At 41.4% G+C, this 72,089-nt stretch overlaps 1 protein-coding gene across 3 annotated transcripts; it reads left to right on the forward strand.

Moving 5' to 3' along the window:
- Window positions 1–20,515: 20,515 nt before the first annotated feature.
- On the forward strand, window positions 20,516–52,168 carry Mapk6 (mitogen-activated protein kinase 6). 3 transcript variants are annotated; one of them, XM_020162045.2, is made up of 6 exons: window positions 20,516–20,677; window positions 37,142–38,328; window positions 39,629–39,773; window positions 45,552–45,716; window positions 48,301–48,502; window positions 49,948–52,168. In XM_020162045.2, the coding sequence occupies exons 2-6, from the start codon at window positions 37,774–37,776 to the stop codon at window positions 51,044–51,046; spliced, it is 2,166 nt and encodes a 721-aa protein (XP_020017634.2). In that variant the 5' UTR covers window positions 20,516–20,677; window positions 37,142–37,773; the 3' UTR covers window positions 51,047–52,168. The 3 variants fall into 3 exon arrangements, with proteins under 3 accessions (XP_020017634.2, XP_073922059.1, XP_020017635.2); XM_074065958.1 differs by lacking the exon at window positions 20,516–20,677 and adding an exon at window positions 21,187–21,346; XM_020162046.2 differs by lacking the exon at window positions 20,516–20,677 and adding an exon at window positions 21,353–21,532.
- The last annotated feature ends 19,921 nt before the right edge of the window (window positions 52,169–72,089 follow it).

A 72,089-nucleotide genomic window follows, 5' to 3' on the forward strand; every position in this document is an offset into this window, starting at 1 on the left:
TATGCTGATCAGACTGGGTGAGGAGAGGGGGCATGCAGAGGTGATACAGCTCAGGGCATCCAGCAGAGCCCAAGCAGGATGAGGAAGGTGTCTGGACAGAGTACAGCCCAGTGCAGGGGAGGAGCCACTAGGGACTAGGGATGGGAGAGAGAATGAGAGAGGATAAAAGACGAAGCAAAACAAAAAACAGTGTTTTTCCTAGTCTCTATGCTCAATCACTCTCCTTGACACCTGTTGACTAGATTCTCCACCTGAGAGCCATACAATTCACTGTGACCCTGTCTACCTGGAGAGAATGTCAGATCCCACAGCTCAGTCCCACAGCACTGCCCTCGCTTCAGGCGCCAGTCACAAGTTCCAGTTGAGACCTGTGCTTCTGACTCACAAGCTATAAATCTGGGTTCCCATGACCCTTCTGTAGGTTTGATTAGTTTGCTAGAGCAGCTTGCCTCCTCAGGGGAACCCTTTAATTCTGTCCACTCACTTATTACAAAGACTGTTACAGAAGATACAGGTGATCAGCCAGACGAGAGAGATGGGGGAGAGGGCACAGGGCTTAAGTGCCCTCTCTGGGAGGGCCACCCTCGTGTTCAGCTTTCTGGAAACTCTCCAAACCTTGTCTTTGGGAGTTTTTATGGAGGTCTCATTACGTAGGCATGACTGATTACATCACTGGACACTGGTGATCAACTCAACCTTCAGCTCCTTCCCTCTCCAATCACATGGCTGGTTCCCCTGGCAACCAGCCTCATCATGAGGCTATCCCCAGCACTTCTAGGGTTGCCTCAGAACAAAAGATGCTCCTGTCCCAGGAAATTCCAAGGTATTTAGGAGCTCTGGGTCAGACGCTCCTGTAACTCGGCAAATTACAAAGGCCTTAGGAACTCTGATTGAGGAACCATGTGTTCAGGATGTTCCTCAGAGTGCCTTTGAAATTGACCCTGTGGTGGGGAAGAGGAAGAAGTGAACTTGGACAGAAGGAAAAGCAAGCTGCTTGTAAGGAAGGCTGAGCAGACTTAACTGACCCCACAAGGTGCTCAACTATTGGCTGTGGCCTGAGCTTAGGTGAGGCAGCCCTGTGCAGCTGGAGGAGCTATGCTGACCAGTACTCCAAATGGCTGAAAGGTACATTCCCTGTGCTGCTTTGCCTGTTCTCTATCTCATTTTGGGATCCCTCTCATCTTCACCTACCACTTCTTTCAGCCTTGGGATTTATTTAGGGGTGTGATCTGCATTCTTACCCCAGAGGTGCCTGAGTGCCTGGTCACCGTGCCCTTCTAGGACCAGGGCACATTACCCATTCACCACTGCAACCAAGCAAAGGAATAACCAGAAGCATCCACATCCATCATCTGGGTACCAAAACATTCTTCCCTAACTCCTGAAGATCATGCAACATCCCTGCCAAGGCTGTCCCTCTACTTCTAGCCCACTTGTCTCTGGATACAGGAACCTGAAGTGCGCAGATGCCAGCATTTGCTAATAATTCAAAGGGACTTTTGTTGTATCACTTGGTGGAAATATTCCCATTATAGGAAGCGGTCTTCTTGCCCTGCAGAGTCAGAAAAGTAGGAACGGGAAGCCCGAATTCCCTAGGGGTGTGTCATAGGGAGTGAAGACTAGTGGGACTGCGCTTACTTCAATATCTCCTGCTGGAGACACAGCACCATATAAAAACCTTTGCCTCTATGTATTTACCATGCCCTGGAGGATAGCATTCCATCCTCACAGCATGGAACCTGAGTGGGCATGTCAGGTGTGCCTTTTGCAAGGCTCCCCACCCCTCCAGCTTTACCAGGCCAGCAGATGGAACTTTTGGAGGGAACAGTAATACAACCAGCAGACAGCACAGTCATGGATCCTCTCATGGCTCCTTTGCTGCAAGCCGATCCCCTGGTTTGATTCGATGTTAGGTGAGACTTTCTGCTGGCGAATCAAAAACTCCACAGCCCAGCGTGAAGTCCCAGGGCAAGACTTGAAAAACCTTCCCTAGAATATGTGTCTGTTCCTGTTACAATGAATCACTCCCCCTTTCTGGGAACAAGAGTTCCAAAGCAGTCAAATTGCCACCAACTGGTGGTTTCTCAGACGAATGGGGCCACAGCTGGAGTTCCACATTGGTCTCTTTAGCTGTCAAGTTGGGCAATGACTTGTAAAGATGGCAGTGGCAATAACTAGGTCAGTCCTAGGAATCAAGAGCCCATGCTATTGGACTCAGAATAGCTTCAACCTGCCACCATAACCACTTCACTCATGGAACTGTCGGGTCAGCAATTGTGTGGTTGATGACAGAGGCTGAGTCATCTGGCTGAGTCATTTTATATCTGAGGGATTTATATCTGCCATTTTGTTATTTCTTGAGTATCTGTCATGTCTCCATTACTGCCTTCTTTTATGTTAAAAAGATATCTTTCAGGGCCAGGCATGGTGGCACATGCCTGTGACCCCAGTTACTCTGAAGGCTGTCATCGGAGGAGGATCACGGTCTGAGGCCAGCCCTGGGCAAAAACATGAGATTCTATCAAAAAAGAAACTAAAAATCCAAGAAAAATTTTTTCCAAAGTACCATTTTAATTCTCTTTTAAAATATATAATTTTTGAGTTATTTTCTTAGTGTTGTAGTGGGCATGTTACAATTAACATCTTAATTTATGTTAATCTAGCTAAGATTAATATCAGTTAAATTTCAATTGTATACAAAAAAATTACTCCTAATTATTCTATTCCCTCCACCTTTCTTGTTTTCTTTTGGCTGTAGAGATGAAACAGTGCCCATGTTGGCTGCCTGTTATTTTCCAGCAAGGCACAACATGTTTTATTAAGCACAGCTCTCTGCAGGTCATGTGCCCCTGGGTGCCACTTTGACCTTGTCACTCATAATGATATATCGAATCCTCAAGGTTTCTGAGAGCTGAGTGATGCCACTCAGCTCAATTAGTTTTGCAGCCTACTCTCTGTTGCTAAGACAGCTCAGTTTCCTAACAGGAGCTCCTGCCAGCAGTCTGACCTACAAAAGAGGGCCACAACTCGGCTTAGTGATCCTACTGCCCTCTCACCACAGGTTCTGGCTTTTTGTTTTATTTATTTATTTTGTGGAGGGCAGTACTGGGATTTGAATTCAAGGCCTTGGCTTTGCAAAAGAGACCTTCTACTGCTTGAGGCACACCCCCAGCAGTTGTTTTTGTTCTCTGCAACACAGTCTGGTTTTGTATCCTAGAATGGGCTGAAACTCACTATGTAGCTCCAACTGGCCTCGAACTCACAATCCTCCTGGCTCAGCTTCCCAAGTGCTGGGATTACAGGTCTGTGCCACCACACCTGGCCATCACCACACATTTTTTATCGCTTGGTAGATAACAGATCCACCCATAGTACACAGTCATCTGGTGGATTTCCAGCCTTGCATTTTATGTCTACCAGCGTGCCCATTTCCCTGAGCTCTTTTTGTAAACATCCAGATAGCTTGCACATAATAAAAATTCATCATCTTACTTTATTTTTGGCAGTACTGGCGTTTGAACTCAGGGCCTACACCAGCACTTTTTTGTGATGGGTTTTTTGAGATAGGGTCTCATGAACTATTTGCCTGGGACTGACTGCAAACTTCGATCCTACTGATCTCTGCCTCCAGAGTAGTTAAGATTACAGCAACCAGCGCCCAGCTAAAAATCACTGTTTTAAAAAAGTGAATAACTTTCAGTGTATTCACAAGGTTGTACAACCAGCACCACAATCAATTGTAGAATATTTTCATTACCCCAAAACATAATCCTGTGTCCATTAGCAGTCACTTCCATTCTCTCTCCCACAATCTCCTGGAAACCACTAGTTTACTCCTGTCTCTATGGATTTGCCTATAGTAAATATGTCTTACAAATAGAATGATATGACATGTAAATGTTTGTGTCTGCCTTTTTTTTTTTTTTTTTTGGTGGTACTGAGGGTTGAACTCAGGGCCTTGTACTTGCCAGGCAGGTGCTCTACCACTTGAGCCATGTCCCAACCCTTTTTGCTTTAGTTATTTTTAGGAGAGGGTCTTGCATTTGTACTCTAGCCATCCTCCTATATAAAATTCCCATGTAGCTGGGATGACAGGCCTGCATCCAGCTTTCTTGGTTGAGATGGCCTCAACTTTTTGCCCTGGCTGGCCTCAAACTGAAATCATCATGGTCTAACCAATCTCTTCCTTATGAGTAGCTGGCATGAGCCACTGTGCCCAGTGCCTGCTCCTTTTCATACTTTTGGTATAATATCTGGGAACCCTAATTAAAGTTTTCTAAGAGTTTTGTAGAGAAGGGCATGATGGTACAGGCCTGTAATCTCAGCACTTAGGAGGTGGAGGCAGGAGAATCGTGAGATCAAGCTAGACTGGGCTATATAGCGAAATCTTGTCTCCAGAAAAAAAATTATAGTGTTAGCTGTTACATTTTTACTTCTGATCCATTTTGTGTTTTGTGTAGTATGTGAGATAAAAGTTCAATTTCATTCTTTTCATGTGGTTACCCAGTACTAGGACCATTTGTTAAAACAAAAAAAAATCAAACAAACAAACAAAACCATGCTTTCCTCATGTGATTGGCTTGGCACTTTCATTGAAAATCATTGCTTGTTACTATGGCTTGAGTGTGTCCACTTCTAAATTCAAAATTAATTCCAATGTGGTGGTATTAAGAGGTGGGCCCTTTAAAAAGCAATTAGGCCATGACTGCTCCTTCCTTGTGAATGGTATTAAGGCCCTTATAGAAGAGGCTTCCCAGTGTCCAGCTCCTTGACCTTCCATCTTCCACCACTCAGTGCTCCTTCCATTCAGAGGGTATAGAAATAAGGTACCATCTCAGAAGCAGAGAGCAGCTTTTGCCAATTAAGCCTCGAAAACTATGACAGAATAAGTTTCTGTTGTTTGCAAATTACCCAGTCTCAGGCATTTTGTTATAGCAGCACAGACTAAGACACCCATCAATATGCTTATTTCTGGACTCTCCCATTTATCCCATTGATGTATATGTCTGTCCTTACACTCGTCCCACATTGTTTTGGTTACTGTCACTTTAAGATGGGGAATTAATTAGGTGCTTCTTCTCTTTGCTCTGTTTAAAAATTGGCTCATTTATCCAGGGTCCTTCCTTTTCCATATGAATTTTAGGAACAGCTTGTTATTTTTCCACCAAGGAGGATTTTGATAGATTTGCTTAATCTGTAGATTGATGTGAAGATTCTAGCCATTCTAACAATATTATGCCTTCCAGTTTGTGAGCACACAATATCATTCCAGTCACTTATCTTTCATTTCTATCGATGGTGTTTTAGAGCCCATGGTGTGCAAGTCTTACACACCTTCTTTAGAATTGATTGCTGGGGATTTTTGTCTTATTTCTCTGAGCCCTTTAATCCTTTCCTCTGTTATCTGTTAAGAGATTTCTGCTACTCTGACTTCAGTTGACATGGATCATCACTCTTTCCATGCTGCCTAGGAGCCATCTAACAAATTTGAACAATTTTGGAGGTCCTTATCAGAGGGCAAATCTTGTAATTTAGGAAAGGACTCTCAAGTTTTACCCAATCTTAGGTTCTATGCCCCTGTATCATGCATCCTCAGAATCTAGCCTCATGTTTATTCCCTCTAGATTTTTTTGCTCCTTTGGGGATGGGTTCTTTCTTCCCTTATCAGCCAGCCTGTCCCCACCTGGGTTGTGCAGTAACTAAACCTTAGTTGTAGACTTAGTGGATGGGTGGAGGAAGTAAGGATGGATCCCCAGGCATCACAGGCTGCTTTGTGGGTGAGAGGCCTTTGCTCTGTCCTCAGGCAAGGGTGGCACATTGCTCTTAGTTGGGAAGGGTGTTTCACTTCTGCAGACTTCCAGGCTCAAGAGGAATCTGGGAATTCAAGATGGGGGGGGTGGGCATTAACCTAAATCCCCACCCCACATGTCAGGGTCTCATGCTCCCCCAGCCAGAGCTCTGTTCTGGGCATAGGAGACCTAATTTGTTTGGTAGTTGAGATTCTTTGAAGCTTGGCTACTGTGGTGACTCGGTCTAGGCCTTGTCCCCAGCTTTCTCTGCCCTCCCACTGAGGCTCAGAAGGTCTCTTTACAGTTGTCAGAAACTGTCGGAGGGCCTCTTGGCTCTCAGTAGTGACAGTTTGCTAGTAACTGCCTTTTGTTTCTTTTCCTAGAGCTTCAGGAGGGCTAAGAAATAATCCTCTAATCCCACTATCCTGACAGTTAGGATTTCTGCCATGTCTTGTCCCAGCTAATGCATTGTATTTCACTGCTGAGTCTAATACTTTGTTGCCATAGGCTAACTGTGGTAGTCTACCAGGTGGATGAGATGGCCCAACTCCATCTCATCTCTGATTTCTCAGGCCTCCCCTGGTTCCAACTGTGGCCGTTTGGCTTTTCCAGGAAGCAGACTGAGACAGACTTTAGTGTTCAGGGTATTTACTAGGAGAGCTGCTGGAATCAACATCTGGGGATGGGAGAGGAGGAAACAGGATCCCGCAGAGGAAGGATCTGATATGAGGTGCCAGCTGATAGCCGCAGTTAGCCCTGCACAGGGAGCTCTTGAACAGAAATGGCCCGCAAAGTCATCATGCACAGGGCTGAAATAGCCAGCCCCTTCTGCCTTTCCCTTCACTGTCATTGGATTCGGGCCAATCAGGAAAGGTGTATCTACTTGGGCAAGGAAGGAAATGAGGGCTGACAGCTGTGTGCTGGCCACAGTCCCCACAGCTGGACAAGTCCTTCTGTGAAGGAGGACCTTGCCAATGCACGCGAATGTCCACCACAGAGAGCACGTAAGCAACTTACTCTCAGGTAAAAATTTATCATGTTGGACTTGTGAGGCTCAGCGGTAGAGCAATTCCCTAGCATAACTAAGGCCCTGGAATCCATCCCTGCCACCTGCATGCGCGCACACACACACACACACACACACACACACACACACCATCATCATCATGCTATTCTTATTATTTTATGGTGCTGGAAATGACTCCAGGACCTCACATATGCTAGGCAATCTCTCTGCCACTGAGCTACATCCGCAGCCCACGTGTGCACATTTTCTGTAAGTTTGAAAATACATTTATGATATGAAGAAATATCTGAAAGAGGTTTCCATTGCTGAGGTGGAAAAGATAAAAATTTGGCTAATGTGGTGTTACAGGCCTGTATACCCAGCACTGGGGAGGCTGAGGCAGGAGGATCTGGAGTTTGACACCAGCCTAGGCTACATAGCAAGATCCTGTCTCAAAAAACAAAATGAAACAAAACAAAAAGCCATGAACATTCATTTGAATGAATAAAATATGGATTCCTTCAAGAGTTAGTGGGAGATAAGCCTGAAAAGATGACCTTTATCCTTGCTGATGCAATGGAAAATATCAGAATGGGAGTGTGGCTCAAGTGGTAGAGTGCTTCTCTAGCAGGCATGAGGCCCTAAATTCAATCTGTAGTAACACCAAAGGACAATTTTTAAAAAAGAAAAAACTAGAAAACAAAAAGGAACAGGAAATATCTATTTTGTTACAGCTGGACCAGCCTTCAGTTATGCCTCACTTCTGAGTAGCAAAGTCTCTTTTGGTTACCTTTAAGAGTTACTGTGTCATATAGTCTTCTTCTTTTTCTTTTTTTGAGGTACTAGGGCTTGAACACCTTGAGCCACTCCACCAGCCATTTTTTGTAATGGGTTTTTTCAAGATAGGGTCTCTTTGACTATTTGTCCACACTGGCTTTGAACCCGATCCTCCTGATCTCTGCTTCCTGAGTGGTTAGGATTACAGGTGTAGGCCACCAGCACCCTGCTTCTTCTTCTTCCTTTGGTTCCTTTCTTTTTCAAGGCTCTTCCTCCTCCTCCTCCTCCTCCTCCTCCTCCTCCTCCTCCTCCTCCTCCTTTTTGTTCCTTCCTTCTTCAAGGCCATTTTGGAACTTGGAATGCAGCAATGTGAGACTTCCCAGCTTCCCTTTCTGGTTTGAAGATTATTTTAGAAGTAATCTCTGAGTCACATAAGAAGGAGGAAAGAACCATTTTAATTTCTTCCTTTTCATTCCTTCCTACCCTGCTGCACAGCTAAATCGTTTTACAAATTTGCCTATTCCCTTGCCCCTACTAAAATACCTTGCCTTATATTTTTCTTTTGGAAGAAATACATGCAAACCTTCTAAAAGTAGAAGACACTTTTCTTTTCTAGAATGGACCTCAGGCTACATTAAGAGAATATGCCAACCTGCTTTTGGGGAGTGGGGAGCTTTCTAGTGGCTCCTGACTCACTCCTCACGGTCCTCTCTGCTGAACCCCCTCTAGACTTTCCTTCCACCTCTCCTAGGATGAAAGCAGAAGACACATCTGCCTTCCTGGAGAGATGCAGCAGAGAATGTGTGTTAGCTTTTGTCTCTGCAAGCCCCAGGCCTGAGCACCACTCAGTTTCACTATTTCATTGCATTTCTTTGAGAATTAAATAAGCACAGAAATAATGAACTCTCCACTTTCAAAAGGTTTCTGCCAATTTACACATTAAACATTGAAGACGGCCTCAACAGTAGCAACTTCCCAACTAAATTACCAAGAAAGTGTGTGTGTGGGTTCTATCTTGGATAAAGTAGGCACTCAAAGAATAATGGTGGAATGAATATCTGGAAGGCAGAGAGACCTGGCTTAATTGTAGGAAGCTGGGTTAAATAGGCAAGTCCCCACATGGAGGCTGTGAAAACATCACTTGTGTATGCAGTTGTTGAAAAATGTCCTGTATGCATTTTCACAGTACTTCTCACACATTAGCTCACAAAATCTTGCCAAGGAGGCAAGGCAGGTGGTAAGCAGATGCTCTTCCACTTGATCCACATCTCAAGCATAGACTTTTACATTTTTTTTTTTAATTTTGGTGGTACTAGGATTTGAATGCAGGGCCTCCAATTGGAGCCACACCTCCAGCCCTTTTTTGCTTTAGGTTATTTTTCAGATAGGGTCCCACTTTTTGCCTGGGGCCAGTCCTCTGACTCAGATCCTCCTACCTGTGGCCTCCTGCCTAGCTTGGTGACAGGTGCATGCCACCATGCCTAGTTTGTTTTGTTGAGCTGGGATCTCATTAACTTTTTGCTTAGGGCTGGCCTCGAACTCTGAGTGGTTGAGCTTACAAGCATGAGCAACTTGTCCTGAAGGCAAGTGTTATTTTTATACCATTTTGAAGATGAGATTTGGGCTGGAGGTGTAGCTCAGTGATAGAGCACTTGCCTAGTATGTTCAAAGCTCTGAGTTCGATGCCTAGCACTTCAAAAAGAAGAAGGAGAAGAAATTCAAACTAATAGGGCAGAACTGGGGCCAGTACCCAGGTTTGCTGACAACTGCTGGTGACAGGATATCAGGTGGATTCTTCTGGTCTCAGAACAGAGCCCTCACGTCACTGCTAGAGGACATATCTTATTTAAGACCTTGAGGGACCATCTACAAGTCACTGGACTGAGATGGGCTCTTCAGTGTAGCAGATGGATGGAAATTGAAGAAAAGTTAAATTGCAAAAGCTATGTGAGTGAGCAGAAGCACAACCAATGAGTTTTATTTTGCTCTGATTTGTGATAATGCATTTAGGACTATTAGCATGAAGTACACTTCAAAGATGAGGTTCAAGACATATTTTATTCCAAGAAAGAGAACCACGAGTGATTGTTGACTGTTTCCTAAAGCCACATAACCATAATACATTAGGCCTCTTTGCTAAGAATATAGCCTCATTTTGTTCTACATTCAATAAAGCTATACTTGGAATCATACATTTAATTCTTCCTGGAAATCTTTTTTAAAGAAGGGTTTAACAGATGGACCAGGTCATAAAATAATGAAATAGATTTCTATGATAGTTTGGATTGGAATGTCCCCAAAGGCTCATGTGGAAGTCTTGGTCCCCAATGCATCAGTGATGCCACCTAGCAACTGTGGTGGGCCAGTTTTCCCCTCTGTTGATTAAAGAATTAAAAGACAGGAGACCAGAAAGTAGCAGGACAGAGAAAGCCTTTATTGCGAAGCAAAAGTAAAGGTTTCTCGAGAGTGAGAAGTGGGACCCAGAAACCAGTGGCCCCCTAAACCACTCAGTGACTTCCCCTTTTATGGGTCCCCTTGACTTTTTCTTTCTCCCCATCTCCTGTGTCTAAGTGGTCTTTCTGGCATTCATGCCAGGATTCTCCACCTGGATTAGATTTATGCTGAAGGACTTGTGGGGAATTGGTTGAGAGAGAGTATAGAGGTGGGTCTTCATGCACAGTCCTCTGGGAAGAGGACAGCTGTTCCTTTGGGAACTTTCTCCCGTGGCCATCTTTAGAGTGGCCCCCAGCAGTTCTCCTTGCAAGAGGTAGGGTTTCGGGAAGTGATTGGAGCATAGGGCTCTGACCCCATCAATGGATTAACCTTTTGCTGGATTCATAACTTGATGACCTTATTGGGAAGTGCTTGAAATGTTAGGAGGTAGAGATTCCTTAGAGGAAATAGGTCACTGGCAGAGTATATCTTGTCTCACTCTTGACTCACTCTTTGCTTTCCTGGCTGCCATGAGGTAAGCAGCTGCTGACACCACCATGCTCAACCTTTCCATGGAATCATAGTAATGGAGCCAGATAACCATGGACTGAAACCTCCAGATCCATGAGCCAAAATCAGTCTTCCCTCCCTTTAAATGATTTATGTCAGGTATTTTGTCACAGCCACATGAAAATGACTAACATAATTCCCTAAGAAGAAAGTTGCTTTAAAAACAGAATTTAAAAAGTAGAAATTTGGAGGAAATCTTTGCTTATTACCTTTCTGAAGTAGCAAGTAGGATAGCCATGAACACTCATTTTCCACATGCATTTGTGGAGAGATCACAACATCCAGGCACTGTGCTCGACACCAGAGTTACAACGAATAAAACACAGAATTTCACAGTCATGGTCGGAGAATACAGACTGGCTGAATTATTAGCCCAACCCAGCACAGCTTTTCTTGTGTTCCTAATGGATCAGCATCTGGTTTACGGGGCACAGTCTCTGTGAACTTGGTTGCCAGAGACCAATCAACCCTCGTGAAACTGCAACCAAGTTTTTAAATGTGAAATGTTGGACTCTTCCCAGAGGATGTGAAGTTATTACTATTAATAACCTTTTCATTAACATTTGTTTACCTGAGTCTCAAAGATACTTTCTAGTGGTGTTGACATTTCTGATTTTATTTATGTATTTTTTTGGTGTACTGGAGTTTGAACTCAGGGCTTCACATTTGCTAGGCAAGTGCTGTATCACTTGAGCCACTCCATCAGCCTTATTTTTATTCATTTATATTTTGGAGAAAAGGTCTCACTCTGTAGCCCAGGTTGGCTTCAAACTCATGATCCTCCTGCCTCAGCCTTCCCAGTGCTGGGATTACAGTTGTGTACTACCATGTCTGGTCTGATGTTGACTTTCTGAGCTAGAAAAGTATGGACGGTCTCTGTTTGTCAGAGTTATGTTATCCAAAGTTGATATCTAACTTAGTTGTTTGAAAGTGAAAATGCATTTTCTCTTGAGATATAATGTTATGAACACCAAGATCTCAGGCAGAGTCTTTTTTTGCAGTGCTGGGGATCAAACCCAGTTTCTTGCACATGGACATGGCAAGCAAGTGCTCTACCACCAAGCAACAAATCCAGCCCCTTAAACCAATTTTTGGAAGCCCATTTAGCCCATATTCAGCTCAATGAGACTATGGAACTGTGACCCACAGCCTTCTTTCTATGGGAAAATGTGCCCCAGCAGTGGAACAAAGTCTTCCTTCCTCCCCCACTTCCTACCTCCTTGGGTAATGCAGCCTTGCGCTCACTACAGGAAGTGACATGGAGCTTGGCTTGTGTGGGTGGCTGGGACTGCAGGCAGCCTTGGACCCTATGTACAGAGCAGAGTTTCTCTCCACCTCCTCCTTCTGCTATCAGCAGCTGGGCAGTCTCCCTGACCCCCTTCCTCAGGGCTAAGGAGACTCCTTTTGGGGGGAGGCATTCTAGCAAGACTGGTTACATAATTTCTGGGTCCCTTGTTCAAAAAAGGAAAAAAAAGGGTGCTGCTGAAGATACTAAAATACAAAACTCTCCCCCTTTCTTCTTTAATGCCATTCTAAGAAAAGAAAAATTATTAACCAGAATTTTATAATTTTGTTATTGTGCAAAGCCAGTTTCAAATACCAATGTCTGAACTCTTTTGTGAACTCATCAAAATGACAATTTGTGATCTCACGGCTCAGCTTCATACATATTTTGTTCTTACCAGGGCAGCAGCATCATTATTTCACCTTTTCTTTTTTGTTGTTGTTGTTGTGGCTTTTCTATGGCTTGAACTCAGGGCCGCACCCCTTGCTAGGTAAGCACTCTATCACTTGAGCTATACTCCCCGCTCTTTGTCTTTTGGCTTATTTTTCAGATAAGGGTGCATGCTTTTGCCCAGACCAGCCTCAGACTTTGATCCTCCTTCTGAGTAGCTGGGATATCAAGCATATACCACCACACCTGGCTACTTATTTCATCTCTTGATGCACACAAATTCTCCCAATACTCTCTACCTTTAACTCACCGCAGAGTAATAGGACCCACAAGGAAAGGTCCTCAGCATAGCTTGTTGGCTAAAACGGGAAAGTAACCATGCAAGACAAGCTCTGATAGGGTATCTTAGTCTGTGTGTGTCTCAAAATGCCGTCCTCTCTTTTCTGTGTTTGAAGCTCTGGTTCCAATGGAAGCATGCCTCTCAGAGCTGTCAGCACTCCGCATACTTAGCCAGCCCTGGACATGACACGACTCGCTTGCCTTGAGCTTACATGCTTTGAACGCTGATGCATTGTGGGTCCATCATGTCATTCATCATGAGACATGGAGAATGCTATAGTGAACGGAGTGGCAAAGAACAATGGACACACATTGTCACATTGTATCCATCTCCTCTGCTACCTGCATGTTCCCTGTCTCATTCAAACCACCAGTTCAAAGATCAAGTTGTTGCAAATGTCAAGATGGCAACAGTAGGTCATTAACCAAGCCCAGGGTCTTTCTGAGTGTGGAGCCCTGAATAATGCTCTGGGTATGGGGAAAGGGACAGATCTGTTCCAGCCTGGGATGGGCATTCACAGAGACAGAGCAATAGCCAGGACTGAAAGAGGGATCTTACTCCAGCTGAGCCCCTGGTCATTGTTTTTTAGGGTGCCATATTTGGGGGATTGCCACATGCAGTGATGGCTGTAGTCATACTTCAGCTGGCACCTGCCTCTAAAGTCTGAGTCCAGATGTGCCAGTGGTGGGTGCTACCAGGTGGCAAAGTATCTGTTACATAGAAAGGGAGAAAGAGATTGTTGAAGGGAAGATCTACTAAGCCTAAGTTAGGGTAGACTGGGAATGACCAGTGTAAGCAGATCTGCAGCACAAGTGTGGAGTTAGTCATTTTCCTCAGTGACAGGACAGCCTGCCATCCTGGAGTACAAAGGGGTGTCGGGGGTGCTGACCTTGTGTATTGAAAGCTGCTTTGTCTCCACAATTGAAAATATTTTTATCACTCCCTGTGCATGGGTGAGGGACATAAGTGTCTTTTCTTTCCTTGTATTTACAGTGGTCCTGAGGCAGAGGCCAAGTTGTTCTAAAAAACTGAGGAATTACAGAAGTCTTTGTGGTTTCAAGAAGTTAAAATTTCAAGTGTGACTACACCTAAGCTAGTGGGGCTCTCAAGATTGGAGAAAGGACAGAGTCCAAATATGGAAACCTTTGGACTGTCGCAGCGTGGATATGTGGGAATGGGGGTGGTGGTGGTTATGCAGGCTCTACTTTATGTATTACCGGTTCAATTTTACCATTCTACAAATCCGTCCCATTTCCAGGAGATACTGACTTCCAAGGCAGATTAATCAGAGGGGAGAGAATGCTTTTATTAATGAATTATTATTGGTTTATAAAGTTACTGCAATTGGTATTTCCCAGTACATTGAAGTATTTAGTTAGATAACCATTATTCAAAAAGTATATAGGCTTCTGGTTCGGAATTGGTTTTATCACAAGAAAAGCCATGTTTTGTCTAAAAGAACTTAGCAATTGTTGCAGTTTTTCTTACGAAATCTCATTTATCACAGCCTGAGAAAATGATATAATGTTTGCAAAGTGTCTTCCCGAAATAGGCCACTTGGTAGGCAGTTGGTAAGTGCTAGGTACAGCCATTCCCCCAGGCACAGACCCTGCTGTCCCAGCAAGTGTAACGTGGGGCCCTTGCCCTTGATTTTTGCTTGCAGACATACAAGTGATCTAGCTCTCATCAAACTTTACATACAGTAGTGGTGGACTTTGGCTGAAATCATTGTCTCCAGTCTTCTTTTTCCTTTTTTTCTGGTCTGGTGCTGGGAATTGAACCTAGGGCCTGGAGCTTGTTACACATGCCCACCACTGAGCTGTGCTCTACTCTAGAGCATCTAACTACACTTTATCCCCATTATTCACACAGTCTGAGTTTGCAAATTGCTGAAGTTTATTTGTAACCCCAAAATCAATACTCAGCACCTTTAATGACATACACAGAGTGGCAAAATATTGGAGTCACCATCCATGCAACTGCACAGAGGTTAAATAAGGTGATACTCTCCCTTCTTGTGTCAAGTCTTATACTATACACAAGTAGCCTTTCCTTGGTCTGTTTAATGCCATGGTTTTCCATTTTGCTCCTTGTTGGGTGATTTTGCTATTTAAATGGCCCCACACATAGCTCCGTGTACTGTTCCTAAGTGCTAGTAGGCTGTGATGTGCCCTATGACGAAGACATGTGTTAGATATGCTTCATACAGGCATGAGTTACAGTGCTGTGAGTTCAATGTCAATGAGCCAACAATAAATATTAAATAAGGTGTGTTTAAAGAGAAATACACACAATGAAAATAAAGAGAAAGAACAACAAAAAGAAGTGTCCATAAAACAAATGTGTGTGTGTGAGGTACTGGAGTTTGAACTCAGGCCCTGCACTTGGTAGGCAGGTGCTCTACCACTTGAACTACACCCCTAGCCCCCAAAAAAGCTATATATTGATTGGTTTACAAAATTGTGATTAGAAACTGGCAGAAACTTAAGCCTGTATTTTCCCTAGGAGGTTTGGTTTCAGTATTCACTAATTCAGTATTCACAATGACTTTATAGACCATAACTCTAATGAATAATGAGAATCAACTGTACTTTGCAATGAATTTCTTCAGTGGAAAGCTGTTTGGATTGCTCAGCAAATCAAATTAGAATGTGTTCTTCAAGAAAGCATGTCTAGGTAAGTATGTCTAAGAGCATGAACACAGACACATAGAAGCTTCAAGATGGAGACCTTGCAAGTTACTCCTCCCTACTGGCCCCTTCTCCCAGTAATTCCTTTTATAGCATCCTGACAGGTGGCCATTGTTTTCTGATTGACTGCTTCCACCAGGAAGTCCTGTCCACTGTGGCTCAGTGCCAACATCCAACAATCTGTTCATATACTGACCCAGAATCCTCCTCTCCACAGTAGCCTTTCTATGGTCTTAGATCTGAACTCCAGAGCTACATAGAATAAACCTACTCTCTCCTCTGCCAAACAGCCCTCAGCAAATCTTTCCTTTGCAGGTTAAGAAGACCCAGTTCCCACATCTTTTCCTCAGAGAACCTGTTCCATACTCTTCCTGGATGACTCCTCCTTTTGAACTCTAGTTTGTTTTGTGTGATAGCTCTTTTTATGTGGTATCTATGCTTGAACACATAAATTCAGAAATTCTGGACTAAATAGCACAGATCTGGTACCCCTGCTCCAGAAATACTGTTATCTATTAACACATTTTGTTAAGTTTTTTGGTGGCTGTATGAATGTCTGCACTTTTTGTCACATTATCAGATCAACCCAAGACTCTAAAATATGATCTTTTCAAGTGATTTTTCTGAACAAAGATACTGGACTTTTTATTTACTGCAGTCAAATGCCATCTTTTAAAAAAGACTCATTACAACCCATGGAGACGATTTTCAGTAATTAATCCACCATCTGTTATACTCTGTTTTGTATCTTCCTTACATTTAGTACCTTAAAACATTGGTAAAAATATTGAGACTGGACAAAGGGAGAAAAATGTATTGTTTTTCTTTTCTTTTTTTTTTTGGTGGGAGGGGGCACTAAGGTTTGAACTCAGGGCCTTATTTTTGCTAGGCAGGTGTCTTACCACTTGATCCACTCCTCCGTCCCTGTATTGCTTTTCTTGAGAACTTTCTCAAGGTTAATATCATGCCATTATTCAGCACTCTTTGTGTCAACCTTCTCTGCAATAATCTAATCCACATCTCTTCATTTTATCCACAAAGGTGCCTTGCCTTCCTGCAATGCCAACATGCTGATTTAGTAATGTGGTAATCCTCTTAAAAAAGGAAGTGACAGTTTTTGTAATATCTTCCTTGAAAAGAATCCATGATGTTACAGTTTCCCTAGCACACTATGTACAGTGATTTATATTAGAACATTTCCAGGGATAGAAACTTAGTAGTCAATGTTCCTAAAATCTGTTTCCCTCCATTTTGAAAATCTCAGTATTTGACTGTGAATCCTCATTGTGTAATCTAATTGGAAAAAGATGAAACAAGCAGCCTAAAGAGGGAATTTAAACTCCAAGAGGTGAAGGGAGAGCAACTGGATGACTCAAGATGCTCCCCATTCATCCAAGGCCATCTGGGCCAGGGATTTGACTCAATGGTATAAGGCTTGCCTAGCATTCATGAGGACCCCAGCATCACACACATATACACACACACACTTTCTCTCACACACACACATAGTCACAAACACACAATTGACCTCTACTTTTCTCTACCATTGGAGATGCAGCAACCATCTACCATTTAAGTAAATTCTCTCTTCCTCTCTCCCTTCCTCCCTATCTAACTCTCATGCTTAAACCAGAATTTGGTGTCACTGTAAAGGACACTGAGTATTGTTAGCAGAATAAGGACAACAAGATAAAGTGAATGCACAGCACGGAAAACAATGGGTTCTCCCACCATCTTGGGGCCGCCAATCTTCTGCTTATACAATCTACCCTCCCCAAGAATGTCAGAAGTATCATTCCAAAACACTAGCTGCAGGCTGGATAGGTAGTTGAGTGGTAGAGCTTGCTTAGTATGCATGAGGCCCTGTGTTCCTTTCCCAGCAAACATACACACACACACACACACACACACACACGTGACCTCATCTAAATTGCTCTCCTACAATCCAATAGGAAGGGTAGTTTTCCTCTCTGCACAGGAAGCACTCAGCTCATGCTGCCTCTGGTATACTTACCTTTCCTCTCCTACCTTCCTTCTTACAACAGCTGCTTTCATACTTTTATCAATAACTCACTCCTAGCAATAATATACAATCATAGAAATACATTTTACATTCTGACCCAAATAGACAGCTATATATACCTTATATTTTAAGCTTATATTTCAATGAGAAGTTCTTCCTTCATTTTAATATCTCTGAAATCAGAATGCAACAATGAGGCAACACATTTTTTGTTTTGTTTTTACTACTTGAGTATTTATGTCATAAAATCAAATCACTGTTGTCACAAAATAATAAAAGTTACTACAAGAAAAATTTGTTTTATGCAACCTCAGAATCTCTAGGGACACGATTTAGTCAGAAAGAATTACCTTGCTCTCCCCCTCATCCCACTCTCAAGGCAATACATTTTGATAAGAGTTTTCCCTTTAACAGTACATAAAATAATGGCATGTTTCATAATTGATAGCACTTTTTTTTTTTTTTGGGTATTAGGGGTTTGAATTCAGGGCCTTGCACTTGGTTGCTAAGCAGGTGCTCTACTACTTGAGTCATGCCCCCAGACCTTTTTGCTTTAGGTATTTTTCCAATAGGGTCTTGAATATATGCCCAGCCTGCACAATTTTATTTATGCTTCCTGTGTATTGGGATGACATGTACACGCCACATGCCCAGCTTTCATTGGTTGAGATGGGGTCTAGTGAATTCTTTTGCCCAGGCTGGTCTGGAACATCTATCCTTCAGTCATCTACTGCCTAAGTAGCTTGGATTACAGGTGTGAGCCAAGCATTAGGATTACAAGTGTGGCATTTTTGATTTGTTGAAATGTGGTGCATAATGAAAAGTTTCATGAAACAATGTTTACCTTTTTTATTATGGGTGATGCTTTTTTATTCAGTTTTTTGCTCTTATTTCATTAAGACAAATTGCTAAAATGATTTCACTTCTCACTAACAGATCTTAAACTGTTGAGAACAGCTAGGTGTAGTGGTGCACATCATCACCTAAATTATCTAAATTCCTCTCCTACAGTTCTCAGCACTGAGACCTTGACTTTGAGGCCAGCCTGGGCTAGATAGTGAGACCCTGTCTTAAAAAAAAATTGCTCAGCGCTAGTGGCTCATGCCTGTAATCCTAGCTACTCAGGGGGCAGAGATCAGAAGGATCATGGTTTTTTTTGAAGCCAGCCAGGGCAAATGGTTCGAGAGACCCTATCTTGAAAATACGTATCACAAAAAGGGCTGGCAGAGTGGCTCAAGGTAAAGGTCCTGAGTACTGCAAAAAACAAAAACTGAAAAACCAAAACCAAACCTATTGAGAAATGAACTATTTACACTCACACAAAAGGATTAAGAACTAAGACCAACTATATTAACATGACTTTGTAATTCAACTGTCTACATAAATTTGCTTTTCTTTTGGCGGTACTGAAGTTTAAAGTCGGGGCCTCACACTTGCTAGGCAGGCCTCTGCCAGCCCAAACGTGACTTTAATTCCAAGAAATTCTTGCCCAAGAAGATGAAGTTGCAAATATTTTATTGCAGTTTCAGAAACTTCCTCAATCCACTTATAGGAAGAGTACATTACTGAACTCATCTGGGCACACAACCCTCCTTTTCCCCCCAAGGTTACTGGGCTTTACCAGTAACTCTTCCAGGTTTGCTTCAAAATTCTCCTCTCCTGTCTACCCACTAATGTATCACTTAGTAGCCCCATCTCAATCAGGTCCCCTCATTGAAAGCTCTTTAATGTTTTTTGTTTTTAGAGACAGGGTGTCACTATGTAGGCCAGGCTGACCCTGAACTTTTGCTCTTCCAGCCTCTGCCTCCTGAATGCTGGGATTATAGACCTGCATTACCATGTCCAGCTGAAAAAGCTGTCTTAAACCAGATCCTCCAAATCTTTTAATTACCCTACTCTGATCTCTTTTGTAATGCTACAATGACTGTTAATTCTTGGTCTCTCTAACTGCTATAAGCTTGGCTTTGCATTACCAATAGGTTATTTTGATGGTCTTTACTGAAGGCAGTGGTGATACTATATTATAAACTTCTGAGGGAAGTCATAGTGCTTGGTATTTATTGCTCTGCCCTTAGATCAAATATTGACAGAAGGGGGAGGTGAAAGAGTTCCTGCACAGCAGGAAGAAAGATGTCTTGGGGAGCTGGAGGAGCCCAGAGAAAGGGCAGTAGAGCTGGACACTGGTCTTAGGTAGGAAGTTGGCTGCAGAGTGTGGCATCCACAAATCAGAGTTCTTGCTGTTTAACAAGTCTTTCTCTTGGAGTTATTAACTCATCCCCTCCTCTTCACACCTGGTACTCAGACGGTGTTATTTTAAATATAAAAAATATACGGGTGTGATGGTATATGCCTGTCATCCCAGCACTCTGGAGTCTGAGGCCAGCTTGGGCTACAGAGTGAAACTGTTACACACACACACACACACACACACACACGTAACTTCATCCCAATCACTTAACTTCAAGTCATTATGGCGACCTTTGTCGAGGTGTTTGCTTCACTCTTGAAGATGCACATAATGGATACCAGACTACTCTATGTATGTCTGGTCCTCTTCAAGACAGTACTATCACTGAAAATATATGCCGACCTTAGCTCTAGTTTCATAAATACTCACTTACTTTTCACAGGCCTCAGTAAGCCACGAGGAGTAAAATATGCCTTTACTCAAGACGTGGGCCCAAGGAACCACCAATCCCTTTCCCGCCGCATCCCACGGTACATCCCTTCCAAACTCAAACCGGCCTGGGCCTGATCCTTCAACAATCCAGCTACTCCCTAGCCTGCCAGTCTTTGCGTCCTCTCCTCTCCCTCGCCTCCTCTGCTTAGGTTGGCTCCTTCGGGAACCAGAGGAAAGGCCACCCGCGCGGACCTCCCCTAGCGGTAGTATTTTCTTTTTGAGCTTGGGTCTCGCCAACTTTGCCTGGGCTGGCCTGCAAGTCGCCTCCGGGGTAGCTGGAATCCGGAGCATGGAGGGGCAGGTAACTGAGCAGAGGGCCTCCTCCGTCCTCCTCCCCGCCGGCCTGCAGGCACAGCCCACGCGAGGCAGCCCATGAGCCCGCGTGCAGCTCCCACCGCCCCTGCAGCGCGCCCAGCCCAGTCACGGGCGTTGGAAATTCCGGCGCGTGCAAGCGCGCTGGGCCGGGCGGGGGCGGGGGAACCCGTGGAGTGAGCCTGTGACGTAAGGGGGCGTGCCACCCCCGAGACCCCGCCCCCTCTCCTCGCCCTCTCTCGCGGGTCGGGGTTACATGGCGGCGACTGCGGCAAAGCGAGAGCCTCGGAGACGCCGCTGCCGCCAGCACAGCCGGAGACCAGAGCCGACCCTGGGGGCTATCCGCGGGCCCCGCACTCCCTCGATGAGTCGGAGAAGTCCCGTGAGTGTGTGTGTGTGTGTGTGTAACGTGTGCGGGGCGCGCCGCGGGGCGGCTCGGGAGGGCGCCGCGGCGGGCCCGGCGGCGGTGGAGGAGCCGGCTCCCTCCTCCATTGTGTGTGACCCTCCGGCGGCCGCCGCTCAACAAAGGCGCTTTTGTTCCGTCTCCCGCCCGCCCCCGGTCCGCCCGTCCGCCCGCTCGCTCGCTCGCTGGGGCCTGGCCGGCTCGGGCCGGCGGCCGTGGCGGGCCGGGGTCCCCCGCGTGGGGCTGGCGGCACGGCCGGCGCGCCCCTCCCACCCGGCACGCCCCTCGCCGGGCCGCGCCGCGCCGCGTGCCTGGGGGCCTGCTCGCCGGCTGCCCCGCCGTCCGTCAGCTCGCGCCGGGCTCCGCGGGTTCGAAGCCCCTCCGGATAGGCGGGCGGGCAGGCTTGCGGGACGAGCGAGGGCGGCGGCCCTGGAGCGCGAGGGGGCGCGGAGTTTCGCCGGCTGGCTCGCTGCCTGCAGAACGCTCCCGCGTCTCCTCCCATCCCGCCCCGGTGACTCGGCCTCAGCTGACTCGGTCTGGCCGGGCAAAGTCTCCGCCGGACTCGCGAATTGCGGAGCGCGCAGCGCGCACCCGGCGCGTCCCGGAGCCCCGAAGTCCGCCCAAGTTTTGAGTGTGACCACACGTGAGGTACTGGACCCGTGTCCGAGACGGAGTTCCCGACGCCCCCCGCCTCCCCCGCGCCCCCTGCAGCCTGGCCTTGGCTGCTTCCCGGACGCTAAGGGGGTGGCTTACAAAAAAGCACCCAGTGTGGGCGATCGTTGTCACTTTGCTCAGAATGGCCTCCTGACTTTGCTGTGCCTCGGAATCCGACTTGTGAGTTGTGTTGAAAAGTAGAAGTGTCGTGGCCGCCTTTTGTTCCCCAGCTCGTGCTGGGACCGCTGGTTCAGGTGCATGAGGACCTTTGTGCATGTAGCAAGAGCTGCTTCATTCCTTCCCTGTTGTGTTTTTTCCCTGGCTTGCTCATTAGAAAAGATCCAGTGAAAGGAACTGGTAAGGTGGAATTAGAAGACTGCTGTTGTTAACGGCAGACTTTTGTTCATTGCTAAAAATGCCCGTAAGTCAGATTCAGTGTTAACTTTTTTATGGATCTAGATGATTCGTCAGAGGGAAAGCATGATCAAATGAAGAGCAGAAAGCTGCAGAGTACTTTTATTCTAGCCTGTTTATTTTCTTTAAAATTCGGATCCTGTCTTTTTTAAACGCTGGACAGAATGATCTGACTGGAAGAATGTAGGGTCTAAATAGAACCTGGCCCTGAAAGAGAACTGACTTTAGAGTTACTTCTTAGAAATGTCACATTTTAGTATTTGAAAAGTACTGTCGTTAGCCAGTAGTTAGACACGTTTATGAGGGGTTTCCCATGTGCTAGGGAGTATGAAGTCCTTTCACGTGTATGTTACATCAGTTAATATAATGATGACCTTGTCAAACTTGTAAAATTGCTTATTGGTACCTTGATAGATCCAATAGTTGCAGCCGTATAGGAAGTAAACCAGATTTGATTGAACAGGATGTATTTTATCCCCTATATGTTACTGTTCAGAAAAAAGAAAAGAAAAATAAAAAACCCTGGAAAAAGAGTTCTTTTTTCCCCCCGGTGCTGGGGTTGAACTCAGGGCTTACACCTTGAGCCACTCCACCATCCCTTTTTTGTGAAGGATTTTTTCAAGATAGGGTCTCGCGGAACTATTTGCTCGGGTTGGCTTTGAACCGCGATCGCCCTGATCTCTGCCTCCAGAGTAGCTAGGATTACAGACGCGCAAGCCACCGGCACCGGACTGAGAATTGTTAAAACAACAACAACAAAACTGTAGATGGTGAAGATCTTTTGGATTTGAGTTCTTTGCAGAGCACGATTTAAAGTAACCTGCCCACTTTCTGTGATTGAAAAAGAATGTAGAGAAGCCGGATTTGAAGAGCAGTTAATTTTACAATGGAAAAAGCTCATATTCTAATGACCAGTGTTAGCAGGAAAGCTTTGTAGCTTTTACATAAGTTCCTGTAGGTAGCTTCGTGAGAACCACCCCTGACAAACCCTAAAGTTTGCTGACTCAGGGTAGGTTTTGAAGGGGATGGGGTCGGGTAGGAGGAAGCTTGGGAGTGCTGCTGCAAGTTGAGTTGAGGATGACTCATCCTGCCCACGACTGCTACGTGGCTCGCTTTTTTTTTATACAGCTTTTTTTTTTTAATGATAGGCTAAAATGTTTTTGTCCATATTATAATTCTCTCCTCTGAAAAGGAACAACAGTTTCTCTAACAAAGTAATGGCTTCTTAAGTTGCATTTGAAAAGGATACTACATACCTTGCAGGTGAAATTGTGCAACATTTGTTAAGAGAAAAGGGTAAAGTCAGTTGCTGGTCAGTTGCTGAAATTGTTTGGCACTAACAGTTCTTTGGCTACTAATAACAAAGATTTGTTACAGGTTATTTGTAAAAGACAGACAGTACTATATCATGTTGATAGAAATTGGCCTTATGTTATTCATTGATTGCATAGAAGTTATCTGTAATATCTAGAAATTATTGGCTTAAAGTTGTAAAATCTTTGCCAACAGAGTTAAATATTTAACCAGATATAGCTCTGAACCTGAGCATTTCACTATGGTGGAAAACATGATTGTACATAGTACTTTCTTATGAGCTATGTGAATTTTCTTTTTAATAAAGACTAGTTGAAGTGTAGGTATTGTATGGGTACTGCTTTTAATCAGTGTTTTTAAATGTAAGCTGAATGTACAATTCTAAATTTAGAACTAAACTTGGTAATAAGACAGATACTTTGATCTTAAAACAGCCAACATTTAAACAATTGACTTAAAACAAGATTGAGGGGAAAAAAAAAGAAAAGATTGAGAATGAAAATGAGAAGGAAAAAAAACCACCTCTCTACCCTCTTAATTTTTCTGTGTATACTGTTTGTTCTCTCAAAGTGATTTATTTGAGAAGTTTTGTGGGCAGTAGTGTGTATTCTTAATGTGCGCTATATCTTTGGAGGCATTTTGAAATTCTGTTGCATACTTTTTTACATTAAAAGAATTTTAATAAGGTTTAACTTAAGACTAAAAAAAATTTCCTAAAGGAAATATAAAAGGACTGAAGATTTTCAAGCATCACATTTTAGAAGTTAAACATATATGTATGCATTTATTTATTTTGAAGCAGCGGAGATTGAACTCAGGGCCTACATCTTGAGGCACTCCACCAGCCCTTTTTTTGATGGGTTTTTTTGAGATAGGTCTCCTAAACTGTTTACCTGCACTGGCACCTGCAGTGCGCAGCTGAACATGTATTTCTAATGGAGGTTTTTTTTGTTTTTCTTTTGGTGGTACTGGGGTTTGAACTCAGGGCCCCACACTAGTTAAGCAGGCATTCTACCACTGAGTCTCTCTGCCAGTTCTTTTTTGTGTTGGGTATTTTCAAGATAGAATCTCATGAGCTATTTGCCTAGGTTCACTTCGAACCTCAATCTTCCTGATCTCTGCCTCCCCAGGAGCTAGGATTACAAGTGTGAGCCACTGGTGCCAGACTTTTTTTTTTAAATATAGGTAATTAACTGTCGTGCATAATTCAGAACTTAAAAGCCAATCGGATAGCTTAACCTGTCTTCTTTCTCAAAGATCCTGCTTTATAAGAGGGTGAGCTATCTCACAATTGCTATCCAGTTCCTTGTTGACATTGCCAGCAAGCAGCCTTTGCTAAAATAGAAACATGCCTCTACAGTCAGTTCTGTGCAGCATTGTGCTGCCCTCCCATTAGTTTCTTCAGCCTTCCTGGTGGGCTGTTAGGTTACACTACAGCCAACCTGTAGTGGTGATTTTGGTCAATTTTATTGCTGAGTGCCCTGACACATTAAAAATACAAAACAGCAGAAACAGTACTGCAGTTAACAGCTGCTTCCATGGAGCTGCTTTTGTATGGAGCAGATGCTTTTGAAGTCACAGTGATATGGGCTGAGTCTAGCATTGTTTCTTTTTCCCCTTCCATGAATTGCATATTTGGAAAATATATAGTGTGTCCTTCTGATAGAGGGTTTGTTGTTGTTGTTTTTTAAAGGTTCAGTTTGTAAAGGAGGCATCCCTTTTAAGTCCATTTTTAAGAAGTTTTACAGAGAAGGGCTGGGGCTGGCTCAAGTGGTAGAGCACCTGCCTAGCAAGCACATGACCCTGAGTTCAAACCCCAGTACCACCAAAAACATAATAAAGTTTTAAGGAGATATAGCAAATCACATTTTCCCATTGATTTTCACTTAAACTCAGTATTTTTATTTTTACTTTTGAATGGAAAAAATGGTATCACAAAAATGTGAAAAAAATTTGTTTGTTAGGATCCTAACATTTACTTCAGGTACATCTTTGCAAAGTGTGGAAATCTATATGTCTTTAATTCTGTACCACCATAAAGTGTAAAATGTTAGTGCCCTCTGTCAGCTCCTTCAGCCTGTTTTGTGGGCTGTTACATTAGCTCACATGTAGTGTGCTGATTATGGTCAGTTATCTTGGTTAGTGCTCTGAGACTTCACAAGGCAAAATAATGTCCATGACTGAGAGGAGTCACTGACATTATTTTGCTTCACATACATCATTTGACAGTTTAGGAAACTAAGGCCCAAAGTGATCTAAGATACTGAAATTGAAAGTGTGGTTCCTAGATCAATGGTATTAACATTACTTGAGTACTTGTTAGAGGTATAGAGTCTAGATTTTATCTCAGACATACTGAGTTAGAATATCCATTTTAACAAGATTCTCAGGTGATATAAATATCCATTCAGTTGGAAAAGCACTGCTAAGTGATGCATGTGGTTGCTCAGCTAGCTAGTGACTGATTTGGAAAGCTTAGGTCTGTGATTTGCTCTTTCTACTGGTCCTTTTGAAAAAAGTTAATGGAAAGTTGAGGATCTAATCTTTATCCAATAGAACTTTCTGTAATGATGGAATGTTCTGTGCTGTCCAGGGAGGCAGCAGCTAGCCATGTGTGTTAAGTACTTTACATGTGACTAGTGTGTCTGAGAGACTGAATTTTTTACTTACTTTATGTTTAAATAGCTGCATGTAGCTAGTGGCTGCCATTTTGAAAAGCACAGATCTAGATGATCTTTACCCACTAAATTTGACATCATCTAAAATAATTTAATAACTAGATTGAGTTTAATAATTTCCCCTCTTTATGTAAAAATTGGAGAGATGATAGGTTTTTGATTTATTTTTTCTAATATTCCTAGATATTTTAGTAGTTATTAAAAAGTGGTGCCAGTTTCCTAATTCATATTCGTGCTGTATCTATCTTATGATAGATAACCTAAGTTGTAAGAATGTGTATTTCTTCCTGTAGTCTCAGTAAAAGTATTTTTATTTGGCTTTAAAAAATGAAAAGTGAGAAATAAAAGTCACAAAGTAGATCTAGAGTCAGTTTATCAAAAGACAGAATGCTAAGAAAAAGAAAAGTGGTTAGGTTTTTCTTAATTATTTTGTGGATAGCATTGGTAGTTTTTGCCTTTGGCTTAGTATCCCTGTGCTTGTTAGTACTTGTATATAACTGCCAGACTGATTTGCCATTTATGTTATTTCCGGTGCAGGAACTGAGTGGTTCTTAACCTCCACTTTATTCTAACAGATTGGCTTGAGTCTACATCCTGGTATTTGTAGATGATTTCATGAGGTTGCTTTATCTTTTGGAGCATCATTGCTCTTGTTTGTAAAATGAGATAAAGTTTTGGTTAGGAGTAACAAATAATTTGTCATTTAGAAAATGTCTGGCACACAATAGATATTCAGTAAAATATGAGTTAACCTACTCTCTTTTTCCTGCTTGGCTTTTATAGTCTTGTGTAATTTAATTTTGAGCTTGAGATTTCAGCTAGGCTTCATACTTGTTCTGACTTTAAGTCCTGTTGCTCTGTACCAGTTACTGTAATTTCATGCCTTCCTTCATTCTTATTGTGTCCCTTGTAGATAGCTCCACTTGTGCTCTGGATTCCTTCTCTTGTGTTCATTCTTTAAGGACTTCTTTTTGCCTGCATCTTGAATTTTCCCCTTTATGTTGGATCATCTTTATTAGTATGCAAATGTGCTCTAGAGTTGTATTGTCCAGTAGCGACATGTAAATATTTTAATGATATTTATTTATTTGACTCTGGGCCTTGTGCGTGGTAAGCAGTACCATTGAGCTATTCCCCCAGCCAAAAGTTAATTTTTTAAGAATTCACTTCCTAAATGAACCAAGCCTTGTATGCACATATGAATAATAAAAGAAAAATAAAAAAAAAAAGAATGGTACCAGAAAAAAAAAAAAAAAGAATTCACCACTTCCTCAGTCCTGTCAGTCATATTTTAGTTATTCGGTAGACATATGTGGAAATGGCTACCCTATTGGGCAGTACAGATACAGAATAACTTTATCATTACAGAAAGTACCACTGGACAGTGCTAGTGAAGTTCCTACTTTATTTTTAAATTTTTCTAGGTATTTCCTTTGAATGAATTGACCATTACCTTTCCAAAGTTTTGAAATGGCCAACAAAGCATAGAAAGACATTTCTTTTCTTTCTTTCTTTCTTTTTTTTTTTTAAATTGTTGTGCTTGGTGGGGGTACACTGTGGGATTTGCAAAAGTTCTTAGAATATATCATACTTGAATCCACCCTCTCTACCCTCTCCTTTATCCCTCCTTTTCCCCCTCAACCCCATTCCTGGAACAGTTTCAACAGGTCTCATTTTTCCATTTACATACATGTATACACAGTGTTTGCACCACATTCAAGCAGATTTTCAATATTTGTCCTTGTGCGCTCTCTCCACTTCCCTTTGTTCTGTAACGTAGTCCAGACTGGTTTCTGGTTTTCATTATTTATAGTGATTCAGCCATCATTCTTACTATTCTTCCCCAGGAACTGTTTTGTCTCTTTCCCCTGGTTGATTTTAAGACTTGTTCTTTGTTTTCCAGCAGTGTGGCTATGAACTGCATAGGGATGGGTCTCTTTTTATTTACCCTACTTGGGGTTCATTGAGTTTTTGCATCTGTGAATTGAGGTCTTTTGTCAGTTTTGGAAAGTTTCTGTTACTTTTTTTTTTTTTTTTTTTGTGGTACTGGGGTTTGAACTCAGGCCTTTGTGCTTGTTAGGCAGACACTCTACAACTTGAACTATGCCTCCAGCCCATCTTACTCTGACCCTATTTTGGAAAAAATAGGGTCTCACCTTTTGCCTACGCCAGCCTGGACCCTGATCCTCATGTTTTAAGCTTCCTGACATAGCCAGGATGACAGGTATGCACCACCACACCCCACTGTTTTCTGTTGAGATGGGGCCTGGAGACCTTTTTGGCCCTGGCTGGCCTAGAACCATGATTCTCCAGATCTTAGCCTTCTGGGTAGCTTGGGATGACAGGCACTGCCTTCACACGCAGCTTCTGTTATTTCTTTACAATCATCTGAAGTCCCATCAGTTTTTGAACCTTGGTGCTCTGTTTTCTAGCCAACCTGCCAGCTCTTTGTACTGGGAAATTTTCTTTGCTTTCCAGTCCTAATCCCACCTTTTCCTTACCTTGTGTTTTTGTCCTATTTCTTTGACCCAGTCTTAGGAGGAATATCTAATATTCTGAAGATTGAGAATGCTGCACGTTGTTTATTTCATGTTTCCTGTCCTGCCCTCACCTTCACAGAACAGCTACCTTGGGCATGGTAGAAGGCCCACAGTTTGTTTCATAGGATTCTCTCTCAGCTTTCTTGCCTTGTCCTCTGTCTTTTGCACTCACTAAAGACCCATGGAAAAGAGTTGGCTTATAGGATGACCTTTTTTGAATTCTCATCTGTTGTCTGAGTCCACATGTATCCATTAAATGTTCATTTTAAGTCTGGTTGATTTCTTCTTAATCCCGTCAGTGGAAAATTCCACTGCTTTGCAGGAGTGACAGTAACCATGGTCTCTTCTCTCTCTCTCTTTTTTTTTTCTTTGCGGGGTGGCAGGGGAAGAGGGGGAGTGTTGAGACAGGGTCTGGCTCTATAGCCCAGGCTGGCTTCAAACTCACTTTATAGTCGGGGCTGACCCTGAACTTATGCTCTTCCTGACTCAGATTCCCAAGTGCTGGGGTTACAGGCCTACGCCACCATTCCTGATGTGGTCTCTTCCCTTCTGAAAGGCTTGACATTTTCTGGAATTTAGCTTATTTAGGTTTCTTTGCATCTTTAGCGCTCTGTTTTTTTTTTTTTTTAACTATGATTTTGTAGTTTATCCATCTTGTGGTTTGTAGAGCAAGAGTATTGATGTTTTGTTACTTTTTGCTTTTTAATCAGAAGTGAAAATGCTGAGCCTTTCATCAAAATTATATTTTCAGAGCTGACAGATCTAGAAATGTGAAATTCTTTGTTCAACTAATTTAGCCACAGATCCTGGAGTATACTCCAGATCTCATGGTCTGTTCCAGGATCATGCTTTATTTCAGTAGAGCTAACTTTTAGTGTGGATCTGATAGAAAGCATACTACTTTTTTTTTTTTTTTTTAAGTCTTGCAAGATTTCAGGTCTAGAGAAAATGAGAAACAAAGTAGGCAGGATATTCCAGAAAAATTGCATGGCACTTTGAACAATTTTTTAAAAAGGGAATCTCCGGGCCTAGTGTTGTTCTCAAGTGGTAGAGCACCTGCCTAGCAAGCATGAGGCCCCCAAGTGTAACCTTCCCCCGCCCTGTAATGCCAAAAACAAAGAAAAAAAATGGAATCTCCAACTAGCCATATGGTTTCCTCCATTTGAAGTGTTTTGTTGGGCCTTGCATACCTCATCTTCAGAACCTCACTAGGGTTCCCTCAGAATAGCAGTTAGATTTGATTTTCAGTCTGGACAGTTAGCGTGCTACATGTCATAGATCCTGCTAGGATGAACTGAAGATTAGTAAAATGAGAGTAGTGTCAAGGTCTTGCACAGCTTGGGTATTTCATGGGCTGATATAAGTCTTTTTTACAGAGTCCTTCTTGTCTGGTCACATAGGATACTAATTCAGTGACTCAGTCCCTCCTTACCACCTAAGCACAATAAAAGAGAGCTTAAGTGTTTTTGAGGGGGTGAAACCAACTGCTTTTTTTGTAGTGTTCCAGACCTGTGTGTTCACCATAGAGGGAGGCTCCTGATGGAATGCCTGCAAAGGAAACTGCTTTTTCTATATCTAGGAATTGTCACTGATATTCCCTGTGGTGGTTTAGATTCTGAAAAAATTGAGGATAGGGCTTATTTTCTCCAAAATTTTCTACCACCAAGTAGAATACCAGTTACTAGATACTATGCTTTGAAAAAATGCATAGTCTCAAACCTTGTAATTTATAATAAACAGCTACAAAAGAGGGGAGGGCAGTGGTGCCTTGGAAAACGAAGAGTAGAAGATCTGAAGAATTAGATTAGATTGAGGAAGGCTGACAAAGACAAGGGAATGAGAAAGCTAAAAGAAAAAAAAAAGGAGAAGGAAAAGTAACGTTGAGTTGGGCAGGGAGAAATCTGTAGTGTGCTATTGTGTTCCTGTGAAGTCAGGATTGCAAAAAAAAAAATTTTATCTCTGTTACATCTTAACACCCAAGTAAGCATTCAATAAAATTTTGCCCAATGAAAATGGATAGAAAAATTGAATCTATTTTAGTCAGAGCTGTTAAAACGTTTATCTTGGTTCTCTTTGCTTCTAAGTTCATGTTGGGATTACATTTGCCAGGTCACAGGTGTGACCACGTGACTGCTTTGGTCAATAGAATGTGAGTAACAGGTGTGTCATTTTTGGTTGGAAGCTTTTAATGCTAGTTAACTATTCCCACTTCCTCATTTCTCTGGTACACTGAGTGTCAGTAGTAGAGATGGTAGCTTCTTCAACAGCTCAGCTAACAACTAGGCTGAACTTGTGGCATGATTGCAGTCTTCAAATGTCCAAGGTTTTTGAAGAGACTGCCCACATCTCTCCTGCTCTTGTAGTTGCTCCAATGTCCCCTTAACATCAGTTAGGTGAGGAATCTTAGCAATGATGTCTCCATAGAAGGAAGATAGAGACAGAATAAAGGGATATTATAATTATTTTTAAATCTCCAGCCATAAGTTTATAAAAGGGCCTATTTGTTTAATGTAAGTGCTAGGGGAAAAAATTTGGCCTGTGCTTTTGTGGATCATAGACTTAAAAAAAAATTTTTTTTGAGACAAGGTCTTGCTATGTAGTCCAGGCTATTCTCCATCAAACTCCCTATGTAGCCATGGTTGGTCTCAAAGACAATATGGGAGATTGAACTCAGGCTAAGTGGCTTACCACTTGAGCCATGCCCCCAGTACCTTTTGGTTTTAGTTTGTTTTTCAGATACCAGGTCCTGCCTTTATCCTCAGCCTGTTAATCTCCTACCTCTACCACTTGAGTAATTGGGATTACAGGAATGAGCCATTACACTTGGCAGGTCATATGATGTTTACAATTGAGAGCATCTTTATAGATTCTTTAATTATTTTATCTGTTCTGTGAGGTTTTAATATTCCAGTATGGATCACTTATAGTAAGCAGCAACTAGAAAATGAGCAATAATTTTTTTAAAAAAAAGAGCTGGACCCAGTCTCCTGTGCCTATAGTCTCTGCTACTTGGGCAGCTGAGGCAGGGGCATCACTTGAGTCCAGGGGCTCAGGGCCATCTTGAACAACACAGCAAGACTCCATCTCTTAAGGGAAGAAAGAAAAGAAAATATATAATGGTATGTGTTTTGAAGTGGCTTTTTGAGTAAAGACAAAGGAAAAACCCGAATGCAAAATACATTAGGCAGGCATTCAGGCAGTTAGAGGGTAGTTGGTGGTGGTAGGATGCCTTGTTTTTCTTTTTTCTGTGTTTCGTGGTGCTGGAGATGGAGCCCAGGGCCTCATGCTACACAAGCACTCTACAAATGGGCTGTGTCCTCATCCCCTTGTGTTTTGTTTTTAAGTTGTTGGAAGCTTTGTAGTCACCCATCTTTCTTTGACTTTGAAAGTTTTATCTCTGTAGCTAAGAGTAGTTGCCGAAACTGCACTAAGCAAAGTTGTTTGTTTTTTTTTTTTTCCCCGCTACTCTGGGGTTGAACTCAGGGGTTCCCCCTGGCTAGGTAGGCATGCCACCTCTTGAGCCACTCTGCCAGTACTTTTTGCATTGGTTGTTTTTGAGCTAGAGTTTTGGTCTCTTTATGCCTGGGCTGGCTTGGACTGTCATCCTCCTATTTGTGTTTCTCAGAGAAGGTGAGATCACAAGTGCACATGCCACCTCACACAGCTTTTGGTTGAAATGGGGTCTTGTGAACTTTTTGTCTGGGCTGGCCTCTAACCATGATCTTCAGCACCTAGCTTTGGTGTTTTAATTCTAAGGCCTTCCTTTCCCTAGGTTCCCTAGATTAGTCACCAGTACTAGTTTGCATGACTGTCCTTCTTGAGGTGCAAATCCTAAAAGGGGTCTGTGATAACTCTTAGAGCCATTTTACCTTCGGAGTGGGGCTTTTTCAGGAATGCATGTGAATAAGCTAAGCTAGAGCTCTTTACCTTCTGTGCCCTAGGACTTGGTAGCTATAATGAGACTTTGAGACATGATCTTAGGGAAGAGTGACTGTGGTATATCAGTCTCCATGCCAGGGTTGGGAGACAGTTCTAGGTGAATATGAGTAGAGCTTCATCCTTCTCTTCTCTCCAAAAGCAACTGGGTTTTGGCTGAGGAGATGTTAGGCTGGCTGGATTCCAGTTAACTCAAATTACTCATTTGACTCTGGAGAAGAGCAAAATAGTCAGGAGGCTCTGAACAGGCCAGATAACCCACGTCAGCATTTAACCTGAGAAGCAGCAGAGTGAAGGTGGAAGAGAAAACTAGAAAGGAAGCTTTACCTAAGGCCCTTACCTCAGGCTGTCTTTGCACATCCAGACTTCCTTTTTGATATGGACCGTATTGTTTCTAGTTAGAATAAAAGGAAATCCAGTTTCTATAGAATTGGGAGATGCGCCAAAGTTGTTAGCCTTTTATTTCTTTTACATTCTTATAACTTTATGCCCTTAGGCTTGATTCATGGCACCTTGTATTTCTCTTAATGGGGGGATACACCAGATGCCAGAGAGCAGGAGATAATTTAGAGAAGAGAGGAGTGTTTGAGGAAACAGCTGTGGCTAATGTAGGTTCACAAAATGGCCTGTGTAGAACTCTTCTGCTTTGTGGTGAGTCATTGAAAGAAGACCAAAGGTAAAGCAAAAAGTCAGCTTTATTCATACTAGTCATTCTTTGAACTTCATCTTATTCATCAAATTGTTGAAACGACATTGAACCTTCTAATTCAGACTCGATCCTTGTCCGGACATGACAGAATAGGCATTTTTTGGTAGGAATGGATAACATTTATTTGGAGGCAGAAAAAATGGAAAGATTCTGGAAAGGATAATTGTAAGTTATTGTCCTGTCTTTTCTTTTCCTCCATTGAAGGAATGTGCAAAAAGAATATGAAGTTGGCCAGGTGCACAGTGGCTCATACCTTGTAATCCTAGCCACTCTAGAGGCAGTGATTGGGAGGATCAGGCTCAAAGCCAGCCCAGGCAAAAAATTAATGAGCCCCTCCAGTGTCAGTCAATAAACTGGGCCTGGTGGCACCTGCCTTTCTTCTCAGCTATTCAGGAAGTGAAAGAAGGAGTTTCTAGTTCAAGCCACACCCAGGCAAAAACATGAGTTCCTGTCTGAAAAATAACTATAGCAAAAAAGGACTGAGGGCATGGCTTATGGGGTAGAACAGCTGTCTAGTTAAAGTGTGAGGCCCTGAGTTCAAACCCCAGCACCACCAAAACCAAACAAACCCAATTACAGTTTTGTTGATAAACATTACCTCTTTCTTCAGAATGGTTTCAAAGATGATTCAAAGCTCTCAATTTAGTTGTCTTCATCTGAGTCCATAGTGAAGACTGCACATCTCAGCCTAGACAGATAAAAAGCTCCTACCTTCAGCTTTTACCCCCATTCTATCCCTGTAAGTCACCTGAGATTTCTGAAAAGGCATTTATCTTTGCAGTTATTTCTGGTGTGTGATACAGTTTGGTCTCACTAAAATTTAAAGGGGCAAGTGGGCGCTGGTGCTCACTCACATCTGTCCTGAGAGATTTTTTTTTAATCAAGAGCTTATTTACAAATGTTGTTTTTCTATTGTTATTGTTACCATTTTTGTGTGGTGCTGGAGATTGAACCCCCGACCTTGTGCATGCTCAGCTACACCCCCACCCTTTTTTTTTTGAGACCTGGTCTTGCAGTGTAGCTCATGCTGGCCTTGAACTTGAGCTCCTCCTGCCCGTCTCTCCAGTGGTAGAATTACAGGGGTCCCTCATCATGCCTGGTTCACACATTTTAATTTTTTAAATGTTTTACTGCAGAGACTGGTGAGCAACAGAATTTTTAGGAGTTTGCTTTTTCTTTAGCTATTTTCTGAGAAGCAGACAAAAACTTGCCAATGAAAAAATCATCTCTGTTAGAGTAAAACAAAGAAAGTGATTATGTTAGCAGTGTCCTTCACAGTATTAAGCAGATAGAAGAAGCAGTCCCAGGTATTAAAGGAACTGAGGGATAGTATGTATCAGTTTTTATTAAATAAAGCTACATTCTCTCAAATTTATTGGACAATAAGTTGAGTTTACTGAGGGCCAGAATTGTACCTATATTGCTGTCTTTTTTGTTCCTGCTTAGTATATATCTATATATTAAAGAATAAATAAATTGGTGGTCTGATATTATTCTTTCTGCCTACAATGTTTTTATCAGTCAAGAATTCCAACTACCTTATTTTCTGTAATGTCTCATATATGTTAGTGTGCATACAGATCTGCAGATTTGAGGATTGGGCCATTAAGAAGCTGAAAGAACCAAGTCGCCTTTATTTTTTCAGGCTGGCTAGGGAATCATTTACTGGAATTGAATCTGGATTTTTCTCCTGTCCTGTATAGGTTCTTTGTAAAATCATGAAATATTTAAAATGTACAGAGATCAATTTAGGGAACCTTCATATACACAGTATCCAGCTCTATAAACTTATAACAATCTGTCATACTTCCAGTTTTTGGGTTTTGTCGGGGGGGGGGTGGGGGCTGATACTGGGATTTGAATTTGGGTCCTACACCTTTTTTTTATTTTTATTTTTTTTTCATTTTTCTTTTATTATTCATATGTGCATACAAGGCTTGGTTCATTTCTCCCCCCTGCCCCCACCCCCTCCCTTACCACCCACTCTGCCCCCTCCCTCTGCCCTCCCCCCCCTCAATACCCAGCAGAAACTATTTTGCCCTTATTTCTAATTTTGTTGTAGAGAGAGTATAAGCAATAATAGGAAGGAACAAGGGTTTTTGCTGGTTGAGATAAGGATAGCTATACAGGGCATTGACTCACATTGATTTCCTGTGCGTGGGTGTTACCTTCTAGGTTAATTCTTTTTGATCTAACCTTTTCTCTAGTACCTGTTCCCCTTTTCCTATTGGCCTAAGTTGCTTTAAGGTATCTGCTTTAGTTTCTCTGCGTTAAGCCACTCTGCCAGCTCTTTTTTGTAAAGAGTTTTTCGAGATGGGGGTCTCAAGAACTATTTGCCCTGACCAGCTTCGAATGATGATCCTCCTGATCTCTGTCTCCTGTGTAGCTAAGATTCCAGTGTGAACCACTGGCACTCGGCTCTGTTTTAAAAAAGAATAACACTTAAAGACAGATGCCTTACCACCCACACTGATCCTAGTCCTTTCTTCATTTCTCAGGGTAATCATGATGAATTTGGCTTTTTTTTTCTTTTTTTCTTCTGGTGCTGGGATCGAACCCAGGGCCTCACGAATGCTAGGCAAGTGCTGTACCACCGAGCTACATCCCAGCCCTCATGATGAATTTGGTATTTGCAAATCTCATTTTCTTTATACTTTTGCTACCAAAAAATACAGCCATAAAATAGCATTACTTTGCATGTTTTTGAACTGGTTTTAGCACACATATTTCTAATGTGTTTTTGCAGATTTAGGTGTTTTTATTTATTTATTTTTTGGTGGGACTCATGGCTTTGCACTTGCAAAACAGGTGTTCTGCTGCTTGATCCACACCTGCAGTCCAGTTTGCTGTGGTTATTTTGGAGATGGGGGTCTCTTGAACTGTTTCAGTTGGCCTTGAATCTTGATCCTCCTGGTCTCTGCCTCTTAAGTAGCTAGGATTACAGGCATGAGCTACCCATGTTTTGCATGTTTTTGGAGATTTTAACCATATTTATTCATTGTTTAGTAACTATTATATAGTATCCTATCTGAATATAACTCACTTATCTCCTAACTTTGTTTTTTTCTTAATAACACTGGGGTTTGAACCCAAGGCCTCACTTACCAGACAGGCCCTCTTACCACTTGAGCCACTCTGCCAGCCCTTTTTTGTGATAGGTGTTTTTGAGATAGGGTCTCATGAACTGTTTGCCTGGGCTGGCTTTGAACCACCATCCTTCTGATCTCTGCCTCCGGAGTAGCTAGGATTATAGACATGAGCCACTGTTCAGAGACATGGCTGTTCTCTGAACTTTGAAAGTTTAGGTTATTTTAGTTTTTTGGCATTATAAAAATTAGAAATAAGAAAGTACTTGTTTCCAAGCATTTATTTCTAGGGAGTTTACCTGGAAGAAAAATGGCCATGTTATATGGTTTGCTGCTCATCCATTGATATGTTTATGCCAGATTTCTCTGAAGTTCTTTTGCTAAACTAAACTCTCATCAATATTGTATGAAAGTTCTGTTTTTCTGCATTCCTTCTCAGATTTGATGATAACAGACTGTAAAAATGGTTTTCCAATCTGAAATACTAATTTGATTCTTCTGACAGTCACATCAAACACATTTTGCTAGGTTTATTGTTCAAGCTTGGTCTTTGATCATTGAAGTGTATGCTTTGCAAATTTGTATTATTTGTAATGGTAGACTTTTATTCATTGGATACTGATAGAGTTAATAAGTAAACATCTTTAATGAACTAACACATTGCAGTCTTACTGTTCTTTCATCTATTTATTTTTATTCATTTATTCACATGTGCATATATTGTTTGGGTCATTTCTTCACCTTTACTGTTTGTTCTTGTGGAGAAATGTTTCTGCTGTTTTACTCCTCAAGAGGTTTACCTCTAAAGAGTTTGTAAAAATATTGTAAGCCTTCCCATACTTGTTGGCATTTAAGTAAGCAAAACCTAGTGAGTCTGAGCATTACAAAAAATCTAGTGTCCTGAGGTCTGAGCAAGGCAGCATGTGTGAATTGCTTACAGCATTTTTGTGAACTATTTTGGATTAAGGGTAGTTTATCACTTGACTAGAAATAAGCTTAGTGCACTGGTGGTGGCTTATTACTAAATGCCCAGTTTGAATAATTTTTCAGATTTGAAGAAAAGAATGTTTCCTGCAGTGGTAACTTTTTTCCTTCTTTTTCTCATCCCCTAGGTTGTATCAGAGTAAGATGGACGGTAGCTTTGATTGTGATTGTGGTGAGCTGGAGCCACCTGATCACTAACAAAAGACATCTTCTGTCAACCAACAGCCACCAGGGTTTCCTGTTGAAATATATAGCAACAAAGGAAGTAAAGAAGCAAAACGGAAATAGTGCTCACCAGCACCTTAGGATGATGCTGCTCAGGACCAGTCCAACACTGAATGTATCTGCACTGTGAGGAGGATGTCCATAGAAGCCTGTCGTGTGCATATTTATTCACATTTTTGTTAAATGTTAAATCGTTTAGCACAGTAAATCTGAGTGCATACTATGTCATTTCATTCCGTTTGAGTTTCTTGAGTGTTTTCTTTAAATGTCTGCAGAGTTGCTGCCCCTCTCTTGAACTATGAGTACTGCAATCTTTTTAATTCTCAATATGAGTGGAGAGTTTTGAGCTTTAAGTCTGCGGGGAACTCAGCGGGCCTGGTTGGCATTTGCAATGAACATCAAGAAAACATCTTGCTCTAGAAGCATAATTATTTTTCTTCTCCCTTTTTGAAAGATCTTTCCTTTTGATGCCAGTTTTCTTCCTTGTTTACACAAGTTCAACAATTCTAAAGGAAAAGGCAATAGTGATTTCAAAATGGCAGAGAAATTTGAAAGTCTCATGAACATCCATGGTTTTGATCTGGGCTCTAGGTATATGGACTTAAAACCATTGGGCTGTGGAGGAAATGGCTTGGTTTTTTCTGCTGTAGACAATGACTGTGACAAAAGAGTAGCCATCAAGAAAATCGTCCTTACTGATCCTCAGAGTGTCAAACATGCTCTCCGTGAGATCAAAATTATTAGAAGACTTGACCATGATAACATTGTGAAAGTGTTTGAGATTCTTGGTCCCAGTGGAAGCCAGTTAACAGACGATGTGGGCTCTCTTACCGAACTGAACAGTGTTTACATTGTTCAGGAGTACATGGAGACAGACTTGGCTAACGTGCTGGAGCAGGGCCCGTTACTGGAAGAGCACGCCAGGCTTTTCATGTATCAGCTGCTACGTGGGCTCAAGTATATTCACTCTGCAAACGTACTGCACAGAGATCTCAAGCCAGCTAATCTTTTCATTAATACTGAAGACTTGGTGCTGAAGATAGGTGACTTTGGTCTTGCACGGATCATGGATCCTCACTATTCCCATAAGGTTTGTGGAAAGCTAGTTCAGACAGACTTCACATGATGATGCCTTTTTTTTTTTCCCTCCAGATACAGATCTTTTAATTCACAGTCTCCCTATGTTTGAAATGAAGGTGGAGTGGAATCCTAATTAAATACATATTATTTAAAGTCTGTGGTTATTTATTATAATGCAGTTCTGAAGTAAAGGTATTTATTGTAACTGAAATTACCAGTTTTTTTCAAAGTGGAATATATTTTTATGTGTTTGGGACAGAAGTGCGGATCTACCCAAAGGTAAAGGGGGTGCTATTTCGACTTCTAGGTCTTCCTTTATCCTTGTGACAGTACTATACTATAATTAACTCCTTGTTAAAACAAGCCAAATTTAGTTTGAAACTTAAATTTTTGTAAACAACTGACCATTAAGTATAGCCATAAAGATTCATAGCAGTTTTCCCATATAAGCAGCTTGCTTTCATGTAAGAATTTAGCAGTATTTTTCCAAGCAGAACCCTGCTCTTTTAGTTTTAAATTGAAATCTACTGTAAGACCCTGACGTTTAAAATACAAAAGTGGAACTGCTTTGGTTGCAAAGAACCTCTGAAAGACCTGCTGGAGTGGCTTTCCATAGCACATCTAAAACCAGCAAATTTTTATTCAGACATATTATCTCACATGAAGGATATCTTTACTTCATTTAAAAAAACCTTTAAAATGGAAATTGAGTACTAAGCTGAAATGGATGCCTTCGTTCTTTTCATGAGTAACAATGAAGTATTATAGATGGTACACTGAACTAAGAGTTACACTAATATTTAATTCCACTTCTACTTCCACCCAGCTGGAGCACCTTAAGCTATATGACCTTAGTAGTATCATGATCTGAGTATTATCAAACCTGTAAAATGAAGTTACTGTCTACCATCACACTTTCTAAGCATCATTCTGAGGTGGGATAGGGCAATATGTGTAAGTATTTTTGTCAGTCACTCTGTAGCAAAATAGATCAAGTAGGAGTTGGATATATAGTAGAGCTGGCTTCTGTGGCAACTCTGGTGCTCTTCCTATATCTTTTTCTCTTTGACTTGACACACACCTGCTTCTTAATTATTTTCAAATTGACAGCAAAAAATAGTTCCTTGTGTGAAGTAAGTTTTGGATTTATGGCCTAGAGTTGGCACTAAATTATTGTATATTTTGCTCAGAAGTACAAGAGTTGAAAATGGGCTTAGATATGAACAGTATTGTTAGTATTTAACAATTATTTCTTTTGGGTGGGTCTTTTGCTAAAGTAAAAAATTGTATATTTTTTATTTCTCTTTTAGGGTCATCTTTCTGAAGGATTGGTTACTAAATGGTACAGATCTCCACGTCTTTTACTTTCTCCTAATAATTATACTAAAGCCATTGACATGTGGGCTGCAGGCTGCATCTTTGCTGAAATGCTGACTGGTAAAACCCTCTTCGCAGGTTAGTACTACATGAAAAAAAATTATCTCAAAGAAAAATCATTTTGCATTTAAGATTTATTGTAGTCTGGAATATTCAAATGAAAAGATAAAATGATGTTTTTATTTAAAATTTTTTGAGAAGAATTATGTACATACTCATTAAATTGTTTTTCTTTGTAAGTTTAATTAAAACCCTTGAATTTTTTTTATATTCTGCCATCTTATTTCCTAAACCTAATTGCATATTTTGTGGCTCCATAATATTTGGTGGTAATCTATGTAAGTGATACCTGAGTTGCATTAGTTCTGTCAGTGTTTGTCATTTCCTGGTAAAGTTTTTTATTTGTCAAAAATCCAACAAATTTCTCTTAATCCCTCCATTCTTGTTGCTTGAACCACTATATCCTTTTACCTAACTGCTGTGATCTTTCAGAAATAAGCAAACAAGTAGTTTTTTGTTAGCTTGGTGCTGCTGTGAGTCTAATGTAGTATGTGTGAGAAAGCTTAGTCAAGATGAGAAGCAATGAATAACCTATGAAAAATGTCATTTATCATAAAACAAGTATGAGTTTGTACAAAATTTGTGCATCCTATAAGAGTTCTGAAGTTAGAGGCTGCATCAGTGGTAGCTGGAAAGGCAGGAAAATGGAGTGAAAAAGAATGTCCCCTATGATAGGAATAGTGATAGAGAAAGAAAGTGTTATTTACCTAAGGGTACCCACATAAATGAAGGAATGAACCTGGTACATTCATAAATCATTGAGGAAAGTTTGATGGACGCCAAAGTGTCACGTAATCCTAAAGGATATTTTGACTAGTTAATATGGAATCAGAATACTTAGAAACTGTTTTTTTTTTTTTTTTTGGATGACAGAACTGAGGTTTGAACTCAGGGCCTCATGCTTGCTAGGGAGGCCCTCTACCTACCATTTGAGCTAGAAAGAAAGTCTTCTTGAAAGTAGGTAAAGGAGTTACTTTTTGGAAAAGTAGAAAACAGTAGGGAACTGAAGACATCTTAGTTAGGGAATTGATGTGAATGGTGACTTAGTTCCTTTTTTTGCTTTTGACATTACTTTTTCCTTCATCACCAGTATTCAGAGTGCCCGGCCCTTTTATTACTCCCAGATTGTGCTAAGTGCAGAACGAAGGGAGGGGACAAAGTCTGTTTACAGAAGAAAGATTAGGGTGCATAGGACAGTATTGTTGAAGACAGGATGCTATTCCCTAAATGTATTTTTAATGCTAGTATTTGTTGCCACACTTAGCTTATATAACATTAACCAAAGTTTTAGAATTTTTCCTTACATTATCTGAAACTTCTGTGATGTGTGAGAGTGATTGCATTTCGATTTAGAAAACATTGAGGCAGCCTGGGCTACAAGTGGTAGAGTGATTGCCCTAGTAAGTATGAGGCCTGCTTTAAACTGTAGTGTTGGCAAAAATAAAAAGAAACAGTTAAGTGGATTGGATTTTTTTTTTTTTTTTTTTTTTTTGGGATAATACCGTGACTAGAGATTACATTCCCAACAGTAAAGTATCTTACAGCATATATAAAATAATTACTGTAGGATTATTTGTGTGTGACAAATTAACCCAAAAATGTGGCACAAACCACAAACCTTTATTACCTTAGTTTCTATCAGGATTTTAGGAGTGACTTAGCTGGCTGCTTACAGCTCAGATTTTTCGCAGTCAGAATATTGGTCAAGCCTACAGTCAACTGAAGGCTCAGGTAGGGCAGGAGGACTCACTTCTGAATAGCTTACTCACGTGTACTGTCACCAAGAGACCTCAGTTTCTCCAGGTGTGCTTCTTCATAGGACTGCACTTGAGTGTCTTCCAATATGGCAGCTGGTTTTTCCCTGGAACTAATAATACAGAGGAGAGCAAGGAGCAAGTCAATATGTCTTTAAAAATTTTTTATTGACACATACTTCACACATACGCATTTCAAGTGTATAGTCAACATATATTAGTACATTTACAGAGTGTGTAACCCTACCATGTAACTTTAGAATGTTTTCATATTTCCTAAAGGTACTATCTGTGACTATTAGCTGTCATTTCTCATTTCCTCTTTCTCCCAGCTCCTGGCAACCACCTTTTATCTCTGGATTTGCCTATTCTGGATGTTTTGTATAAGTGAAATTATACAATATTTGGCTTTTGTGGCAGATTTCTTTCACATGACAGTATTTTGGAGGTTCATTCATGTTGTGGCATATGTTAGCAATTCATTCTTTTCTTATGGCTAAATAGTATTTTATCTGTGGATTTACCTTGTTTTGTTTATCCATTCATTGGGTGTCTGCTTTTTGACTGACTATTGTAATGCTGCTGTGAATATTTGTGTGAACATGCATTTTCAGTTCTTTTGGGTAAATGTGCCTAGGAGTAGAATTGCTGGGTGACACATGGTAACTTCATGTTTAACTTTTTGAAGAATGGACAGTTTTCTAAAGCAGCTGTACTATTTTACATTCTCATCAGCTATCAGTGTACGTATGTATGAAGGCTCCATTTTCTCCAACACTTAAAAGTGTTATCTTTGTTGATTATAGCCACCCTGGTGGGTATAAAGTAGTATCTCATTGTGGTTTTGACTTGCATTTCCTAATAACTTTGGATATTGAACATCTTTTTTGTGGTTATTGCCATTTTTGCATCATCTTTGGAAAATGTCTATTGAGGTCTTTGGCCCACTTTTAAATTGGGCTATGTTTTTGAGTTGTTAGAATTTTTACATATTCTGGATATAAATCCCTTATGAGATACAGTAGCTTACATATATTTCCTCCCATGTTGTGTATGAACTGTCTTTTCCTTTCATGCTATTCAACAAAAGCTGCACAAAACACAAACAATTTTCATTCTGAAGTTCAGTCTATCTTGTTCTTTTGTCACTTTTGCTTTTGGCATCATATGTGAGAAAACATTTTCAAATTCAAGTGTGTGGATATTAGCTCCTGTTTTCTTCTGCGAGTTTTATAGTTTTAGCCTCTTAGGCTTAGATCAGTAACTCAATTTTTGTGTTGAGGTGAGGGTAGTGGTCCAACTTCACCCTTTGCATGTGGATGTCTAGTCGTCCCTGTACCATTTGTTGAAAAGGTGCTTTTCTTCATTGAATATCTGACTTGTTAAAAAAAGCAGTTTGTCACAAATGTGAGATACCTTTTTGTGACCTCATCTCAAAGTTATACTTTGTCACTTCTGCTTTATGTTATGCTTTAAAAGCAGTCCTAAGTAACTCATAGTGAGTGGGGAAGGGAGTTGGATTCTACCCCTCAATGGGAGAAGTATCAAAGAACTTGTGGCCAGATGTGTGGTTCATGCTTGTTATACTATCATCGGGGAGGCTGAGGTGGAAGGATCAGGAGTTTTAGGCCAGTCACTGTCTAAAAAACAAAACAAAAAAAGTTTTAGAAAAGTGGATAACTGTAGGTGTGGCCCAAGCGGTAGAGTACCTGCCTAGCACGCACAAAGCCCTATGTTCATGTGTGGGCTTTTTCTTTTTCTTTTTGGCAGCACTAGGGTTTGAACTTAGGGCTTTATGCTTTCTAGGCAGGCTCTCTGCCACTTGAGCCATATCCCTACCTCTTAAAGCTCTGAGTTCAAACCCCAGTACTTTGAAAAAAATAAAGATTTGCTTGGGCTAGAGACGTGGCTCAAGCAGTGGAGTGCCTGCCTAGCAAGTGAGAGGCCTTGAATTCAAACCTCAGTACCACCAAGAAAAAGTGGATATATTTTAAAGCTGCCACAATAATAAATCAGAAATACAAAGGAAACATCAAAGTATATATAATGTACAATTCTTAGGTCATGCTCCAAGTTAAAGAAATTGGGTCAGTAAATATTGTATTGGTTACGTAAAGGTATTTAATGCATTTTAAAATGGTCATTTGACACATTCACATATTGTTTGAGTGTAACAACAACAAAAAGATGGACTTTAAAAAATCCCAACTAGCATAATAGAAGTTGTTTGTGAAATGATTTGAAAGCTCTCAGTTGTAGCTCCCTTCTTACTAGATGCTTTATTGGTATGTTTGTGAACTGCTCAATGAAAGTGGTTATTAGGTCTGTAAGCAGCCAGTAATCAGAGCAAAAAGTGACAAATGAGTGCACTCATTGAAATCTATTTCTGACCCATAGGAAAGTATGCTAATTTTATTTTTTGGTGCTTTTCTGTTGTACATCCACATTGTCCCTCTTGTCAGTGCTGCAATCCAGAGCCAATCCTTGTACTTTGTGTTAGAAGATATTTTCCCTTCTACTCCAGGCCTTTGCTCTAACACTTTTTTCTGTTGCATCTTTATTTTGTCCTTCATAAAAGTGATCATGTCATTTCTTGGCTCAAACTGCATAATGGCTACCCAACAAATGCAGGGTGAAACACACCCTTGGTATTCTTACACCACTGTGACTTCACCTCCTGCTGCCCCTAGCCACTCTAAGTTGTTACAAGCCGATCTCTGTACTTTTTTCCCTACCTTCCTCCATTTGACTGTATAGTGAATTCCCTCCCTTCCTTAATTTTCAGCTTTTCTGTGAGGTCTTTCTTGGTCATTCTTTAACATCCCTACTCCCAACAATGCTGTGTGTCCCCCTTGCTCTGTGTTTTTCTTGGTGGCATTTGTCACATTTTATATGCATTACACTTACAGAATTATCCATCTTTGCCCACTAGATTATAAGCATCACTAAGGCAGGGGCGTAGTCTGTTTTGTTTCGTAGCTATATTACCAAGCGCCTTGCTCATAGTGGGAACTCAAAATTTGAATGCATTTTTAGAAATTTTTGGGAAGGCAAATGGAATTTTTTTATGTCATCCAGTTAGCCCAAAGTTTCCTCTTTTATTCCTTTAAATAGTGGTCCTGACTTAGAAATGCTGAGCCCAATATGTAGCTATTTGTGCAAATCTAGTCCAGCTCTTCATTTTATTGATGATGAAACCAAGTCCTTTTGATACTAAGTATTGTCCAAAGTGAGAGGTAAGTAATTAGTGGTGGTGCAGCTAAGACTAGAATCCAGGTCTCTCTTTTTGGAGACAGGGTTCTTGCTATATAGCCCAGGCTGGCCTGGGACTTTGAACCCTTCTGCCTCAGCCTCCTGTTGCTGGGATTATAGGTATGCCCCACCATGCCCAGCTGAATCCAGGTTTCTTGAATCATAATCATTGCTTTTTTTTCACTTGTCTGTGAGGTCTTTCTTGCTCATTCTTTAACAGCCCTACTCCCAGCAGTGCTGTGTGTCCCACTTAGCTTGCTCTGTTTGTTAGTATGAACCCAGACTTCTGCAGAGCAGCTAAAACATACCAGTGAGCAAAGTGGCAGATACTCCATATGCTCTTTTTTGTGCTAATGGGGTTTGAACTTAGGGTCTCATGCTTGCTAGGCAGGTGTTCTACCACTTGAGACATGCCTCAGCCCTTTTCACTTTTGGTATTTTTTTAAATAAGGTTTCATGTTTATGTTTATGCCTGGACTGAAATCCTTCTATTTACACTTCTTGTGTGGCTGGTGTGACAGGTGTGTACTAGGCTTTTATTGGTTGGAATGGGGTCTCTAACATTTTTCCCAGGCTGGCTTCAAACCATGACCCTCCCAAGTAGCTAGAATTAAAGGTGTGAGCCACCGAGCCTGACCTGGATATGCTTTTAATTAGACTGGTGCTATAAGCAATGAAATATGCTGATTAGGTTAAAGCGGTTCTCTGCCTCCCCCCCCCCCCACACATCATTACAATATGTGAGAATTTGTTTATGGTTTATGTTGTATTTGGTGTTTTATGCTCTCAGGTGCACATGAACTTGAACAGATGCAACTGATTTTGGAATCTATTCCTGTTGTACATGAGGAAGATCGTCAGGAGCTTCTCAGCGTAATTCCAGTTTACATTAGAAATGACATGACTGAGCCACACAAACCTTTAACTCAGCTGCTTCCAGGAATTAGTCGAGAAGGTATTGTCATATTAATGCGTGTGTGTGTGTGTGTGTGTGTGTGTGTAAAAGCAAGCTTTAACTGTTTATTTTTAGGTATGTAGTTTTCTCCCAAATAGCCTATAGCCAGGTGTACCTAAACCTTCAACTCTCACTTCCCTCTTTTTGGCCTGGCTCTTATGCTAGGATTTCTTTGTTTTTCTGAGTAATTTTCCAGAGTCCCAAAAGTATACCCCTCTCTCTCGATTCTAACTCCATGTACTCCTCAAGTTTGCTCCCTGTCCCATTACCACCATAGTTCAGCATATTGAATCACTGACTGTTGCTAATCTGGAATGGAATTTGCTGAGGGTTACAAGTGAGTCTGTGCATGAATGTCATTTAGATGTGAAGAGGAACTAAGGAGGGGAAGGGAGAGATTGTCAAGGCAAGGGAAGAGATAGTGAAAAGGACAAAACACTGAAAACAATGTGTGACTGTGGACTCATCATTATCAGCACAGCACGTGAGAATTAGATGCTCCGTGTGAATCCATGCAAGTCTGGAAATAGTAGAAACTTGGAAAGCATCAAGACTTCTTTGACCACTAAGCTTTTAATTTCATGTCTCAAAAAGGAGTGTCAGTTTTGGATTTGGGGATATAAGTAAGATGCAAAGTCTTTAATTTTTGTAATAGTTTCCTATAATGTAACATTTTCTTCAGAGAAAACAGCAAAATAGTTCTTGAAAATTGTCTACTGTTGTTAAGAATCACATTATAAGGCCCAGGTGTGGCAGACCCCTTGCCTAGCATACACAAGGCCCTGGGTTTGACCTCTATGTGATATGCTGTGTATGCATCTACACACGTGTTGGAGCACATCAATGCTAGAATTGTATAGTTCTCCCAACAATCAAAGTTTAGGGGGGTGGAGATAGTTTAGTGGTATAGCACTTGTCTAACATGCACAAGGCCCTGGCTTTAATGCCCACACTGGGGATTTATAATCTTAAACTTTCTCTTAATCATATTGTACACTCTATATAAAGTCTTTAAAGTAGCAAGTATTGTGAAGTACTTTATTCTCAAATGCAGTCAGAACCTAAAAATATGTAACTAAAAAGGCATTGTATTTGTTTTCACCAGGTTTCCTTTCTAAATTACTAGTCTTTGAGTTCATCTTCACAAATTCTGTTGCTAGTTCTCTTGCTTCCAGTATTGCAGTCACTGCCACGACATCCCTATTTGTATCTAAACAGCAGTCATAACATTTGATTATACCTCAGTCCCCTGTGAAAAAACACATGTAAAATCTACACTATTAAATGAGAATTGGGAAGAGGGGCAGTATAGGTGTCTACAGGTGTGACCCAGGAATACCTGGGTCTGCCTCAGACACTGTCAATATTGTTGAATCTTACCAAAAAAGGACACTGCTGTTGAATCTTCCTTTTCCCAGTCCTCATTCGAATGGAAACTATATTTTACTCAGCTTTGACTCAAGTCAGACAACTGGCTGATGCTAGCATTTATCCGTAGGTGGTGGATGTCTTTGATAATGGGTTCATTAAGTTAATCATTGAGCAAAGATCCTTGGTGTTCACAGTTGGAGAACTGTTTGACCTCAAGTGCAATGCAGAATGGGTAAAGTTCCTGAGATGTATTACATACATATGCTCCACACCAGTTTCTTCTTAATTAACCTTGAAGTTCCATTTTTAGAAAGCACATTCTGAGGTAATGGGGGGGGGGGGGCTTGGCCAAAATCAAACACTTTCCTCACACTGTGATTACAATCTTGATGAGAAAGAAGCAAACAGCGTTAGTACATGTGAATACCCTCTTTTCACTGTCCTCTGTTCTTACTCCTTAGAGTATTTTTCATCATGTAGTTGAATATATATTCCCCAAGACAACTGTAGAGATGGTTCAGGGTTGAAGATTGAGATACAGCATAAGATACAGAAGAGTGTGTGGTGCTAGGACAGCCTGATAGCCAGTTAATGGGAAGAGTTTGTGTGGTTAGGCTGACCAGAATCCTAAAATGAGTAAGTGCACTGTGTAAGAGAGATTGAGGAATACGGTTCAGGTGAAGCAAAAGGAAGAGAAGGGAGAAAAGCTTTTATTAAGAGCCAGTGTGTTTTAATTTTTATACCTTATAAGCTACATATATTTAAATTTCTATATATGAAGAAATTGAAATTTAGCAAGTTTGAGCAGCCAGGCTAGCACTACAGCGCTAGTAATTCAGTTAGTGAGGTGCAGAGCTGGTACTAGGTACTAGGTTGAACCATTGAAGTTGCTGCTATTTGATCATTTTTGACAAAAACAGCAGTTTCAGATGCTTTAACTTAAATATCCCCCCCACTTTTTTTAAAATAACTGGCCATGAAAGATTTACATATACTTCAGTTGTTGATCTATTAGGTAACTGTTTTACTTCTCTGACTAAAATAACCCTTTTAATTTGTATAGACCACTTTTTTTCCTTTATGAGTTGGCAAGCCTCTTTCTACAGTTCATATGTTGTGGTCCTGTTGTGTGGTAGTCACCTAGCTGGTCATTATACTTTTCACTATTTCTACAGACAAGCAATTCTCTTAAAAACGTCTCGTTCTTCTGCAGCACTGGATTTCCTGGAACAAATTTTGACATTTAGCCCCATGGATCGGCTGACAGCGGAGGAAGCGCTTTCTCATCCTTACATGAGTATATATTCTTTTCCAACGGACGAGCCAATTTCAAGTCATCCTTTCCACATCGAAGACGAAGTTGATGACATCTTGCTTATGGATGAAACTCATAGTCACATTTATAACTGGGAAAGGTAAATTGTTCCTAAATGAGAAAAACATTTCCTGAGTTTCCAGTGAACCATAACATAGTGAGCTTTATGTTTATACATGATGTCTTAAAATGTTTAGCAATGGCACCTTAGATTTCTGCTAAATTTATTAATAGAGAAAAATGCTATTTTGAAACAAAGTTATTAAAGCATGTTAATTAAAATTAGAAGATCTTTTAAATGTGAGGGTTGGAAGTCAGAACGATTTTTAACTATTACCTTTTTAAATGTCACCCAAATTTACAGTGTTATATTTACTTAGCCTCTTATTTTCGGGCTGAGGATGGGACCCAGGCCTCATGCACGTGCATCACCACTGAGCATATATCATAGTTTTAATAAAAGGACTTGTCTGATCTCAGCAGTATGAATAATATACATTAGAGTCAAAGAATTTCTTCCTTCATATCCTTATAGGACTTCTAAGATTGAAGAATTTTATATCTAAACTTCCTCCACAAAGTAAAGTGCTAAGCATGTAATAATGAATCAGTACTGAAGCCTACAGGTCATTTTGATGAAGTTTTTGATTTTATAATTTGTATCTTTACCAACCACCTGTTTTTTCTCCAGGTGCCTTATTTCTACCTCCTCTGAATATAGTTTTCATATATACCCAAATATCTTCCAACCTGTACATTATGTTTTTTTGAGACAGGGTCTCACTACCTAGCCCAGGCTAGCATGGAACTTATAATCCTCCTGCCCCGAGTGCTAAGATTATAGGTGTGCACTACCACACCTGGCACCAGCCTTTACTTTTTAAATTGTACTCAAGTGATTCAGATCTCTTTTCTGTTTTATCCTCCCCCCAACCATTTTCTTGATAAGACAGCACATTATACATAGATTTTTTTTTTCTATTCATAATGATGGATTCTAGTAAACCTTTCTTATTTCTAGTCTGTTACTACCACCAGTAAAGTAAAAGTTTACAAATTTGAGATGTGCACTTTGTAGCCATAAAATATTTGTGTGAAACTGGTAGAATTGGACTGCAGACATGCTAGTCATCTAGATAATGATCTGTAGTTGTGTTTGTATGAATGAAAAAAATTGAAATAAGTGAGGTTGTATGTATGACATTGGCAATCACCAAATACTGCCTTAGTCTAGTTCTTTATATAGTAATAGGTCTTATGTATCTACTATGATTAAAGGCTCATGGATTACTCTATTATCCCTTGGTAGATATGACACAGTGTTTTCACTAAAAGGCACTCTCAGAACTGGGTATGGCTATACATACTTGTAATTAGCATTTGGGAAGCTAAGGCAGGAGACTCTTGAGTTGGAGGCCAGCCTGGGCTACCTAGCTAGACCCTGTCTCAAAAAAACAAATAAGCACTCAGTTCTTTCACATAAAATCCAGTCAGTGAATTTGGAAATGAAGCCATGGAATAATACTAATGTGTTATTTTTTTCAGGTACCATGACTGTCAGTTTTCAGAGCATGATTGGCCTATACATAACAACTTTGATATTGATGAAGTTCAGCTTGACCCAAGAGCTCTGTCTGATGTCACTGATGAAGAAGAAGTACAAGTTGACCCTCGAAAATATCTGGATGGAGACCGAGAAAAGTATCTGGAGGACCCTGCTTTCGACACCAGTTATTCCACTGAGCCTTGTTGGCAGTACCCAGATCATCACGAAAACAAGTACTGCGATCTGGAGTGTAGCCATACCTGTAACTTCAAAACAAGGTCCTCATCATATTTAGATAACTTAGTTTGGAGAGAGAGTGAGGTTAACCATTACTACGAACCCAAACTCATTATAGATCTCTCCAATTGGAAAGAACAGAGCAAAGAAAAATCTGATAAGAAAGGCAAGTCAAAATGTGAGAGGAATGGATTGGTTAAGGCCCAGATAGCACTAGAGGAAGCATCACAGCAGCTGGCTGAAAAGGAAAGGGAGAAGAATCAGGGATTTGATTTTGATTCTTTTATTGCAGGAACTATTCAGCTTAGTTCACAACATGAGCCTACTGCTGTTGTTGATAAGTTGAACGACTTGAATAGCTCAGTGTCCCAACTTGAATTGAAAAGTTTATCGAAATCAGTAAGCCAGGAAAAGCAGGAGAAAGGAATGGCAAATTTGGCTCAGTTAGAAGCCTTGTACCAATCCTCTCGGGATAGTCAGCTTGTGAGTAGTGGGGAGGAATGTTTTCTCATCAATCAGTTTTGTTGTGAGGTCAGGAAGGATGAACAAGTTGAGAAGGAAAACACTTACACCAGTTACTTGGACAAGTTCTTTAGCAGGAAGGAAGATTCTGAAATGCTAGAAACTGAGCCAGGAGAGGATGGGAAGCTTGGGGAGAGAGGAAACGAGGAAGGATTTCTGAACAACAACGGGGAGTTCCTCTTTAACAAGCAGCTTGAATCCATAGGCATCCCGCAGTTTAACAGTCCAGTGGGGTCACCACTTAAGTCAATCCAGGCCACCTTAACACCTTCCGCCATGAAATCTTCCCCCCAAATTCCTCACAAAACATACAGCAGCATTCTGAAACATCTGAACTAAAACACTCAGCAGACATTTCTTTGTATTTTTCATGAAATGTGTTTTTGTCTTTTTTATTACTAGTGTTTAAGTCATTTTTTACTTGAATCAGAAGGTGTCATTTAGTAAGGATTTTTAGTTCTTGGTTTTTAAAACCCTGACTTTTTTCTACATGTGAGATAGTTTTCATTTTAACTGGCATGTCGTTTGCACACAAAAGAATAGAGCAAAATAATGCAATGCAGGAGGAGACAAAAGAAATGCACTAAGACAAGTAAAAAACATTCTCTCATAGAACAATGATCTGTTTTACAGGAAACAAAAATCTTGCCTTGAAATTTACACAGTGAGACTGTACATAACTGCATGAAAATCTCTATTTTTTTCCTAAAACATTTTTCATTCATTAGTATTTTCAAGTTTTTCATACTGTACACATTTCTTAAGACACATGATACCAGCAGCAACTGAAAATGAATGCCGAATTTGGTACACATGTGTTATCTACCTCAAGGTAACAAAGTATGTGGCAAAACATACCACCCATAGTGCTTCACGGCGTGCACTTCTATTTAGCCAGCGTTTATCGTAGTGAACTATTCTTAATAAGATTCACTCATCGTTTATAAATGTTCTGGTATTCATTCTTTATAGTGAAGTGTTAATACATCACATCTTATTTATTTTAGCAAATCAGTATATTTTCTGTATTTAATTATAAAAGTTAACTTAGTTTTAAAAAATTATTTGCAACAACACTTTCCATTTGGCACTATGGTTTGTTGCCTACCTAGCTGAATATGGTGTCAGCTTGTCCTAAGGCTGTCCTTGTACTTAATTTACTCACGTGTTCATTTTAAGTAAAGTACTCACTGTGTATAGGAATTTGTATTTTGGAGGTGCTTGATCTATCTACAAAGAAAAATTAGGAATTATTATAAAATGCTCCTAGAAGTCTTAATTGTGTTTATTTTTAAAAACCTGTAATGTTAGACTTGTGTGCATGGAAGTAATTAAGGTACATCATTATTGTAGTTTAAAAGTTGTACATGATAAGACATTTTTGTTTTCCTGTATGTTTTTACTGAATGATCTATTCCCTGTCCCAAGGCAAGCATGAATAAAATTAGGTTAAACGTAGCACATGGCCTCACAGTCTCTTAAAGTTTGTTTCATCTGTTTTATTTTTATATTGCTAAATCCCACCTTTGGCTATGCTCTTTGGAGAACAAGGACAAATAAAACATGGCCAACAAATACGACTCTGTTTCACTCTGTAGGTAATGGAAATGATCTGCTAGAAGGAAAGTCACTACCAGAATCTTTAGTCAGACTTTATAAACTGCTTGTCTAAAACCCTGAGGAAAAAAAAAGTTTTGTCTCCACAAAAACATCTTTTGTTAACAAAGCTTCACACACTTAAAATGGGATAAGGCTTTGTGTGTGTGTGTGTGACTGGGGTTTGAACTCAGGTCCTCATGCTTGCAAAGCAGGCACCCTTCCACTTGAGCCACACCTCCAGCCCCTTGGGATAAGACTTTGTATATTTCAAAACTATTACATAAAATGGGTGGAAGCTTTGAACTGCAAAGAAACCTCACTTGCTGTCAATACATCATCCTTCCCAGGCTCCAGACACACCCTGTCACCTGTCCAGACACATCACCATCCTTCCTTCATCCTTGTGTACTCCAGTTCTGTGTCTGCACTTTCTAACAACTCTGCTTCATTTCATCTCAATTCACAGCTTTTAGGAAATGCAAGTATTTGAATGAGTGCATCACACATCGTGAATTTAAACGTATAGTTCAGTTACCTTTCAATTCTGAGAGAATCCCACTTGTGGCTGAAGCCAGGTGGTGCCCCCAGGCTTGGAGCGGCATGGGTTTTGGTCTCCTGTTGAGGGAAGCAAGGTCAGCGGGCATTTGCTCCATTAGGAGTGTTTTTACTAGTGTAGTCTGAACTCATTCTCTCGTCATTGGCTTTGAATCCAAAATGCTGTCTCACCTGAGGGAAACCTAGAGCTTACTTTATTAGTGGGAAACTTGCTCTCAGACTTGGTCCGCTTTGGCCGTGTTGGGGTATGTAAGTAGTGGCTGTAACTATTGTTAGGGATGGTTTGATTCCTCAAAGCCACCAGAGGAGGATAGACTAAGTTCTTTGAAACTCTTAAAATATACCTGCTCTGGCGGGACCCAGGCTGGGTAGTTTTCAGTAAGAACTCAGGTTTTTCTATTCTTACCCTCCCTTACCCTTGGAACTGAATGTCTTCTTTATGGGGAACTAGAGATGATAGACTTTTAAAAGAAAAGTTAGTGTTTATTGTTCTGGAAAGGTAAGCTGACACTGGAAAATAAGAGTGACGAGGGGCAGGTGCTGGTGGCTCACGCCTGCAATCCTAGCTACTCAGGAGGCAGAGATCAGGAGGATCACAGTTTGAAGCCAGTCTGGGCAAATAATAAGACCCTATCTTGAAAAAACCTATTACAAAAGAGTGCTGGTGGAGTGGCTCAAGGTGTAGGCCCTGAGTTCAAGCTCCAGGACCACCATAAAAACAAAAGTGACATAAAGGTAAAGGCACAGCTCTACTTATGGCATGAATCTAATTAAAAAATAACAAATGACTGGAGGCATGGCTCTAGGTAGACTGCGCCTGCCCACCAAGCCCCAGACCCTGAGTTCAATCTCCAGAATTGCAAAAGAACTAAAGACCTGGCTAACAGAGATGGTGAAGGTACTGAGTTTTAAGTGTACAGTGATGTTAAACATTGCTGTACGCAGATACCTAGAACTCCCATCTTGCAAAACCAACTATATCCATTGAACAACTCCCCTTAACCCTCTCCCTCAGTCCCTGGAATCCACCATTTTACTAAGTTTGATTGGGCTAGAAACCCCATAGATGTAGAGTTAGCCAGCATTTGTCTTTTTGTGATTGGCTAATTTCACTGAGCATAGTATTCTTAGGATCCATCCATGGTGTAGCATATGGCAGAATTCTTGGTTTTTAGGGTTGAACAATGTAATAAATATATTTCACATTTTCTTTGTTGATGAACATTTAGGTCCCTTCTCTCTGTTTGGCTATAGCAAATGTACTGCAGTGGAGTCTCTCTTCAATTATATGTAGACAATTACATCAATTGTCATTTATGAGCTGGCACCAGAATTGGCGTAACTAGTTTTACTCTAAATTTTTCATGTTTTTCCATAGTGACTGTATCATTTTACACACCTACCATATTCACCATATTCTTTCTTTGCACGAGGGTTTCACCATATTCTTTCTTTGTGGTACTGGGGTTTGGACTCAGGGCCTCACGCTTGCTAGGCAGGCGCTCTACCACTTGAGCCACTCCACCAGCCCTGTTTTGTGTTGGGTATTTTCGAGATAGGATTTTGGGAACTACTTGCCCAGGCTGGCTTTGAATTTGCCCTTAGTAGTCAGGATTATAGGCGTGAACCACTTGTGCCTGGTTGGTTTCACTATATTCTTGCCGACTTTTTTTTTTTTTTTTTTTAAATAGTGGCTATTCTACAGGGTGATAGCTCTTCATGTGCTCCTTTGGAGAACTGTCCTTGACTCATTTTTAAGGTTTTTTTTTTCTTCTTCTTTTTTGAGTTACAAGCGTTCTTTATACATTCTAAATGTTGAGCCCTTATCAGATAACATGCTTTACAAATACTCCCATTTGGAAGTTGCCTTTCCATGTTTCACTTTTTGTGCTGCACAGAATATTTTATTTTTGGTGGTCTTGGGTTTAAACTCAGAGCCTCATGCCTGCTAGGCAGGTGCTCTACCATTTGCGCCCCCAACTCTTTTTTTGCTTTATTTTCTAGGTCAGGTCTTGTGTTTTTGCCCTGGACTGGCTTCAGACCAAAATCCTCCTACCTACACCTGTTTTACTGGGATCACAGACACAACCCACCATACCCAGTTTATTGACTGAGATGAGAGCTCCAGCTTTTTACATGGTCTAGCCTTAAACTGTAATCCAATGTGCCGCTCCCAGGTACCTGGGATTACAGGTGTGAGCCACCATGTCTAGCTGGCATAGAATTTTTCATTTGATGTCATTTACTTTTGCTTGTTGCCATCCAGGAAATTACTGCCAAATGCAGCATCATGAAAGCGTTCCTGTGTCTTCTTCCGGAAGTTCTCTAGCTTCAGGTCTTTCCTCTAGATCCATAATGCGTTTTGTGTTAATTTCTGTATATGCAGGAAGGTTAGGATCCAGCTTTGTTCTTTTTGCATGTGGACATGTTGAAAAGACTATCTGTTCCTCATTCTGTGACCTTGGCACTTTTTTTTGGAGATTATTTGACCATGCACATGGGGCTTATTTCTGGGTTGTGTTTTCTTAAAGTCCTTCTTGTCTCTTGTGAGTTTTGACTTAGTCTGTGTCTGATGGAAGCATGGTCACCTCTGCTCTCTTCACTCCATTTGCTGGGAATGTCTCTTTCCATCCTTTTGGCTTTCAGTCTCTGTAATTGCTTCTATTTAAAATGAGTCTCTTGCTGTGTGCTGGTGACTCACACCTGTAATCCTAGCTACTCAAGAGGATTGTGGTTCAAAGCCAGCCTGGGCAAATAGGTTGAGACATCGTATTTTGAAAGAACCCATCACAGAGAAGGAGTGGCAGAGTGGCTTAAGTGGTAGAGCGCCTGCCTAGCAAGTGTGAGGCCCTGAGTTCAAACCCCAGTACCACCTAAAATGATAAAATGAGTCTCTTAAAAAGAGTATGTAGTTGGACTTTTAAAAATTCATTCAGCCATCAGCCACTCTGCCATTAGGAATTTTAATCCACTTAAGTTGTCCATAGAAATTGTTTTCTGGGTGTCTTGTTACTTCTTCCTCTTTTGCTTCATGTTTTGTTGATTTTTTTTTAAGTGATGTGCTTTATCCCCTTCTCATTTTCTTTTGTGGATGGTCTATTGGTATTTGTAATTACCACAGGAATTACACGAAGCATCTGGTTATAATAATAAGTTGATAGCAACTAACTTACCACACACAAAACTACTTTACATCCTCCTTATCAGAGTCACAAATTGCCTTTTTTTTTTTTGATACGGGCTATATAAACCAGATTGAGCTCATACATGTAATCCTCTTGCCTCAGCCTCCCAGGGGCCAGGACTATAGGCAGGTACCACACAGCTGGCTTACAAATTGCATCTTTATATTTTTTACTAATTTTGTAGTTGTAAGTTTTTGTACTTCTGTCTTTTAAATTCTCTATCAGGATTAAGAGTTTCCACACTACTGTTACAGTGTTACCTTTAACATGCATGTTGTCCTCCAGTGTCCTTACTTCCTGTTGCTCCAGTCACTGTAGCAATCGACCGCTCCAGTTACAGTCATGCTCTGCATAATGATGCCTCTGTTGATGATGGAGCGCATATATGATGGTAATCACACGAGACTACAGTGGAGCTGAAAAATTCCAATTACCTAGCGACTTTGGAGCTCCTTGCATCGTAACGTGGTGCACTGGTGAAGCTGGTGTAAACAAACCCGCAGCACCTGTCATTCAAGCAGCACACAGACCATTGGTATAGTACTTAATACCTGGAATGAATGACTGCGGTTTATGTACTTACTACACTATGACCGTGCTTTTTGTTATCCGACTTATAAAAAAGCTTAACAGCCTGCTACGTTATGTCAGCAGTGGCCTCAGCCACCTCTTTACCACACCCTTGACTGCATCAAGAGGCCTCATAACCGAGTGCCCTGTATCATGTGGGCTGAGTATGCTGTGACACTCGCACAGTGGGGTGACCCAGTGACACTGGTTCTCAGGACATAACGCATCATTAAGCAGTGCGCAACTGAATCATTTCTGCCAAGGCTCAGTGTCTCAACTAAAAGCAGAGCATGAATCAAATCGTGATGTCAAAACTCGAGCTGTGTCAGTCACCTTTGCTTCTAGGTTAGAAACCTATAGCCTAGCACTGCTCCCTGCACAATTATTGTTTATTTAAAATGCTATTTTTTAAAAAATCAGATGCTGGGTATGTATGAACCAGAGCACATTTGATTCGGGTCATCACGTAGACTGAACTCTCCACTTCTTTGTCTCAGTCTTTATTCTTACTAGTAAATTCGAAACCAATAAAGGCTGTACCCTACGCAGATGTATCATGTACAGAAGTGGTCAATCTCACTTGTCATTTCACCCTATATGTGTTCATGTAGGGTTATCATTCAGGCCTAGCATCTTCTGAGTAAACAAAGGGGACTGAACTCTGGGAGTAGGGTATCTGAGTTCTAGTCCCAGTTTCATCACTGACTCATTGTCAGTCAATTGTCAATCTCAGTGAGCCTAAGTTCCTTTTTATTTTTTGAGATATGGTCTCACTGTGTAGCCCAGGCTGGCTTTGCAATCCTCCTACCTCAGCCTTCCAAATGCTGGGATTACAGGTGTGCTCTACCACATCTTGCTTTAAATCACTTTTTAACTAGAAGATACATATTACTTGAGCCTGACAATACAGTCTACCAGGAACAATGTGCTGGTGAGTTCTAACCCATTATAAGAGCCCAAGGGTCAGCTCTTGCTAGATTATGCTGCTTTCAGACTTCTGGACCATCTATACTGGCCTGGACAAATAGGCCTTTTAGGCAGGCTGAGAAGTTTTACATTCAGCACCCTTACCCTGTTGACAGAGAAAAAGAGGCAGAAGTGTTGGAACCCTTGGGTTGTGGACCTTTGAAAGGGCAGTGTGTACTCTCCCTGCTCCTTCCTCATGGAGTCTGGGGCAGTCTCTTTAAATAAGCAGGGGAAGAGGAGAATCTTGGTGAGCTCTCCCTACGTCTGTTACAGAACAGATGTTCAGAACAGGTCCACTGGCTTTGCATGTCACTGTCACAACTTTGGTGCCATCATCAGTGCCATTTCAAATCTACAGTACCCTACTTCACGTGTTTGGCTCCGTCCACTGAGTCCTACTGAAATGCTGCTGCTGGCCTCCTGGTTTCAACTCCACCCCAAGCTATTACTCCACACCCAGGTTAAACATGCACTGGATTCGTGTCTGTACACTTAGCTTCTAGCTGCGGGGCCACCCCAACACTTGCCCGACTCGAACCTCTCAGGTGGCTTCAGCTGCCCGGAGACGTTGAACGTGGCAGCATTTGCATGATTGCACAGTGCTGAAAGCACACACGTTTCAGAGCCAGGTCCAGTCTAAGCTTTAAAGCGCTTCTCAGCCTTGGGGTCGTGTACAGGTTATCCAGACTTGGTGTCCTTATTTGCAAAGCAGGGTCACTGATACCTATTGCATGGGCTTGTAGGAATTAGATGAGACACTCAAACAAAGCCTTTTGCGTGATGCCTGGCCCTTGTTTTCGTAGCCTTTGTCCTGGTTGGACGCCATTCCTCCCAAATTACACTAAAACACTGAACTCTGTGTGTGTGTGTGTGTGTGTGTGTGTGTGTGTGTGTGTGTGTGTTTATGTGATGACACCCTGTAATGAGGGCACTGGGGTTTGAACTCAGGACCTTGTGCTTGCTAGGTACTTTACCACTTGAACTGTCCTGCCAGCCCTGAAGTCTTCCCTGTCTTAACCTCCATGGCTATCTGCTGTAGCCATCCTCTATTACTCATCAGCTCTTGGCGCGTTTTGATCCATCCAAACCCTTGCTTGAGCTGGTCCAGTGTGGGCAACCCTTGGATCCCTAGACCAGACTGAGTTCACATCCACTTTCTGGGTTTGCCATAGGTAGTCTGCACTGTCCCCTGCCCCAAACAGACATCTTAATTTGGAAGCCAAAAGCCCTGGGATTATTATATACTATTGTTCCCAAAAATCCACACTTTATCAATAAATACTGTGGTAATAGCCAGAATCTGACCACTTCTCCATGGCCCCCACGTGGTCCAATCCACGCTGCGGGGCTCACGGGGTAATGACAATAGCCTAGCCATTCTCCTTGTGCTACTCTGGCCATCTGTAGCTGGAGGGATCCTACATCAGACCAGGTCACTCCCTGAGTTCTCAAAATCTGATCAAGTCCCTTCCTCAGAGGAAATGCCATGGCCAACTGAGGGTCACAGGACCCTGCTCTGCCACTCTCTACCCAGCTCACAGGGCTCCAATCCCACTGGCCCACACCTTAGGAAGTTCTATAGCCCAGATGGCTTCCCTCCTCCTTTTTTTTTTGTAAAGAAGTCTATTTCAAATGCCACCTAATAGACTAAGAAGTCTATTTCATATGCAGCTGTGGCTGACCAGTGCATATGAAGTAACACACATCCCCTCTCCCTACACCCCTGCCCCGCCTGATTTTTGGTTGGTGACATAGTCACCAAATATATGCTGCTTCAGCTGCAACTTTATTCTGTTCACTGACTGCAGCATCCCCAACACCTAACACAGTACTTGCACACAGTAGGCGCTTAGTATTCATCGACCGAAGGGAACAATGGTGACAACTCTTCTCCTTCTGGATTTTTGGTGCCCTGGAGCAGTGATGCTCTAGTGGTAGTTCTGGGGTTTCCCTATTTGGGGCTCTGTTATAATATTCAACTTTCTCCAATTTGTAGAAGGAGAAGCAGCAAGCTCTAAATTGCAGTCTCCAACCAGTTAGAAATTCTTGGAACGCCTAACTAGGTCTGGTCTAGTCTGGCCGGTTTAGATCATTGATTGCATTTTCAAATGTGGGTGCAGCTGGGGTGAGCAGTTGTATTGCTCCTGACTCAGCTGCTTGACTTTTCCCTGTTCGCCTGTTGGAATGACGGTACCTGTTAGGGTTGCACAATCTGGCTGTGACCCAGTTAAGACAGTGCAGTGGATTTCTTTTTCACTACATCTGCAATATTCTTGTTGATCAGAACTGTGTCAGATGAGCCAGGCCTACATGACGTGTCTAATTAAGGACCCTTGACAACAGAAACCACCTACGCTAGCCTTTGCAAAAAGGGGGAGTCCTCAGGATTCAAGGGTGACTCATGGAAGCCAAGAACTGGGTCTCAGGAAGAACCAGGCTGGGGAATGAGCACGAGCAGCCCAAGGAAGACTGCTGTGCTGCTCACCTCTGCCTGGTTCTCAGTCAACTAGGTTTCCTAGTTCAAGTAGCTGGCAGAAGACAGCTGCTCATGGCACCTGTGTCAAGTGCACTGTTCCAACTAGGTAGAATTCTAATGTCTGTCCAGCCCTCTATTTTCTCTCAGTTCTCTGGGCCCACGCCTTGTCCAGCTAGCTATGGCCAGGTGGCAGGATTATGTTGAGAAGACTCTTCTGCTGGGAGTCAGCTCTTGATGGGGAGTAGAAGGCAGGTAGAAGGGTCTCTCCCTCTCTTCCTCTTTGCCACTCCCCTTCTCTCACTTCCCTCCCCTCCTTCTTCTCTCCCAGTCACTAAGTGTAGCTCAAGCTGACCTTAAACTCTCAATCTTCATGTCTCCACCATCCCAATGCTTGGGATTACAGGCATACACCACCATATCTGGTTTATCTATTGCTTTCTGTTATTGTTTAGCCCGATGGCAGACATTCTAGGGCAGTGCTTCTCCAACTAGGTATCCTAAGGTCCTCCAGGCACTGATGCCACCAACTTATTGCTTGATGGGATCATCAGGATGATCAATAGATTAGGTGTCAATATCAAGAACTGAGACCCAGTTCTTGGCTTCTATGAGTCACCCTTGAATCTTGAGAACTCCCCCTTTTTGTGAAGGATAGCGTAGGTGGTTTTTGTTCCTTGATTTGTTTATAGTGTTGCAATAATCCTATGAGGCTAAGTCGACCAGATATAATCCCCATCTATGATATAACAATAGAAAAATTGAGTAACTTCTCCAAGCTTGGGCAGTGATGAAATCAATATGTCTTCAGTTCTCTTGGGTATACAACTAGAAGTCAAATTCCTAGGTCATAAAATAGCTTAAACTTTTTCTTTCCTTTTGGCAGTATTAGGGTTTGAACTCAGCCTGGCACTTGCTGGGCAGGTGTTCTTCCACTTGAGCCACACCTCCAGCAACTGGAAGTTTTTGAGAAAGTCTAATCTCTTTGTTACATTGATGCATGAGGGTTCCAGTCTCTCCACACTTTTATCAACACTTGTTAATGTCTGGCTTCATTGTAGCCATCCCCGTGGATGTGAAATAGCATCTTATTGTGATTTGTACTTCTCTAGTAACTAATGATGTTGAGAACGTTTGCATTTACTGACTACTTGTATTTCTTCTTTGGGAAAAGGTATCTCCAGACCTTTGACTATTTTTAATCAGGTTGTCTTTTTATTTATTAAGTTGTGAGAATTCTTTATGTATTCTAGAATACAAATCCCTTACCAGCTGTATGGCTTGGAAATATGTTATTCTATTCTATGTGGTGTCTCTTTATAGAGTGAGTTAGAAAATATTCCTTCTTCTTCTATTTTTGGGAGAGTTGTGAAGGGACTGTTAACAGTTCTTTGACTGTTAAGTAGAATTCACCAGTGAGGTCATTTGGGCCTGGCTTTTCTTTGTGGGAAGTTTTAAAGCCAGTTACTAGTTATCAGATTATTATTACTATTATTATTTAGAGACAGGGTCTCACTATGTAGCCCAGGCTGACCTCAAGTTTGCAATCAATCCTCTTGCCTCAGTCTCCCAAGTGCTGGGATCATAGACACGCACCACCATACTAGACCATTTTGGATCTTGATTGCAACCTTCACTCCTGATGAGGCACAAAGCAAATTTGTTTTTATCAGTGACTAGAATGTGGAAGTCTTGAGAAATTCTTTGTCCTGTTGGGATATGAAGTTGGAAAACAGAAGGGACCAGGACATGGATTATGACTTCTGTGCCATCAACTGCTGATGTGTTAGTGTGGTCTGGGATGCACACAGGACAAACCAACACCCTCCAGGCTTTCCCCAATAAGGTGGAGAGCACAACCCTTTGTCACCTACCTGCCCATACTGCTCAGACATCCAAGTCAGCCTGGAAGTCAAACCCACTCTGCTGGCCTGGATTCCTACCTCTGCTTGTTCGCTGGACTTTGGAGTCTACTTGTCCTGCTGGGCCTGCCCTGGTTTCCTGCCTCTCCCTTCATGTCCTCAGACCTTGGATGTGGCCAAGCCTCCCTCCTCCACCCTTGAGAACAGTGAGCCCTGGGCTCCAGATCCAGGGAACTGATGATGATCAGCAACTCTTCGCCCTCCAGTACGTGCCTCTGCTTATCCCTGAACAGCTCATCCTGACTCCCACAGCTGCTTGCTCTCCAGTCTGAACGTGTTGCACTTGGCCTTGACACCCAGGAGAGATGACACTCTGCTTGACCCTGAAATGCCCTTCTCCCCGATACTGCTGAGTATAACAGATGCACGTGAAGCCCTAGGAACAAATGAGAGCAAGAGAGAAGAGACCAGGTAGAGTCCTGGAAGACACCAGCTTGGGGCTAGGGTGTAGCATGTGGGGGGCTCTGGGTTTGATCTCCAGCACCAGAAAAAGAAAAAATAAAAACAGAGAGAGGAGGGTGCAACCAGTCCTGGAAACTGGAAAGCAGTAGGCAGAAAACCAGGACAAGAGGGCGACTCAAAGACCTCGTGGGAAGACTCCCCAGGGTGGAGGGAGAGGTCAGCACATCAAATGTTGCTACTGAAAGAATCCACACTAAAGGCAAATTGATAAATCCCAATGGATTTGGCACCTGAAGACCATTGGTGACTGTCAGGTCTCCATATCCATGATCGGAGCCCCCTTGTTTAAAGCCACTCACGATTCTCCAGTGCCCTCTGGGGAAAGTATCTGTGCTATTTCCATACACTCACCTCAGGCTCTAGCCATATGGAGCCATGTGCACAAATGGGTGGCACATTCTCTCTTGTGCTTGTCCTATTCATTCTGCCTGGACGCCCTTCCAACTCTCAGACTCCCCTCTGTCCTTCTTCCTGAGTTCTTCTTCCTGCCACCTCTTCCAGGAAGCCCTCATGTTGGGGTGGGTGGTTTCTTCTCTCTCTCTTTAGCATCATGTGTTGGTATAAGGTCAATTGTCTTGACCACCTTTGTCCCCATGGCCCTTTATTCTCCCACTAATGCAATGCAGCAAGCTTTGGTGATGAGGTGGGAGTTGCAGCTCCCCTCTGACCAGATATAAGCAGACACTGGTAAGCCAGATTGGCCACGAACCTCAGACTTCTCTTTGCTTTACTGTGGGTCAGGTTTGCTAAGAGACCTGGGCCAAGCACACAATATCGGGTGTTCAGGTTGCAAAATCCTCAGTGTCTTCAGCCCAGTGGCTTTCCACAGTACTGACTCTGCCACACATCCTGGCCCAAGCACCTGTCTCCTGCCCTCCTGCCCTGGGTCCTCTCCCTCCTCCACAGACCCATCTTTCAAGATTCTGAGAGTCCTGTGCCACATTTGCCTCTGCATTTGCCAATCTTCATGGGATTTTCCCTTCCCTAGGTTCCCTTCATTGCTCAGGGGCTTCCACTGGTAAAAGGGAATTGAGTTTGGCTCCTCTGGTTAGATTGCCAACCCTCCTAAGGTAAAGGCGTCCTTTCTCCTTGATTTGCTGAGGTCAAGCCTTGCTATGCACTTGTTAACTGGTTTCAGGGAAAATCAATGTTTATGCTATTAGTAACCACGAAGGCAGGCATTAGAATTCTAAAATCTAGGCAGGTGCCAGTGTCTCATGCCTGTAATCCCAGCTACTTGGGAGGCTGAGATCGGGAGGATCATAGTTTAAGGCCAGTCCAGGCAAACAGTTCAGGAGACCCAATCTTCAAAATAACTAGAGCAAAATGGACTGGAGGTGTGGCTTAAGTGGTAGAGTGCCTGCTTTGCAAGTGTGAAGCCCGAGTTCAAACTCCATTCCCAGCAACACAAAATTCCAAAAGCTTTCAAACCATCCTAAGCATGGCTTTTAGGCATAGTGGAAATATTAAGCAAGATTCATAAACTCAGAGCTCTTCTGTGTCCTTATTGAAAGGCCACACGCCCCCTTGTGGAAGAATTTGATGTATTCAGAAAGATGAAACCCATCACTTGTAAACCACACTATTGACCCCTGCACAAAAGTCTTCCTGGGATAAGAAGGCAGAATAACTGTTGTTTAAAGCATGCAATAATGTATATTGTTTTATTATTGGTAATAAAACTGTGCTTCCTCATGGTATAAAATTTAGCAAGTGTAGTAAATTATAACAAATATGCAATAAAAAAAATCACAATTCCACCTTTCATAGACAGCCACTGGTGACATTTGGTGTACATTTTCTATGAAAATACAGGAAGTATGCAAATAACCAACATAAGTGTCTATATGTTAAGTACAAGGTAAAATATAAATGTAAATGCTGAGATCACTCTTCTGGGTAGGGACTGAGCTCTGGTCTTGAAGTCAGTTGCTCTGCTTAACCCTGTCACTCCTCCCCCATCCCTCAGCATTTTCAGCTTCCCCACCCTGTGGTTTTTGTTTTCATCAACACTTGCCACTTCTCCCCACCCGATTTTCTGGCTTCTTATGTTCATTGTCTCTCCTGGACATCCCATCAAGGTGAGCATAAGGCAGGCAGGCTCCCTGTCACCTTGGCCATAATGCATCCCAAATGCCCAGAGCAGCGCCCAGCACACACAGATGCTAAAAGACCATTTGTAGAGGGATGAATTAAGATTATATGAGCATTTATCTGATAGAAAAAAGACTTCAAAATTAGTCAGAAGAGACAAAAAGTCACTTTATATTAATAATGGGATCAATCCATTAAGAAGAGGTAAACAATTGTTAACATACACGCACTAAATGTTGGCACACTCAGTTTTCATAAAATAAACACTTCTGCACTTACAAGCACAGCCCGATCTCAACCCAGTTATAGTAAAGCTTCAATACCTCATTCTCACCAACAGATAGGTCATCCACACAAAAAAATAAACCTCAGAATTAAATGACACTATAGACCAAGTGTACTTAACAGACATCGACAGAATATTTCATCCAGTAGATACACAATACACATTCTTCTCTGAAGCCCATGGAATGTTCTCCAAAGTAGGTCATGTTTTAGGACACAAAACAAGTCTTAACAGTCCAAAAACTTAATAATCCCTTGAATTCTGTCATACCATAATGACGTAAAGCTAGAAGTCATCAGCAAAGGAAACTATAGAAAAGATTCAACATGGAGACCAAACAATACACTGTTGAACGACCAGGGGGTCATTGATGAGATAAGGGAGAGGGGATAGAAAATTCCTAGGCTCTAATGAACATGAAAACACAACTTACCAGAACTATTGTGATAAAGCAAGGCGGGGCTAGAGGAAAGTTTATAGCTATAAGTGTCTACATTTAAAGAAAGGTCTCAAATAAATAACCTAATGATTTACCTCAAGGGCTGAGGGTAACAAGAACAAAACAAACTAAAATTATTCAGGAGAAAGAAATAATTAAGATTAGGGCAGAAATTAATGTAAAAAAAAGTCAAAGAAATGAGTTAGCTCTTTGAAAAGATAAGATTGACAAACCCTTGGCTAAACAAATCAAAATAAGGAGGGAGAAGATGCAAAGTCATAAAATTTGAGATGAAAAAGAGGATATGCCAACAAATGCTGGTGAAATTCAAGAGGACACTAGGGAATACTTTGAAAACATTCTAACTGACTGGAAAATCTTAGAAGAAACTGATAAATTTCTAGATGTGTTTAACCTACCAAAATTGAAGCAAGAACATATAAAACATTTTAAGACATCTATAACAAGTAATGAGATTAAAACAGTAAAAGTCTCCCAAAAAAGAAGAACCCAAGACCAGATGGATTCACTGCCAACTTCTAGCAAACCTTTAAAAAAGAACACCATTTCTCCTCACACTGTTCTACAAAATAGAAAGGGAAGTAACTATACCAAGCTCATCTTATGAAGCTGGTATTTCCCTGATACCAAAACCAGATAAGGACACACACACACAAATTATAGATCAATTTCTTTATCAACATAGATATAATATTTCTCAATACTTGCCAAATTCAACAACACATTAAAATGATAACACACCACAATCAAGTTGGTTTCATTCCAGGGATCCAAGGATGGTTCAACATATACAAATCAATAAATGTAATACAGCATATAAACAGTCAAGGACAAAAACCACATAGTCACCTAAATAGGTGCAGAAAAAAGTCTCTGACAATATTTAATATCCTTTCATAATCAAACCTCTGAAGAATCTAGGAATAGAAGGAATGGTATCTCAACATAATGAAAGCTATATGACAAACCTGTACTTGATCTCATACTAAATGAGGAAAAACAAATCATTTTCTCTAAAGTCAGGAATGATACAAGGGTGTCCACTCTCTTCACTCTTATTCAGTATAATACTAGAATTCCTAGCCAGTGCAATAAGACAAGAGAAAGAAATAAAAGGAATTCACATAAGAAAGTAAGAGATCTAATTATTCCTATTTGCAGGTGATATGAGCCTATACTTAAAAGACCCTAAAGACTCCATGAAAAACTAGATCAGATAAACACTTTCTACAAAGTAGGTTATAATATAATTAACATACAAAATCAGAACCTGTTGGGTTTCAGTGACTCACACCTGTAATCAAGCTACTTGGGAGGCTGACTGGAGGATCATGGTTCCAGACCAGCTCAGGTAAAGAAGAGTTTGCAAGTCCCCATCTCAATGGGAAAACACTGGGCATGGTGGTGTGTGCCTGTCATCGCAGAGAAGGGCAGGAAGGTCAAAATAGGAGGCTTATGGTCAGGCCAGTCTGGACAAAGACCCTATCCCCAAAATAACTATATCCAAAAAAAAAAAAAAAGAGTGGGGGGCTGGAGGCATAATTCAAGTGTTAGAGCATTTGCCTTACAAGTTTGAAGACCTGAATATTTTTTTATTTTTTACTTTTTTATTATTCATATGTGCATACAATGCTTGGGTCATTTCTCCCCCCTGCCCCCACCCCCTCCCTTACCACCCACTCTGCCCCCTTCCTCTCCCCCCACCCCCTCAATACCCAGCAGAAACTATTTTGCCCTTATCTCTAATTTCGTTGTAGAGAGAGTATAAGCAATAATAGGAAGGAACAAGGGGTTTTGCTGGTTGAGATAAGGATAGCTATACAGGGCATTGACTCACATTGATTTCCTGTGCGTGGGTGTTACCTTCTAGGTTAATTCTTCTTGATCTAACCTTTTCTCTAGTTCCTGGTCCCCTTCTCCTATTGGCCTCAGTTGCTTTTAAGGTGTCTGCTTTAGTTTCTCTGTGTTGAGGGCAACAAATGCTAGCTAGTTTTTTAGGTGTCTTACCTATCCTCACCCCTCCCTTGTGTGCTCTTGCTTTTATCATGTGCTCAAAGTCCAATCCCATTGTTGTGTTTGCCCTTGATCTAATGTCTGCATATGAGGGAGAACATATGATTTTTGTGAAGATCTAAATTTAAAAAACCCTAGTACAAGGCTGGTGGAGTGGCTTAAGGGCTCAAGTGGTAGAGTGCCTGCCTAGCATACATGAGACCCTGAGTTCAAACCCCAGTACTGCAAAAAAAAAAAAAAAAAAGAACCCCCCAGAAAGAAATCAGGAAAATAGTTCCATTCATAATAATATAAAAAGAAACACCTAGGAATAAACTTAAGTAAAGAGGTGAAAGACAAAAAGTATAAAATCTTGAAGAAAGGAATTGAAGAGTGCATTACAATACGGAAGGACCTCCCATGACCATGGATTTGCAGAATTAATATTGTGAAAATGGCAAATCTACAGATTCAATGCAATCCTCATAAAAATCCCAATGTCATTCTGCACAGAAAGAGAAAAATCTACCCTAAAGTTCATATGTAAACACAAAAGACCTCAAATAGTCAAAGCAATCCTGAGCAAAAAGAGCAATGCTGGAAGTATCACAATACCTGACTTCAAACTATACTACAGGGCTTTAGTAATTAAAAACAGCAGAGTGGGTGAACTTGGCACAAACACAGACACAAAGACCAATGAAACAGAATAGAAAACCCAGAAATAAACCCACACAGCTACAGCCATCTGATTTTGACAAAGGAGCAAAAACATACATTGGGGAAAATACAGCCTTGTCAACAAATGGCGCTTGGAAAACTGGTTATCTGCATGATAGTTTCAGAAGGCAGAAACTAGATCCCTATCTTTCATCCTGTTCAAAAATCAATTCAAAACGGATCAGAGACCTTAATGTATGATCTGAAAGCTTGAAACTACTTCAGGAAAACAGTGTTTACTATATAGGCAAAGGCCACAACTTTCTGAACAGAACTTCAAGTTCTCAGGAAAGAGGAGCAAGAATTGACAAGTGGGATTGCATCCAACTGAAAAGCTTCCACACAGCAAAGGAAACAGTCACCAGGATGAGGCTGTGTTCCACAAAATGGGAGAGAAGCTTTGCCAGCTACTCATCAGATAAAGGATTAACAGCCAGAATATAGAAAGAGCTCAAAAACTTAAACATCAAAAGAATAATCCAATTAATAAACGGGTAAATGAGTTTAACAGATAGTTCTGAGAAGAGAAAGTACAAATGGATGAAATACATGAAGAAATGTTTACCTCCTTAACCATTAAGGAAATGCAAATTAAAATGACATGAGACTCCATCTAACCCCAGTCACAATGGCAATCATCAAGAAAATAAACAACAAATGTTGACGAGGATTTGGGAAAGAGGATCCCTCATACACTGCTGGCGGATATGCAAATTAGAGCAGCGACTATGGAAGTAAAGATGGAGTAAGACCCTGGTACAGCTCCGTAGGCATGTATCTGGAGGAATGTGATTAACATACAAGAGAAACGCCTGCAACCCATGTTTACTGCAGTTTATTCACAATCACCAAGCCACGGAATCAGCCCAGGTGTCCATCAACAGATGGATGGATAAAGAAAATGTGGTGCATGTATACAATGGGGTGTTATCTGACCATAAAGGAGAATGAAATTATGTCACTTGTAGGAAAGTGGCTGGAACTGGAGGTAATGTTAAGTCTGAAAGGTCAGGCAAGCTCGCAGGCCAAATGAGGCTTGTTTTCACTTATGTTCTAATGACGGGATGGGATCATAACGGGAGGACTGTGGGGGAATGAGGAGGTACTGGGAGGTGAACAGGATGGAAGCATGTGACATATAAATGAAAATAGCATAATGAAATCCACTAAATACTGTTTGAAAGGGGAAGGGTTAAGGGAGTGTTAAGAGAGGGATGAACTTGTGCAAAGTGCAGCACATACATCTATGGAAATAATGAGATAAAACCTCCTTGTACAATTAATGTATGCTAATAAACTTTTTAAAAAAAGATTACGAGCCTTCCATTTGTTATTAAAATTATTGGTGAATATATCTAATGACCCAAAATGCATAATAGTCCGTTGTTTGGCTCTATCATAATTCATTCACCATTTCCCAATAACAGCTTCCATCATGAAAAATAATATTTGGATGTCTCTTCTATTTATCCTCATTTTCCTAGAATAAATTGCTAGAAGTTAATATCTGGGGCATTTGCTATTAATTTTTGTGTGTGTGTGTGTGGTACTGGGATTTGAACTGAGGGCCTCACGCTTGCTAGGCAGGTGCTTTAACTTCATTTAATTGTTATTTTTCTTCTTTTTAACATCTAAGAGTTTAGAAAAAGTTTCTTTTGGTATATGGATTTATCAGAATTTTATTTGATGTGTGATTTTGCTCCTTTTATGATTAGAAAGTTGTTCTAAATGTAGAGTCTTTTATGTGTGGTTCTAATGTTTAGTTTTATTTATTTATTTTTTTGTGGTGGTACTGGGGTTTGAACTTAAGGCCTTGTACTTGCTAGGCAGCTGCTGTACCACTTGTGCCACATTTGCATTCTTTTTTGCTTTGGCTATTTTTTTCTTTGGCAGTACTGGGGTTTGAACTCAGGGCCTCATGTTTGCTAGGCAGGCACTCTACCACTTGAACCACTCTGCCAGTACTGTTTTGGTGCTGGGTATTTTCAAGGTAGATCCTATCTCAAAGTTTTTTGCCAGGGCTGACTTCAAACCTCCATACTCCTAATCTCCACCTTCTGACTAACTAGGATTAGAAGTGGAACCACTGGAGCCTGGCTGCTTTGGCTATTTTTGAGATAGGGTCTCATGTTTATGCCTTGTCTGGCCTGGACCGCAGTCTTCCTATTTAAGCTTCCCACATAGCTGGGGTGACAGGTACACATAACCACACCCAGCTTTTTTATTGGTTGACATTGGGGTCTTGTGAACTTTCTGCCCAGGCTGGCCTGGAACCAAGATCCTCCCTATTGCCACCCACGAAGCTGGGATTACAGGGATGAGCTACCATGCGCAGCCCTGTTTAAATTAATTCTTAAATTGATCTTGGTGTATGATGTAAAATGGCCATCTCAGTTGATTTTTTCCCCTGCAATGATAAATTTCCAAATATACTTACCAAATAGTCATGCCTTTCAGATTGATTCTTGACTATTCTATCATCATTTATAAAGTACTTAAGTATATTAGGATCTGCTCTGGGGACAGCTATTGATTTGTCAGTTTATTGGAACATTAGGACCATCTGGTTTTGATTATCTATATTTTTAATAGTTATATTTTCAAGTTCCTTATATAAAAATTTTAAGCATTTTTCCATTTCCTGAAAATTTTTTTTGGAAGGGGAGCTTCTTTTATTTATTTATTTATTTTTATTTATATGTGCATACAATGTTTGGGTAATTTCTCCCCCCTTCTCCCACTTCCTCCCTTACTCCCCACCCCTCCCTCTCCTCCTCACTCCCTCGCTACTCAGCAGAAACTATTTTGCCCTTATCTCTAATTTTGTTGAAGAGAGAGTAGAAGCAATAATAGGAAGGAACAAGGGTTTTTGCTGGTTGAGATAAGGATAGCTATACAGGGCATTGACTCACATTGATTTCCTGTGCGTGGGTGTTACCTTCTAGGTTAATTCTTTTTGATCTCACCTTTTCTCTAGTTCCTGGTCCCCTTTTCCTATTGGCCTCAGTTGCTTTAAGGTATCTGCTTTAGTTTCTCTGCATTAAGGGCAACAAATGCTAGCTAGTTTTTTAGGTGTCTCACCTATCCTCACCCCTCCCTTGTGTGCTCTCGCTTCATCATGTGAATTTCCTGAAATTGAAATGAGATACTGAGGCAGTAATTTAATTCAGTGAACTTAGCCTGTACTTAGAGCAGTTCAGCTTCAAGGACGTGTTACACTGTGCTGAGCTCTGCAGAGTACAGCTCACCACATGCAGACTTCATTCTGTCCTAAGGAGGAGGGAGCACAAGTGCGACATGCCAGCCTCCAGTCCCAGGAATGTCATCTGAGCCACTGAGGTCAGGGTGGAGTAGGATTGGGGGGAACCCAGTCTCTAATGCCTAGACATACCCTGGAGGATTTCCTGAGCCTAGTCCTCAGTTGAGTCAGAGCCCTGGATGTTCTGTTTTTGTGGAGAGTTTTGACTCAGATGCTGACAGGTTTGCCAAACTTAAAAAAAACAAAGTTCCAAGGTGGGGAGTGAGAACGATCCAAATGGTTCGTGTGCACGTCTGAAACTAGAATGATGAAAACTGCTGAATTGTTGTAAGGGGGAGAGAGGAGTAAAAGTCACAGAGGGTGAGTTGTTTTTTGTCGTTCACTTTCCATTTAGTCACATTTTGTGGATTGTTACACTTCTCTGAGATCATCCAAAATTCCTACAAGCTGAGATTATACTGTCTGACAATTCATACATTTTAGCTCTAGAGAACAATTTCCCACTGAACGTAAAAAGCACATGACTTACCCATTCGATTGCCAGGAAGTTTTGCACTTCCCTTCCAGCTCATCTGCGTGGAACACACAGTCCATAGGCCTGACCGTGACTGATAGGGCCAAGAACAACAGTGGCCTTGTGCTCAGGCGCAAGATGGAAGACAGACCAGTCTGGAAGAGCTCCTAACTGTACAGAGGGTGAAGTTGATCAAGGACCTATTTCCATACATATGTGGAAATATTGAAATGAAATCCTTTTGTACAATTATTATACTCTAATAAAAAGAGAGAAAATTTCACACAAAAATCCAGACTTCCAACCTCTCTTGAAAAACTAAGGG

Source organism: Castor canadensis, chromosome 2 (assembly GCF_047511655.1).
Source record: "Castor canadensis chromosome 2, mCasCan1.hap1v2, whole genome shotgun sequence".
Classification (NCBI taxonomy): Eukaryota; Metazoa; Chordata; class Mammalia; order Rodentia; family Castoridae; genus Castor; species Castor canadensis.

Excerpts from the sequence above, each read along its gene's own strand:
- Mapk6 (XM_020162045.2), top strand. The coding sequence starts at position 37,774 with ATGGCAGAGAAATTTGAAAGTCTCATGAACATCCATGGTTTTGATCTG. Across the intron at positions 39,774-45,551 it reads TGGTAAAACCCTCTTCGCAG|GTGCACATGAACTTGAACAG; the intron begins GTTAGTACTACA and ends TTATGCTCTCAG. Across the intron at positions 48,503-49,947 it reads CACATTTATAACTGGGAAAG|GTACCATGACTGTCAGTTTT; the intron begins GTAAATTGTTCC and ends TATTTTTTTCAG.